Source organism: Quercus suber, unplaced genomic scaffold, assembly GCF_002906115.3.
Source record: "Quercus suber isolate HL8 unplaced genomic scaffold, Cork oak 2.0 scaffold_154, whole genome shotgun sequence".
Classification (NCBI taxonomy): Eukaryota; Viridiplantae; Streptophyta; class Magnoliopsida; order Fagales; family Fagaceae; genus Quercus; species Quercus suber.
In genome coordinates this window covers 303328-375394 of record NW_027069615.1, presented here as the reverse complement: position 1 = coordinate 375394, position 72067 = coordinate 303328, and the positions used below count along the sequence as shown (strand labels likewise).

The window sequence follows — 72067 nt, the reverse complement described above, 5'->3', positions numbered from 1 at the left end:
TATCTTATGCCATTTATTAATAGACAATTTTAAAAAAATTTTGATATCACTTTTATAATAAATATATATAAAAAGTTGTAAAAAAAAAAAAACGCAATTACATTTTTTTATCATAAAAAATTTTTACAAATATTTTTTAAACTAATATTTTTAAGGTATTTGTTAATATTTTTCTTTAGTTTAATACCATTTCTTTACGTATTTATAATTAACATTATTATTAAAAAAAAGTAATTCTTTTTTTTTTATGTTACCAAAATTATTATTTTTATAAGAGTAGTGCGGGTGTTCTTCTGAAAAGTCATTTGAGACCTTGTTGTCGGATGGAAATAACTTGGACGATCAAAATTTCCTTTTACTTTTCAGCCATCAATTTAAAAATTTTATTTAAAGATTCTTTGTTTTCGAATAAATTTTTTTTAAGACCATTGTTAGTGATTTATTGATTTTGTGACACCATCAGCAATTTGAGCTTTCAAGGTCAAGCATCATCCCATAATTTTATTTATTTATTTTTTTTTTTGGTTTTCTTTTTCTCAATCTATCAATTTTAAATAGAAAAAGAAAAAGAAAAAAAAATTCTCTATTTTTTTAATGGGAAATTTTTCCTATTTGAGATTATAATAAATGAGTTTTAGTACCCATTTAGAAAGTCTCTTTAAAATTACTTGTACAAACTACAAAATACAAAATTTTCAAATATATTTTCTTAAGGTATATATTTACAATTAATCAACCCTTCATTTTCATTTAATAAATATGCAACTCATCCATGAAAAAGACATTAAAGACTTTTAATTTCTAATTTGTTGTGTTTCTAATTAAAAGTGGGGGAATAAATAAATAAATAAAATACATGCGCATGATAAGTGATGATGGAGAAGTAAGTAGCGTTTTGGGGACGGTCTTCTCTCCGCGTCTGGTACATGTCCATTGTCCAAAACTCCAAACTCCATAGTCCCTCTCAGGCTCCAGCTGCCATGGGCCCCTACATTTTAACATTCTTCAAGTTTTTTTTTTTTTTTTTTTTTGATGGGTACATTCTTCAAGTTTATTACTATAAAAAATATATTATACTATTATTCAAAGCTTAAAACAAACCGACTGTTATTAAAATCTATAATATAAAAAAACCCACTTTTATTAATAAATACTTATTACAAAAGGGACAGCCAAGTTTGCAAGATTCGCACAAATGTAGATAAGCTCAATTGAGTGTTGACTACAAATACCACAATTTGATTACGTATGGATGGGATATGACATATTTATTTTTGTCACAATGCATGAATCATATGGGTTTATACTTTACTTAACTCCTCTTTTGTTAATTATGCCTAATCCAAGGAGTTGCATCCTTAACCAAAACATTCTAATTCAATTATTAAGAATATGTTGACGGTGCTCGATTGCACAAGTTAAGGAGGAATCAAGCGAATCCTAAATTTATTGAAAAGTAGAAAAAGGTAATAAACAAATAATCCTTTAACTAAATATTGTGCGAGTGTCCAAAAAAATTGATTGATTGCAATAAAAAGACTCAACCATAACTAATGTACTACGACATTCGTTACTACATCCTTTAAATTAACAATATGATTATAATTTAATAGCAAAATCATATGTTTTAGTGTCTTATGTGGTTTAAAAGTTCATTTAGGTTAAGTGCATATTGCTATCACTCATTCAATCATGTTCTTTTCAATTCAATAGATCTCTTCTTAAACCATATTGTAACTATTCAATTTAGCAATTTACCATACAATGTAATTTGTTGTGTTGGGATGGAATTATCCAACTACATGGAACAACTTAAACACGATCACTTTAATAATTGTGTCAAAAACTCTTAATAATAATAATATGATTCGTTTATTGGTTTATTAAGCTAGTTAACGCTATGCAATATCCACGTATATAACACACTTCATGAATAGGTCTTGCTGAGTTGGCATAGATACAAATTAGATTCAAACAAAAGCAATATTTTTTTGATATAATAATTACAAACAACTAAACACCACACAATTTCTAGCACTATCTCTTATAAACACCACACAATTTCTAGCATTATCTCTTACTTGATATTCAAGTAAAAAAAAAAAAGTATGAACATCAATACCAAAAAAGTATAATCATTAACAGGGCTCATCCAATGTAAATACTTCGGTGATGTTTATATATATTGTTTTGAAACTGTACTGATTTCGCTGAATTTTGGAATTAAAAAAAAAAAAGAAAAAGGAGAAGAAGCTTGTATTGAATTATAAACTAACTTGGGTGGAATTGAATTCAAACTAGAAACATTTTAGGAAAAAAAAAAATCGATAGTTGGGAAAATCAAATTGTTGAAATATACAATTAAATTGCCAATTTTTTTTTTTTTTAATGAGCGATTGATATCACTTTTATAATAAATATATATAAAAAGTTGTAAAAAAAAAAACGCAATTACATTTTTTTATCATAAAAAATTTTTACAAATATTTTTTAAACTAATATTTTTAAGGTATTTGTTAATATTTTTCTTTAGTTTAATACCATTTCTTTACGTATTTATAATTAACATTATTATTAAAAAAAAGTAATTCTTTTTTTTTTATGTTACCAAAATTATTATTTTTATAAGAGTAGTGCGGGTGTTCTTCTGAAAAGTCATTTGAGACCTTGTTGTCGGATGGAAATAACTTGGACGATCAAAATTTCCTTTTACTTTTCAGCCATCAATTTAAAAATTTTATTTAAAGATTCTTTGTTTTCGAATAAATTTTTTTTAAGACCATTGTTAGTGATTTATTGATTTTGTGACACCATCAGCAATTTGAGCTTTCAAGGTCAAGCATCATCCCATAATTTTATTTATTTATTTTTTTTTTTGGTTTTCTTTTTCTCAATCTATCAATTTTAAATAGAAAAAGAAAAAGAAAAAAAAATTCTCTATTTTTTTAATGGGAAATTTTTCCTATTTGAGATTATAATAAATGAGTTTTAGTACCCATTTAGAAAGTCTCTTTAAAATTACTTGTACAAACTACAAAATACAAAATTTTCAAATATATTTTCTTAAGGTATATATTTACAATTAATCAACCCTTCATTTTCATTTAATAAATATGCAACTCATCCATGAAAAAGACATTAAAGACTTTTAATTTCTAATTTGTTGTGTTTCTAATTAAAAGTGGGGGAATAAATAAATAAATAAAATACATGCGCATGATAAGTGATGATGGAGAAGTAAGTAGCGTTTTGGGGACGGTCTTCTCTCCGCGTCTGGTACATGTCCATTGTCCAAAACTCCAAACTCCAAAGTCCCTCTCAGGCTCCAGCTGCCATGGGCCCCTACATTTTAACATTCTTCAAGTTTTTTTTTTTTTTGATGGGTACATTCTTCAAGTTTATTACTATAAAAAATATATTATACTATTATTCAAAGCTTAAAACAAACCGACTCTTATTAAAATCTATAATATAAAAAAACCCACTTTTATTAATAAATACTTATTACAAAAGGGACAGCCAAGTTTGCAAGATTCGCACAAATGTAGATAAGCTCAATTGAGTGTTGACTACAAATACCACAATTTGATTACGTATGGATGGGATATGACATATATATTTTTGTCACAATGCATGAATCATATGGGTTTATACTTTACTTAACTCCTCTTTTGTTAATTATGCCTAATCCAAGGAGTTGCATCCTTAACCAAAACATTCTAATTCAATTATTAAGAATATGTTGACGGTGCTCGATTGCACAAGTTAAGGAGGAATCGAGTGAATCCCAAATTTATTGAAAAGTAAAAAAAAGTAATAAATTAATAAATTTTTAACTAAATATTGTGCGATAGTCCAAAAAAATTGATTGATTGCAATGTACTTCGACACTCGTTACTAAATCCTTTAAATTAACAAGATCATTATAATTTAGTAGCAAAATCATATATTTTAGTGTCTTATGTGGTTTAAAAGGTCATTTAGGTTAAGTGCATATCGCTATCTGTCATTCAATCATGTTCTTTTCAATTCAATAGATCTCTTCTTAAACCATATTGTAACTATTCAATTTAGCAATTTACCATACGATGTAATTTGCTGTGTTGGGATGGAATTATCCAACTACATGGAACAACTTAATCACGATCAATTTAATAATTGTGTCAAAAACTCCTAATAATAATAATAATATGATCCGTATATTGGTTTATTAAGCTAGTTAACGCTATGCAATATCCACGTATATAACACACTTCATGAATAGGTCTTGCTGAGTTGGCATAGATACGAATTAGATTCAAACAAAAACAATATTTTTTTGATATAATAATTACAAACAACTAAACACCACACAATTTCTAGCATTATCTCTTATAAACACCACACAATTTCTAGCATTATCTCTTACTTGATATTCAAGTAAAAAAAAAAAAAGTATGAACATCGATACCAAAAAAGTATAATCATTAACAAGGCTCATCCAATGTAAATACTTCGGTGATGTTTATATATATTGTTTTGAAACTGTACTGATTTGGCTGAATTTTGGAATTAAAAAAAAAAAAAGAAGAAAAGAAGAAGAAGCTTGTATTGAATTATAAACTAACTTGGGTGGAATTGAATTCAAACTAGAAACATTTTAGGAAAAAAAAAATCGATAGTTGGGAAAATCAAATTGTTGAAATATACAATTAAATTGCCAATTTTTTTTTTAATGAGCGAACAATCAAACATATGAGTGATGAATTGTTGAAAAAAAAAGTTAGTGAATGCCATAAAAGCATTGGTATAAGAAATGTTTTAAAAAACTTTAATTTTATGAGAAGAGAAAAAAAATTAATTTTTTAGATGACTTTTAATATTTTCTATAAATTAATGTCAAACCTTCCTTAAAATAATTTATAACAATTGTTTTAGAGCACCCGTGAATACAATTGGATTGTCCAACATTTTGTTGTTATTATGAGCAAACATAGGATAGGAGTGATGAATCTCACAAAGAAGAAAAAAAATCAAAGAAGATGAGTAGTACTAATCGATATACATACATACATAGATAATTGAAGTAAATTAATTCACCCAATGAATTGGGTCAGAGCTTAGTCTTGTGGGAGAATCTTGTAGCAAGTTTTGATAGGTGAACTCTCTCCCCACACATTTATCATTAGCCCGACCATTTGTATTGGAATGTCAGTCTGACAGGGTGGTACCACATTGTTTTTAATACATATTACTATTACTATACCCCCTATAGTTTTTGGTCGATATTTCTACACATCGACATCAAATTCATGTAGCTTCCCCATCAAAAAAAAAAAAAAAAAAATTCATGTAGCTCCAGTTTTGGCCATTTTATATTTTATACCTTATTTTATACAAGAATAAAAAATAAAAATAAAAACTAAAAATACAGTCCAAAAGTCAGTGCCGAGTTATTTTTATAATAGACATTCATTTATCATCTTGATGTAGACCTATCACCAGTTTTTACTTTTTAATATATAATACAACTTTATGCTTTTGTGAAGAACAATTCTAATCTATTCGGCACTATATTAGATGTGGTTTGGTGGTAGAAGTTTTTGTTCTAGTACTTAGAGAAAAGTGGTTTGAGTGATAATCACAGTAAGATCCGTGTGATACACATGATATTATCATTGTCAATAGGTGGTGTGGAGTTGATAAGCCCACACCGGAAACCTTTTATTTATTTATTTATTTATATTTCAGAAAAAAAAAATCTAATCTATTCAGCCAAAAAAGAAGAAGAAGAACAATTCTAATTTGTACACTCAGTTTTTACCTTTTTATTTTTATATGCATTTCTCAATAATAATACAACTTATTACACGTTTAATTATGAAATTTACTGTCGGTGCTTACGTGCTCATAAACAATATAAAATGTAAGATAGAGATACATTCATGATACACATGATCAACACGCAATAACCATGGCATTATTAAGATGTATAACCCTTAATCATGCTATATACAATCCACCAATAGGCAAGAACATGACGTGCTTGCATGTCACATTTTTAACGGCTAGTACAATCTTAATGGCCCTGCTTAAAGTGGCATGATCGATCCAGGCTTCTCCAACTATAATTTTTTGTTTTTAATAATTGCTTTAAAAGACATAAAATTATTTATTAAGATGATACACAACATCTCATGCCTTAGTTTCATTATTTTTTTGCATTGAATTATTGTATAATTTGTTATAATTATTTAGGTTGAATAACATATATCAAAACAAAACCAAAAAAAAAAAATATGATAANTATATATATATATATATATTTATTTATATTGGATTTTAAAGGGTTGGGGTTGTTAGTTATGGTTTAAAATAATTTTTATCAATACTATATGACTGGGATTAGTTGAACATTTCAAAGCCGACATATATATCATAAAAGCTAAGGATGAATTTCATGAGTTGGCCGTGGCCACAAAATATTCCCACTTTCCTATGTCATCCAATTGAATCAAAGAATTGAGGAAGGAGCAATCCAAGTTTTAATTATCATTCCTTAACAACTTCAATTAAATTAATGTCAATTTAGAGATTATTAGGTGGTTAATGGTTATGATAGCATTTCTGGTGAGCTTAGCTTATCAAACTTTTTAATTATCCATATCTTAGGTGAAAGTTGTTGTACTGCTCTTGATAGCTGGACATCTTTGCCATCTTTTTTTCCATCCTAACTATCTAATAAAATTCAAGGATGCTATAATTGGTTGGTTTGATAGAAATAATAAATGGTCAAAATGTACAGTTTCTTAGATAACTTTGTACATTTTATTCCTCAATTATATTCAAACACATAACTGCTTTGAATTTGTTTGCTTGTTTGTTATTTTTTTTTTCCTTTTTTTAATAGAAAAAATATTGTATTATATGGTTTAATGATTGAAAAACCTAATTCACTATGCTTAATGATTTGTACCAAGTTTTTCCCATAATGAAATTACCTCTCTCTCTCTCTCTCTCCAAGACTCCAAGGATCAAAAGCCCTTCTGAAACAAATGCACTTAGGTCTGATCATTGATGTCAAAGTTTTGCATAGCACTATGGCATATTGTCACTATCCTATTTTGAGGTTCAGGTTTAATTACCTTTCCATGCATTTGTTGACATTTTAGAACCTAAACTTGATATGATTTTTTCCTAACAAATCACATACACCACTAAAAAAATATGATATAGACTTTGTTGATTTTAAATTAGGGTTTATTTTCTTTTTCTATTTTCACTAGAAAATTAAGAGGGGCTTGTTTTTATAGATAATCGTTAGCGTATGGATTTATGCATAAGATTAAAGATACCATTTATATAGTAGTTGAGTTGTTAAATCATAATAGTGAGAGTTCAACAAATGTGCCTTCTTTTCTTAATATAAAGAAAAAAGAGGGATGTAGGATTAACAGATTCAAGACAATTTTTTTCTTCTCTTATTTATTTATTTATTATTATTTTTTATATTTTTATTTTTGGTGAAGGTCAATAATAACATTAACAACTAAAGTTCGTGGAACTTTGTCCCAAAGCGTGACAACGATAGAATATAGTGAAGATGATCAATTGTCATTATAACCAGTTATTGTTGCTGCCATTCTAGATATATATGATATCATTTCAGTGTTCACAAATGGTCCAAAATCTTTTAGATTAAGCTATCATAATTTTGAATTTGAATTTACTATAAATCTAGTATCATTAATTACCTAGAGTACAAATGAAGAAAGTAAACTGTACTCACAAAACTATTGTAGCTTTTTTTTTGAAGATGGACAAAACTATTGTAGCTGATGGTGGATTATTAAAGAGTGAAACATGATCAAAGATCCCATTCCCAACATCACATGATACTGAAAAAAAAAATAATGTACATCACAACGGTCGAATTTTTTTCATTTTACTCTACATAATTAATTTTAAACATATATATTCCAATCAGTGGACCTTCAAACCATGTGAAAAATCAGAAAAAATTTGGTCAAGATTTTCAGTTTTTGAAGATCCCTGGAATTTAAGATGGTGTAAGAAAATAGGTAAACTTACCCAAAGATTCCAAAACCCCATTTGAACCCTCTTTGTTGGGCAAGAAATAATCCACAAATTCATGCATAATTTAAGAGCTCGTTGATTATAGAACAATCATGGGCTTGGACATGATTGTGGTGGTCATAAGTTAGCAGGAAAAACATGCAGTGGGTCACTGGTTTGTCTCTTTTTTCATGCATATATAGGGTACCACTTCTTGTGCAATGACCACTTGATCCCCTTTGTACCTAACAAGTTTTTCCTTTCATTCAAGGACAAGTTTGGCGACTCATTAAGAGCTTCATGGAAAAAAAAGTGAGGGAGAGGGGTCCAAATTATATGAAGTAATTATAGCATTTTTTCTTCATTACTTGTCTTGTAGTTAGAAAACTGTTTGATAAATAATTTGAAAGTGGATAAGATGAAGATAGATTTGCATTGATAGTATAATATAAGAAACCGAAAACAGAGATTGCTTTGAATTCAGGAAGCAATGCAAAGAAAGGCCCATGTTTCTTTCATGTGAGTATTGTCCCCCTCCCATGTGCATTTATGTTATGTTCCATTGTTATATCTACTTCTCTTCAATCACTATCCCATCTTGTTTGGCTTGTGAGAACTTTTACTATTTTGGAATAACTTCATCTTTGCAAAGATACATAATTGGTGCACTGTTTGGCGTACCCAATATTTGTGGGGTGCTAGATCCTAGATACCACCAAAAAACTAGTAAACTACTTCACCATCTTCTTTTTGGCTTTATTAAAAGCTATATACCAAATTTTTTTGATTCTTTAGGTTTTCAAATTACCAAACAATCACGGGTCAAGAAAATAAGATAGTAAATCCTTTATAATGACGGTGAAGGCAATGTTCAAAGACGTAAAATACAAGTTACTAAATATGTTGGATGTATATGTGACTTGAATTAGTCACACACTTGAACTAGTCACACAATTTTGTTTCAAATTTGGCTAATGAGTCTTCATTTCTCTTTGATTTTGATAGTTGGCCGGCCCTAGTTAGTTTTGTTATGTGCATACGGCGTTGCATTTTAATATTTTAAGTAACACACAACTTTGTTCAAGTGTACTTTTAGGTTTAGAGAATTAAGAATTCTTGTAGAGTGCTGTTATAGTAAGAAAAAGTTCTTTGTGTATGTTTGGGGTTTGGGTCATATAAGACTATGAGAGTCCCTTATATCTTTATAATCTTCTTATGTCTTTGTGTTTTCTATATATGTGATTGTTTATTACATTTTTTATTCCTATTTTGTATTGTTAAAATAAAAGGAACAAAAATAGAATGATGTAGATTATAGAAAGAAAGTGGAAGCAATATTTAAGGGGTTCGACATGATGGTTTATTTTCATAATGAAAAACTTTAATGAATCAGTGTAAGTTTAGAAAGTTCACAAATGATAGAATTACGTGAATAAGAGGGAGAAGTGGGGGCCACAAGGCCAACGGTTATTGTGCAACATTAGACTAACACATGATGTGACCGATTAGGCCAGTTGCGTGCGTGTGATATGAACAAGTCCAAATCCAACACTAAGCTCACTATCTTAAGATATCACTTAAGGAGAATAATGACTTATAAACACTAAGGATAGTTCACTCTTAATCAATGTGAGACAAACAACATAGAGCAATAGTGTTCAAAACACGCTCACCCACGCTAACATGTGTTCTATGTAGGAGCTAGCTTTAGGCTAGCCCCATACTAACATGGACATTCAATATATTTTTATCTGTTGGGCTACAACATCTTTACGCTCACGATCTCTTTAAAATGTATAAATTCACAATAATAAACTATGCCCACAACAAATTGGTATAAAAAATTCTGCTATTTTAACAAAATATTTTCATATTTCTTAATTAACTTGAGTGCCTGATGAAAATTGGTATCAAACGATGAAATTGAGATAATTGAAACATGGGCTAGGCTTGAGGCTAGTCTATTGGTGCTTCTCTTATAGATTATTTTCCATCTGGGCTTTTCTACTATAGATACTTCAGGATTGGTTGGTGGAATGACAGGGTGCATTTTTGGCTTCTATTGTAGATACATAAAGCATTTCTTGTTCCATGCAAATCCAGCATGTAACTACAAAACATTTCATTGACATTGATGTATTATCTAAGTGACAACCCTCAACTTAAAAATTTGGTATCCTTTGTATTGTATCTGAGAAAGCAAGAGAATCAATGGAGGTTGGGATTGTTGTTAAAAAAAAAAAAATTTGGGGCTGTTATAAGAAACTCGTTTGTCCAATGACTCCGATTGATGTTACTAATAATTTTCTAGAAACAACATGCTGTTTTTCCAATTATTCACACATCTCTTAGAATTCTTCAATTGAATGATAAAAAAATAATTTCATATCCTATTATCTCACAAATAAAAAAATAACTTCAAACTTACTATATAGTTTTTTGTTTTTTTTGAGTTAAAAACAGCAGAAAATATATATTTTTTAATAAAAAAAAATGAAGAATATACAACAGGAGCAACAAAATGATACATGGGCCAGGCTTGTAGATTCTTTGTGGATCATGGACTCAAATTTGCTGAGGAAATTGTTGACCTTCAGCTCAGTTGGTAGAATTGGTATTAGTTTGGGCTTTGATTACATATACTTTGACAAGTCTTTGTTTAAGAATATGACTTTGTTGCCTGATTTTAGTAAGCCCAGAGTTTGGATTTTGGATCAAGTTAATTCTCTCAGAGGTCCAGAAAAAACAAACCATTTTTTTCAGGGGCTAGTGTTGTTGATCATAGGAACACGTACTCTATCTCTATGGCTAGCCTCCAAAAGTTTTTTTTTTTTTGAGAGCGCCTCCAAAAGTTAATAGGTAATCAATCTAAAAAAAATTATTTACATACTACAAATAAAAAAAACACTGAAATTGCATATGGACATTTACGTGAGTTTGAAAACATTTTATGTCATTTGCCTTGCAATAAAAACTATAAATATTTCATGTAAGTCTAGTGGTGGTGGTGGTGGTGGTGGCGGCAGTGGCAATAATGAAGGTGGTGTATGGTGGTGGTGCGGCAGTGGCAATAAAGACAATAATGATGACAATGGTAGTGATGGTGGTGGAGCAATACTGATGGTGTTAGTGGTATAAAGGGATGAAGGGAGTGAGAGCATAAGGGAATGATGAAATACACTTTCTACTTTCTAAAAGTGGAAAACACATTTTTTAACTTCTTTTGTTGTTGATTGCAGAAAACATTTTTCATTAACTTTTGTTTTTTGTTGTGTCAAACACAAAAGTAATAGGATTCAAAACTCCATATATTAAAAAATTCAAGTAATTCTAAACAAAATCTGATCAAACATTTGGTATTTATCAATGTACCAAAGCTATTTGATCATCACTTCTCTACAAGACCATCACTATTATCTCTTGGTATGAAACATGGAAGCTACAAGTTCATATTTATTACCATTACGGCACACATAGTATATCACTCACTTTAAATGTCATCACTGATCAGAGTACAACAATGGTGGGCCTGTAGTGACGTTTTCCTTTTGAAGGAAATCTTTGAACCATAAAGCAGTTTTTTTCATATATCTAGTTAACCCATTTTTGTAATCTACATAATTGATGCCAAGCCGATATGTATAGCCAAATTCCCATTCAAAGTCATCAAGAAATGACCAGACATAGTATCCTTTAACATTGATTCCAGCCCTGCAGAGAAGCCTTACTTGTTAATATCTTTGATATTGGAACTAAAAGATACTAGAACATTCACATCTCGTTTTTGTAAACTAGCCTACTACAACTGGTTAAAATATTCATCATAAATTATGTTTTCATTTTTTTATTGAGAGAGAGAGAGAGAGAGAGAGAGAGAGAGAGAAGAAGAAGAAGAAGAAGAAGAAGAAGAAGAAGAAAAGTTTTACAAGACGCAACATTGCTCTCTCCAAACTTGTTGAGCACTATAGCATTTTACAAAAAAAATGAACGGGGAGTCACATGTGGGACATTTTTCAAAGATTCTTGACTATTATGTTCTTCAAAGCTAGCTATACGTTTATCAACATCTCTAAGGAAATATGCATAAAAATTGTACATTTCTTATGTGAAAATATGATTTATCCCTTGATGCCAATTTACATTTTCAATCTTCCTTGCGGTATTATTATTGTTAAATATTGTCAAAGTCTTACCAATGGGCCAAAAAAAAAAAAAAAAAAAAAATCGTTTTGGATGTATGCAGCATCATATTCACAACATGTAAGTGGGAACCACATGTTGTGAGTGTGATACGACATCGACATGCATCCAAAACACTATATATTGTCTCTTTACATGATACATTTACCTTCGCAAACAAGTGTTACTACATGAAGAATTTTCATGTATTTGTTCAATATTATATGTATGCATGAATCAATACTCACTTGATAACTTTTATGAGACTTGATAGATGGAGTTGGTGGTATTTTAACCTCAAGCTATCATTGAGAGCATCTTGAATTGGCAACGAGTTATTATTTACATCACTAAATCCTGAAAAGAACAAATGCATAAGATTACATCCTATACATGATTAAAATCGTAAGTACATTACTTGTAAAGAGAATATAAGATTGTCTTACCGTTTTCTGTAATTATTATAGGTGGATTGTTGAAATTTTTCTTTACATATAGCAGAAGTTCTTGAATTCCTTTTGGATAGATGTAAAGCCAGCCAGAAGGAGTCTACAAAAGTAATTATTTATGACATTATTTGATCAATAAAATGAGTATAATCACATTCTTTATATTAGGACATGCCAATGTGAAGGTGTGCTGGGAGAGAGAGATTACCGGTTCACCAATAGGAATTCCATCTTTGTCCGCTGCATGTGACAACAAATTATGTGAATATGTAAGTTAAAATCTTATAATTTTAGGTTAAATTACATATTTGGTCTTCAACATTTCACTTTCGTTACAAAGTTGTATTTATACTTTAAAACAAATCACTACAATTTCTATACTTTCAAAATTAGTTCAAAAGGTCAGTATCTTCATTTGATCAATGGAAAATACTATCATGATAAAATAAATTCAAGTCACCTTAGAGGCTCTATGCCATCAAAGTGACATTAGTTTCATGAATTCCCTTTACTATGTCAAGATTTTCCATCCATCAGATGATGGTAAAGACAATAAAGAGAATTCGTAAACAAACGTCGAAATTTGGGGACCAAATATACAATTTAGCCAAATTTTCAAGCTTAAAAGGTTGTAGTTTTTTTGAACATACTAGTCAAATTTACATGGCTATCTGTTGTGTAACTTAGATTGATGCTACTAGAGGATGTGGAATCATCTGCATATCTTGCAGTGTAGTAATTTACTCCAAGGAAATCCAGAGACCCTTTTACCATTTTGGATTGTACTTCAGTGAAGTTGGGTAGTCGATTTCCCACCAAAACTCGCATGGACTCAGGGTAATCACCATATGTAATTGGATTAACAAACCTATAGAAAATTAATAATAGTAACAAAAATGATGTTGAATTTGATTAAATTAAAATAATAGTGATAATAATGAATATCGTAGGACGTTAAAGACACACAAGTGCATTAGAGTTGGTCGACCATCAAGAAATTGGTGCCTGCATAATTACTTTTTTTGGTTTTTTTTTCATTTTAAACTTTGACTCTTTTATAAGGAAAATTAAACAAATACATGGCAAGTTATGATTGGTGGAACAAAAAAAATGGTATAGAGAGGATTTGTATTCCTTTTATTGTAGCCATCATAATTAAATTGCAACAACTATGTGGACATATTCTTAACTATGAGTGAACCACGTAAAATCAGGTGTTTGTGTGTATTCATTGGGCTCTTTGATATTCTCTATTTTTTGTTGTCCACTTCCAATATGCGCTAGGTTAGGTTTTTTCCTTTCAAAAATTTCAACTTAGCTCCCTCAACAGTCTCATCTTGGAATTTTCGCTAATGAAATTCACAACAATAAGAAGTAAATTGAGACCACAAAACTAACCTTATAGATGTTTCAAACTAAGCATATTTAATATCACACATGTTTACATTGCATAACTACAAAAGATGTTTCCAAGTTAAAAACATGCATGTGGAAACTGGTTATCTAAAATTTTTAACTTTTGTCACATATTAAATAATTTAATGGTTTCTGAATAGGGCAACAAAGTTATTCGGTGCTGGATATGAATTGTGGTTTATCAAGAGTTATAAGGGAACAATGAGATCCATCTATTTCAAATTCTCAACATGAAATCCTAACCCTGGGTAATATAGGAATGCCATAGAAGTATATAATTGTCAAACATTTTTATAAAACGATGGTTTTTTTTTTCTATAAAATTTCAACATATCACACAAATGCTGTAGGTAATTACTTTCGTGGCGAAAAATGTTTCTTCAATGGAAAAAGTAGCAATAGAAAATTGTAGTCATTGTACATACCATCCAAATGCAAAATCAAGAGCTCTAGAGGCAGCGTTGCTACTAGAAATTGTTTGGTACTTGGGCACCATCCAATAAGTTGATACTGTAATACCGATCTCTCCCATTTGAGAAGCCTAAAAAATTAAAATTCCCTCTATCATATGCATACTAGATAACACTAAATATGTAAAAAAAATTTATAATCCCATAGACTTTTTGTGTGCATATGTGTGTATACTGTATATATATGCATAACTAAACTATCATAGATAAATAAGTTAGTGACACAATAAATTTCACAATTATTGAGGTAGCATGATATGATTGATATACAATAAAAATGGCAACAACTGATAGACTTGTGTAAAAATTATGCACCAATCACAACTTGCCATCTTAACAAGTTGTGAACTTTTTTTTTCCCTGTTTTAGCATTGTCCATTATAGATTGGCAAGGTTATCTAAGAAGATTTTTGAATATCATTATTTAAACACAAACCTGATAGTTCTCTCTATACAATTTTACAGCAGTTGCATGAGAAAGAATGATGTGATGAGCTACCACATAGGGCTCTGTTCCTGAGTTCCCAAAGGTGCAATTTCCTACATAGCTAGAGCATCGACCAGGTGCCGTGTTACCTGTTGCATACCCTTCACTGCTAAACGTATTTGGCTCATTAAAAGTTGTCCAATTCTTCACTCTATCACCAAATTCTTTGAAGCAGAAGTCCGCATAGTGGTAAAAGTCATTCCTAATTTATTGGAGGATAAGGATCATTTCTTTTTAATTGGATAAGGATCGATTGTACCTTCGACTAATGCTTATTTGGATGTTGATTGTATGTAACTTACACAATGTTGGTGCTCAAGAATCCATCGTATTCATCTTCAAGTGCTTGTGGAGTATCCCAATGGAATAAAGTAACCAAGGGTTGTATACCTGCTCATTATTGTGGAAATTATGAAGGGAACTTGCCAAAGAAAACTGTGTTTGGGATGAAAGGGTAATGAAAGTTTACCATTATATAGGAGCTCATTAATGAGTTCATTGTAGAATTTGACACCTTGTTGGTTCACTCCCCCGCTAAGTTTTCCCTCTATGGACCAAATAAACTTCATTTATATCATAAATATCATTGGCAGTGACAGTACAAATAGCAAGAATTCTATCCCTTTTTTTTTTTGTTTGTTTGTTTGTTTGTTTTTTTTTTTTTTTTCTTTCTTTCATTTTGTTTGTTTTGGTTTACATTGAATGAGATAGTCACACTAATCACTACCATATTAGGTATAATGGTATGGGAAGTATGAAGGATGAACTTACTAGGAAGTACTCTGGACCAAGAGATGGAGAATCTGAAGGAGTCTAAGCCAATTTCTTTCATCAGAGCTATATCCTCCTGAAACAAAGCTAAGTTTTCTTATCAAATTAACCCTCCCCTTCCCCTCACCACACCCCCCCCTCCCCCCTCCCAAAAAAAATAAAATAGTAAAGATATTCCTCTTTTGCACTGTGTAAGATGCTCAAGAAAAAGTGAAGTAAATCATACCTTGAAACGATGATAAAAATCTTGAGCTACATTCCCTGAACTATGGTCCAAAATTTTTTCTGCCATGACCATAAAATATCTCAGAAATCATCATAAGATAGATATGCAGAAAAATTGACATTTATTACATCAAACCTTGGTATTATAATAAAGTATTAAAAAGCCCTCCCTACACCCCCCTCCCGGTGAGAAATTATTATTTATACTGGGAGGACTGCTGGTGTGGTCATTCCTGACTAATGAGATGATGCCATCTATGCAAATGTATGTGTAAACTTCCTAATTAGCGTAAGGAATAAAAAATAAAAATTACTAGATGATGTCACATTTGCATAAATAACAGCATTTTATTGGTTGGGAGGTCAGAGAGGACCACATTAGCAGTCTTCTCGGTGGACCTAATAATTTCTCCCCTCTAAAGGAGTTATAAAATATTTAAAAATGAAATGTATTAACCGTTGGACTATGTATACTTAATATCAGTGAACTATTGTGATTCAAACAAATATATAAACTCCTGGAATTTAGAAATTGATAAGAAATAACTTTTTTTTTTTAATTTATAATTTTAATTATTGGCTGGTAGACCACACATGGCCATCCTTCTGTTATATCTTATATGTACCTATGAAATCATGTATGGAATGTTTACTCACTTAAATTGAGTATCTGTTTCTCTATATTTCCTTTTATAATTTAAAATATTGTATTTTCTATATCCAATTGAGTCTTTTAATTTTAAAATAGTTTGAAAGAAGTGCTTCAAATAATTTTAATTTGACACAAATTTATTATATAAAACAAAAAAATCTAATAAACATTTCAAACTGTTTGTTGACACATTCAGAGTAGGAAAATCTCTCATGGAAAGCAATGCTATACACTTATGAAGGAGTTTGGTGAAGAATCTTAGCATCCCAATGTTGGGATATACACAAGTGAGTAGAAGTCCCACATTGAGCAAAAGTAAAAGAAATGAATAATCGATATTTGGGTCCAAACTGATAGATTTAAAGTTTTGAATGGTAGTGTATAAAGGTTATTTAAAGCTAGCGTAGCTTGTAAACAAGTAATTCACATAATCTCTTTGACTTATATTTAAATGTTCAACCTTTTAGGGGGGTTTGGCATTATTCTAAGGATTCAACATTGAAGTACAGAATTGGGCGAACCACCAGCTTCTTGGCTGAGTTATGGGCATTGCGTGATGGGCTCATGCTGTGCATCAATAGAAATTTTCGAGCTATTGAAGTTGAGCTGGATGCAAAAGCTGTTATTGATGTGCTTTCTAACCCAAATCAAGCTAATAATAATATTCTTTCTATTTTGGATGATTGCAGGCAGTTGGTTTCCCAAATTTTTCGGGTCCAATTTAGCCAATGCTACAGAGAAGCTAATAGATGTACTGACCTACTTGCGAGAATGGGAACTCAACGAACTGAGGACTTTTGTTTATTTGATAGTCCGCCGTGGACATTGCTAGCTATTTAGATTTTGATTATTCTGGCATGTATTTGAACAGGCGCTGTCCTGCTAACTCTGTTTCACCTTTCTGGTTTTTGATATTAAGTATCTCTTCCCAAAAAAAATCATTGACTTATGGGTATATGGGTTCACGTGCACATATACTCTTTAGGTGGATTTGGTTGTTTCTTACTCATTAGTCATCAACTCATAATAGGCCTAATTTAGAATAAAGTCAATGTAAATGTTTTTTTTTTTTTTTTTTTTTTTGAGATTAAAGATTGAAATTTCATTAAAAGGTAAAAATAAGTATACAAAGTTTTTTTTTTTAATTTATAATTTTAATTATTGGCTGGTAGACCACACATGGCCATCCTTCTGTTATATCTTATATGTACCTATGAAATCATGTATGGAATGTTTACTCACTTAAATTGAGTATCTGTTTCTCTATATTTCCTTTTATAATTTAAAATATTGTATTTTGTATATCTAATTGAGTCTTTTAATTTTAAAATAGTTTGAAAGAAGTGCTTCAAATAATTTTAATTTGACACAAATTTATTATATATAAAAAAAAAAAATCTAATAAACATTTCAAACTGTTTGTTGACACATTCAGAGTAGGAAAATCTCTCTCATGGAAAGCAATGCCATACACTAATGAAGGAGTTTGGTGAAGAAGCTTAGCATCCCAATGTTGGGATATACACAAGTGAGTAGAAGTCCCACATTGAGCAAAAGTAAAAGAAATGAATAATCGATATTTGGGTCCAAACTGATAGATTTAAAGTTTTGAATGGTAGTGTATAAAGGTTATTTAAAGCTAGCGTATCTTGTAAACAAGTAATTCACATAATCTCTTTGACTTATATTTAAATGTTCAACCTTTTAGGGGGTTTTGGCATTATTCTAAGGATTCAACATTGAAGTACAGAATTGGGCGAACCACCAGCTTCTTGGCTGAGTTATGGGCATTGCGTGATGGGCTCATGCTGTGCATCAATAGAAATTTTCAAGCTATTGAAGTTGAGCTGGATGCAAAAGCTGTTATTGATGTGCTTTCTAACCCAAATCAAGCTAATAATAATATTCTTTCTATTTTGGATGATTGCAGGCAACTGGTTTCCCAAATTTTTTGGGTCCAATTTAGCCAATGCTACAGAGAAGCTAATAGATGTATTGACCTACTTGCAAGAATGAGAACTCAACAAACTGAAGACTTTTGTTTATTTGATAGTCCGCCTGTGGACATTGCTAGTTATTTAGATTTTGATTATTCTGGCATGTATTTGAACAGGCGCTGTCCTGCTAACTCTGTTTCACTTTTCTAGTTTTTAATATTATGTCCCTCTTACCAAAAAAATCATTGACTTATGGGTATATGGGTTCACGTGCACATATACTCTTTAGGTGGATTTGGTTGTTTCTTACTCATTAGTCATCAACTCATAATAGGCCTAATTTAGAATAAAGACAATGTAAACGTTTTTTTTTTTTTTTTTAGATTAAAGATTGAAATTTCATTAAAATGTAAAAATAAGTACACAAAGGGGTGTGGAACTGAGCCAGACAAGAAAAAAGAAACAAAGAAAACAGGGGACAAAAACCCTTCTAAGCAAGAGATTAGAAACACTATAACCATGGGTCCCTAGAACAAAACAACCAAATCATCAAGGAGGTTTTTGTTGAGCTGCAGAGAGCAACTGATGCTCGCGCAAAACCTGTAGCTCCATCAAAAATAACCTTTGGGTGTAGCTGAATGTGTTCAAAATGGAATTTGTTTCGAGCATTCCACAAAGCCCACCCAATGACAGACCAAACTTCAAGCTAAAGATATGGATTCAGGATCTAAGAGTCAATTGTATTACTATATTGTTCCAAACTTTTTTGTGGATTAGGTTCCAAATTTAGTTGTATAGGGATTTCTAATTTTACTACTTATATATAATTAGAAACAGGTTGGAGTAAGTTTATTTAGTGTTTATTTGACAAAGACTATTTTTGGCAACTTATTTTATTATTTAGCTTATTTTTGTTATTATTTATGGGTCCTATTGCACTTTTTGGTATTATTCATAGGTCACACTGTACTATTTTAGTTAATTTTTATATTTATTTACAATATTTTTAACAAAAAGTTTTCAGTTTCAATAAAAAAAGCGAATTCTAAACTATCCTTATTTATTTATTTATTTTGTCTCTTAAAAGTGGCGGAAGGTCTATTGGCATGGAATATATTACCAAATATTTCACACTTTCTCCTCCTTTTCCCCTTTTTTTTGTTGTTGTTGTTGTTGTTGTTGTTGTTGTTGTTGTTGCTGTATGCCCAAATAGGTTCTATATGAGTGTGAAACAAAAAAATCCGGTGAAAAAATCTGTGTCTACATCACCACTCTTCTAAATATACACCGGATATAAAATTACATCTCATTTCTGTCTCTTTCCCAAGTCCCTCTCTTCCTTTCTCTTTTCTCATACGAGTTATATCTCATATCTCATATCCCATATTTCATATCTCTATCTCTAATATAACTCAAATTTCTCTTTACTTTTTGTTTGGTTCCAGATCTCAGCTACATTTCTTACTCCTTGACTCAAAATTTTGACAAATTGGTGGAGGCCACACACTCATAACTCAAATTTTGGAAACATTCTAAATACTGAACTCAATTTCCATGACTCTTAACTCAAAAATTTGAGTTTTGAGTTATGGAAACATAACTCAAAAACTAAACCAAACAACTTACATTTCAATGGAGGCCCATGTTTTTTGAGTTTTGGGTGATAAAATCTGAGTTATATAACTCAAAACCCATCAAACCAAACATACTTTGAAACTGCTCATGCACTCTCCCACAGTCAACTCTCCTCACACCATTGTTAACTTGCTTGGGCACTCTCTTCCTCTATGTTTATTATCTTATATAAGGATTGACATATAACATCATCTATTTTATATGGGGGTAGACTCCTCTAGTGTGAGATTTAGTCTCATGTGAGAGAAATGTTGTATGTAACCGTTACACAAGATATCACATTTTCTTTTTCTCTATTCTCCCACTTTCAGGGAGAGATAGAATAGAAATGTAAACTTGCATTTGATATTCCTGGTCCTCTAAATTTTGACTGAATTTTGTTTCTACATCTCAACAAGTAGCACAGTATTACCTATTCTAGAAAATACATTTCAACTTTTGCCTGCTAAAATCATGTGGGCAATGAAAACTTGCAAAAAATTAATGTACCAAAGAAAACATTGATGAAGAGAGAGAGACCTGGATGTATCGCAGTGAAAGTATCCCATATGCTAGACCCTTTGCCATCTTGGTATGCTGCCCCTTCATCCTATAAAGGGGAGGAAAAAAAAAACCGTGAAACATACTTTTTTCCAAGAGTAACACTATACCATTGCCATCCTGCTATGCTGCCCTTTCATCCTCTCTCTCTCTCTCTATATATATATATAGACACACACACACACACACACACAATGTAGGACATATATATAAATGATAGAACTAGCACAATACTATTGCCGCATACATACCTGGTAAGCACTTGACCCTGCTCCAAACACAAAACCAACCGGAAAATCACTCCGGTTGAGACCTTCAATGCAAGCAAAAAAATAGGCCAAGGCCACAAGGTAGAAGAGCAAATGATGATGATGAATTTCCATGTTTGACTTTTGGTTGCACTGCACTCTCTCCAAATCCCTATATATATTGTAGGGCACTATTAGGTGATGGACCAAATTAATTATTGAAAGTTTGACACACTTAAATATGAAGACAAATTTAAAAATCTCGCTTAGTGATTTTGATGTTTCTTTTCTAATCCATATGCAAATTTTAAAAACAAAAATCTTAAAACGATTATCATTCTTGTTTTATATTAAAGTAATTTTTTGGTAAACCATATACATGGCGGACTAAATTAAGGCCTAAATTTGCCCCACCATTTAGTACATAGAATTCTTGTTCATGCGATTGTTTCACATTTAATAGTGTGTACACTGTTTTATATAATGTGTAAAGTGTGGATATTATTTTAAAAATGTGGACATTTTTTGTGAAATTGTAGACATTGTGTAATATAATGTACATCAAAGTGTGCAATAGTAATTTCCATGATTTTATTCCTGGTTGACCGATTGGAAAGCTACCGTATCCACTTTGAAGTTTCCTTTTTAGGTTTGAAATACCATTGAATCAATCATTTTGGGATTTCTTGCTTACTTATTTCTTTGAATTTGGAACCTGAAATAACCAAATATTCACTAACAGTACACACCCAAAAAAAAAAAAAAAAACCCCAGCACCTTACAAAACAAAAGCTCAGCTAATTTTGAAATAGCAAGTCATTGTTGAATAGCTGAAGTCGTAGAATATTAGGTAGCAAGAATGTTGGATGCATAAAAGTTTCCCCATATCATCGTTTAAGTACTAGTCAACGTATGGTCCAATTAAAAAAAAAAAAAAAAAACCCCAGCACCTTACAAAACAAAAGCTCAGCTAATTTTGAAATAGCAAGTCATTGTTGAATAGCTGAAGTCGTAGAATATTAGGTAGCAAGAATGTTGGATGCATAAAAGTTTCCCCATATCATCGTTTAAGTACTAGTCAACGTATGGTCCAATACCACATGGAAAGCCCAAGGAAAAAGAATGAGAATTGTGGTTTGGAGGCTAAGATGGTTTTTTCCTACAAATTTCTGGGTTCTATGTGGAAACTCTTGTAAGTGAGCTTGGATTGTTTGTAGTAAAGCCCATGGAAAGTATCATAAACCAAAAATTTATTAACTTACAAGCCGAACTGAACTAGGCAAACCAGATTGCTCTATATGACGCAAAATATTTCATCTTCCTAACCTCCCACAAATTTTTTTGCCCAAACTATGAGTGTAATGCTGCATATATCCGAAACATAATATACTTTTTTCTATAAACAATAGCATTTCGAAATAATTTTTTCTTTGAGGTAATGATGGGTGTGTTTTGTTTGGTCAAAACTAAAATTTGAAAAGGGGAAAGTTTGTTACCATAGCAAAACGTTGGAAACTGTTTTGTCTAATCTATTAGCATCATATTGGAACACAAATTAGTCCACATAAATGGGCTAAAATCCTTGAATGTGAAGCTAATATATAAAATTAAGTTTAGCTCATAAAAAATTATTAAGAGGCTAGCTTTAAAAACTACATTAACCATTGCAAGTACTCAAGAATTCTTTGGCTTTGGCTTTGGCTTTGGCTTTGACTTTTTTGGCTTGATTGCCTTGCCTTGCCTTTGGCTTGAATTCTTTTGTTCCACGTTGGAAAGATGTCTTTTCTCTTTCTATCTTATAAGGGATGAACCAATGCAAAGGCAAAGAATTCAAGCCAAAGACAAAGAATTCTTAAGTACCTACAACCATCATAATTTAAAATTCTTGTATATTATCGTTTTGTATGGGTTTTTGTTAACGACTTCCCTATATCTTTTCTTTTATTTTTCTCTCATTTGTAAGTGAATTGAAAGTCTGAAAACCTAGTTTAAATGTTTTCACTCTCATTTAATCATTTCTCTTTAAGGATAAAAATAAAAAAAAAAAAAAAAAAAAAAAAAAAAAAAACTATTCGCATATCTCTTAGAACTCTTCAATTGAATAATTAAAAGATAACTTCGTATCCTATTATATCACAAATAAAACTATAACTTCAAACTTACCATATAGGTTTTTTTTAGTAAAAAAGGTAGAAAATATTATTAGAAAAAAAGAAGAAGAAGATTATACAACAGGAGCAACAAAATATTCAGCACAGGGGAGAATATTACTTAAAATGATACATAGGCCAGGCTTGCAAATTCTTTGTAGATCATGGACTCTCACATTTGCTATGAAATTACAAATGGAAATCCCTTTTGCTTTAATTTATTTGCCTCTTGAGTCTTGACCTCCGGCCCACTCGTCAGACTTGGTATTAATTTTGGGCTTTGACTTTTGATTAATGGTACCATATCATTCAAGACCATCATTAATATCATGGTTTGAAAAATATAAGGTACAAGTTCATATTTCTTACAAGGGTCCGGTTAATGTGTGTCCTTAAACTTTTTATTTTTGGAAACTTTTTCTTGAGAATTGAAAAAACTGTCAATATTTTTTCAATTCTCGAAATTTTTTTTTCCAAAAATGAAAATTAATGTGTGCCCTTAAGGCACACATTAGTAAAATCCTTCTTACAATTACTACAGCAGATACAATAAATCACTCACTTTAAATGTCATTACTGATCAGAGTACAACGAAGATGACACTCTTGTGGTGAGATTCTCCCTTTGAAGGAATTTTTTGAACCATAAAGCAGTATATATGTTTCATATATCTTGTCAACCCATTTTTGTAATCAATGTAATTGATGCCAAACCGATATGTATAACCCGATTCCCATTTGAAGTCATCAAAAAATGACCAAACATAGTATCCCTTAACGTTGATTCTTGCCCTGCAACCAAAGCCTCAATTATTGTTTAATATCTTTGACATTGGAACTTATAGATACTTAAAGCTATGCCATTTATCCATATTTTTAAGACAATGTGCAGAAAAATTTTCAAAATTTTAATTCAAAACATGTTTTTGGTCTCTTGTTGTTACCTATCAGAAAAATTTTCAAAATTTTCAATCTTGCTTGTGGCCTTATTATTATGGTTATCCATTGTTACCTATCAGAAATAAAACCTTGAAAAAACTCAATTGAGGCCTTAATAATTAATATAAAGATGTGGGACTTTCACTCACAAGTGTGTGTGAATAACAATTAGTACATGACGCAAAACAAAATCATAAAAGAACTAGTTCTTGTTTGAGACCCTTAACATTCACAAAGAAAAAAAAAAAAAATCAGGAGTCTACGAAAAATAAAGAATCCTCAATTTTATTGAAAATGTATTGTTCTTTTTACTTTTACAAATTGCCAGACTATTTAAAGGCTCTAAAAAACTTATTTCCCAAGTAAAGATAACCCTAAACAGATTCTAATGGATAGCGTATCAAAATAGGACTCTAATTGAGTATGAAAGTTTTAAAAGCATTTAGAATCAAGGAAATAAGGTCCCATCTTCTAAATTACTAAAACTAGTTTAAAACCCCGTACATGCATATACACATATACAATTAAAAACACACACACACCCACACACCATGTATATAAGTTTCTGCTTAATAAATAATTAATGACTGTTTATAGTATTATGTAAAAAGTTGATAAATTTAAAATATTTTTAGCTAGACAAACAAATGGCATTTGCAAACATAATCTTTCAAGTTTCAAACTCTTTATTCTTCTAATTTTAGAAATATAATTAGAAATACAATTAAGTTTTTTATAGTTCATTTATATTGGATTCCTCGTATTTTGCAATGAATTAATTCATTTGACATAAAAATTAAAAAGTTTTGATGGGACACATAACACAAAATTAGATTCCAATTGAAATTCAATTTGAATTCTAATTGAATTTTCTCTTAGATTGGTTATATATATATATATATATATGCATGTATATAAACCGATACTCACCTGGTAGCTTTTAAGAGACTTGATAGATGGAGTTGGTGGTATTTTAACCTTAAACTATCATTGAGAGCACCATGAATTGTCCACGGGTTATTATTTACATCACTAAATCCTGAAAAGATTAGATGCATAAATACATAATTAAAAATTTTTAGTACAATATATGTAGAGGGAATACAAGATTGTCTTACCGTTTTCTGTAATTATAATAGGTGGATTATTGAAATCTTTCTCTACGTATAAAATAAGTTCTTGAATTCCCCTTGGATAAATGTAAAGCCAGCTCGAAGGGGTCTACAAAATTAACCATTTATGGCATTCTTTACTTAGTAAATTGAGTATGATCACATTCTTTAAATTTCAACATAACAATATGATGGTGCTGTGCTAAGAGATAGAGAGAAGATTACCGGTTCGCCAATAGGAATGCCACCTTTCTCAGCTGCATATGGTGTGACCGTGTAAGTGAAAATTTCATAATTTTTAAGCTAGATAGTTACATTCAATTTCTTGGGTGATGTACTTTAGGTTCTCAAATTAAATTCTACCGTGTGGTTATACTTTTGTTGGGAAAGATAATCAATGCTTTTTGCACTTCATTGATCATTGCAATCATGTTATTGAATTTAATTAGAAAACCAAAGCTACAATACCTACGGAAAAATATGTAGTTTGTATTGTATTTTTATCGTAATTTTTATAATCATAAGGTTGTGGCTTTTGAACTTACTGGTTAGATTTACATGGCTATCTGTTGTGTAACTTAGGTTTACACTACTAGAAGATGTGGAGTCATTTGCATATCTTGCAGTGTAGTAATTTACTCCAAGGAAATCTAAAGACCCCTTTACCATCTTGGATTGTATTACATTGAAGTTGGGTAGTCGATTTCCCACCAAAGCACGCATAGACTTAGGGTAGTCACCATAGGTAACAGGATGAGCAAACCTAGACAAGTAATAATAGAAATACTAATGATGATGAATTTCATAAAAATAATCACTATCAATAATAATTGGGAAATACACAGCATATTCAAGAGCATTATTGATTATTGTCATGAGAGATCCAACCATCAATAGTGTAACTTATCACATATTTATGTAGGGTCATGCTCACAAGTGCCCTAAGGATACTCATTAATAATTCATTTTAAGAAAGTTTTGATACTACTTTTATGGGAAATGAAAAAAACTATCAAAATATTAATTAATCTTTTTTTTTTTTTTTTTTTTTTTCATTTTCCATAAAAACTTTCTTTAAATAGATTATTAAGGAGTGCCCTAAGGGCACTCGTTAGTATTTCTCGTTTATGTAAAGGTTACGTAGTGATATTTATTTAATTATTCAAACATGAACTGGACTAATTAAATTCATTTCATTTATTTATATCAAGATGAGACGTGTGGAATATGATCAAATTTACTGGTTTTGTCAAGGATTTGGGGTAGTAGATCTCTGAAAAATTGGTATCTGTACAATTATTGGGGATATTTCTAATATTTGGGAAGACTTGTCTTGGGTTTATTATTGTAATTTTCCACATACATGCAGCCAGGTAATAGGATAGTACACACACACACACACACACACACACACACACACACACACACACACATATATATATATATTTATTGATGAACTTTGAAACTCCTGTTGTGGAAGATAAAATAAAACCTCAAAAACTCTGTTGATGTAACCATAAGTCTGGGTGAATCCAAAATTTGGTATTCATGTGTGTGCATAGGTCTTTGTTGTTGTTGTTTTCTTTTTCTTTTTCTGTTCTTTGCACGTCATAGATCCTAGCTTAGGTTTCCTATGTCCTCACATTTCTAGCAGAAAATTCCAGTCATAGTACTTACCATCCAAATGCAAAATCAAGAGCTCTAGAGGCAGCCTTGCTACTAGCAATTGTTTGGTACTTAGGCACCATCCAAAACGTTGATACTGTAATTCCAATTTCTCCCATTTGAGAAGCCTATAAACAAATAAAAAAATAAACCCTTTATCAAAAGCATCCTAACACTATATATGTAATTTTTTTTTATTCCGCTGAAATTGTGTATGTATATATGTATCCATGTATAATTATATTATTATAGGCCAAAAAGTCTAATTATACAAAAATGATTAAAACTATCAAGTTGACATAATATAACTAGTGTACAATAAAAGTGGTATCAATTGAAGACTAATGTAAAAGTAATACTGCACACTGATCATAATTTAATATCTCAAAAAATTGTGAAAAAAGTTGTGATTTTTTATTTTTATTTTTTATGTTTCTAGCATGGCTCATTATGGATAGTGAAAGCCTTCTAAAATTATTTTTGAATATTATTGTTTAGGCACAAACCTGATACTTTTCCCTGTACAATTTTACAACAGTTGCATGAGAAAGAAGGATATGATGAGCTACCATGTAGGGCTCTATCCCTGAGTTCCCAAAGGTGCAGTTTCCTACATAGTTAGAACATCGACCTGGTGCTATGGTACCAGTTGCATACCCTTCACTACTGAATGTATTTGGCTCGTTAAAAGTGGTCCAGAGCTTCACTCTATCACCAAATTCCTTAAAGCAGAAGTTCGCATAGTCATGATAATCATTGCTGATTTATTGGAGGATAAAATGACTAATTTGTTAAAAGCACATCCAATAGAAATTTGTTGAATAATGTAACATTGATATAAATTACACGAAGTATATCTCTGTCTCTCTCACATCCTTGGCTATTGCTTAATCAAATGTTGATGGCATGTCAAACTTACACAATGTTAATGCTCAAAGATCCATCATACTCATCTTCAAGTGCTTGTGGAGTGTCCCAATGGAATAAAGTTATACAGGGTTGTATACCTGCTCATTATTCTGAAATTAGGAAGGGAACGTACCCAAAAAAAAAAAAAAAGGTTGGGATGAAGGGCAAATGAAGTTTACCTTTATATAGGAGCTCATTAATGAGTTCATTATAGAATTTGACTCCTTGTTCGTTCACTCCCCCGCTAAGTTTTCCCTCTATAAGACAAAAATGAACTTCATTTATTTATATCATAAATATCATTATTGATAAAGTCCTTTTGAATATATACTATTATCAATTTTTTTAAGATATTCTTCATTTTCTTTGTGTGTATGTGTGTTAAAAATACTTTTTTTTTAGGAAACGTGTATTAAAAAAATACTTAGTAATCTCAAATAAATAAATAAATAAATATCATTGGTACTTTGGCAGTGACAATAAATAGCAAGAATTCTTATCCTTAGTGTTTTTTTTTTTTTGGGAATGACGTAGTCAATTTAAATGTGATTCACTAATTGCTACCATATTAGGTAAAATGGTAAGGGAAGTATCATGGATGAACTTACTAGGAAGTACTCTAGACCATGAGATGGAGAATCTAAAGGAGTCTAGGCCAATTTCTTTCATTAGAGCTATATCCTCCTGAAACAAAGCTAATTTTTCTTATCAAATTAACCCCACAAAAAAAGGGTAAATGAAGAAAGTATATTTTTCTTTTGCACTATGTAAGATGCTCAAGGCAAAGTGAAGTAAATCATACCTTGAAATGATGGTAAAAATCTTCAGCCACATTCCCTGTGCTATGGTCCAAAATTTTTTCTATCGTGCTAACATAAAATTTCTCAGAAACTATCATAACTATAAGAAGGATATGCGGTAAAAGTGAAATTTATTACTTCAAACATTAGTACTATAGTGAAGTATAAAAACCCTTTTTCCACTTCTTTTTTCGAGAAACACCCTTTTTCCACTTAAAAGCTGTTAAATAAAATGTATTAAGATTGCCTGCTAGTTATATCTATACTATATTTCAAAATGACTAATATTCTCATAATTTAAGATCTAAATAGTTTTTTATAAACTTAGACTAACCTAGTATATCTCTAGTCTGAGATTCAATTCACCGTATCAAATGGATGAAGTAAAAAAAAAACCCTCTCTCTCATTAATAGAAGCAAAATATAATTACAAGTTAAAGCTAGCGTATTTTGCAGGAGGTTAATTTTTTGATCCATAATTTAGCTAAATGAATTCTTTTGAGGGTACTATCATTATCTCTTCTTTATTAGATTTTTGCGTTGGGATGCAGGAGGAAGATTGGAGTGCATAATCCCTTTTGTAATCTGTATGCTGTTTCTTTTTCTATGCACTTACCCCCTTTTTTTTTTGAGAAAAAAAAAATTATACTTAGCACTTTATATATGACACAAATAAAAGCCAGCGTATTTTGTAAACAAATAATTCACATAATTCCATTGACTTATAGTTATAGGTTCAACCTTTTAGGGTCAAATTAAAAAAAAAAAAAAACCTTTTAGGGTTTGCATTGTTCTAAGGATTCAACAGTAAGTACATTGACTTATAGACTCACGTGCACATGTAATATTCCTAAGAGGATTTCGATTGTTTCGTACTCATCAGTCACCATTAGTCGTAAGATTTAGAATAAAGACACAAAATGTAAATGTTAGAGATATGAGAGCTCAGGAGCCTACTGTATTATAGAGTTCCAAACCTTGATATATATGAATTTTTTACTTTACTAAGCATAATTAGGGGTAGCTCAGGAGTCTTACTATAAATATTAAAATTTTTATTTATTTATTTATTTTTATAATTTGACTAGTTGATGTACAATGAAATAGTATTTACTGTTGGATATGTTTTAAAATTTAAAAAGAAATATAATAAATTTAATTTTTGGGTAGGTGACATATGGTGCCACCTGTATTGCTATTGACCAAATTGGTGGATATGGTAATTGAGAATTAAGCCCACCTACCCCAAAAAATTCCTTCTCATTCTTCATAATTTTCAACTCCTTTTCGAAACAGTTTTTACCCTTCCTTAACCTCTTCTATCTTGCCAAAACTCTTGCTCTTTATTGACTACTATCTGATAGACTGATACTCTAATTTGTCTTCTTCTTCTTTTTTTGGTTGTTGTTGTTGTTGTGTTCTTCAATCTATTTATATTGGGCATACAGTGATGAGTTTGAAACTCTATTTGTCAATGCATATTAGCAGAATTGTCGTTGTATTCTAGAGAGCAATTGCCTAAGATATTTGCACTAAGGGGTCTTCCTACTGAGTCGAAATCGCTTCTTAAGGACAGTGGATTTAATTCCATGCCTCAGTGATAAGTTTCTGCTTAATCTTGAATTTTATATGCTTCTACACTATTGATTTTGTTTAGTTGATCTGAGCTAATCCTTATTTTACGGTATTGGTATATTATTGAAATTGATTTATAACTTTGTTAATTAATTTGAGCAATCTTTCAAACTATTTTTCCAACATTTACTTATCTTCATACAACAACTGAATTGTTATTACCATTGTTAACTTGAATTGGTCTCTCTCTCACACAAACACAAAGTAAGAAAAATGAACTCAATGTTAAGTGGCATTCAGTGTTCCAAGTTCTTTAACTTTTGAAGAGACAATCCTCTAAAATCATGTGGAGAATGAAACTTGCAAAGAATTAATGTACCAATGAAAACATTGATGCAGAGAGTGAGAAAGAAAGAGAGTCTGAGACCTGGATGTGTCGCAGTGAAAGTATCCCATATGCTAGTCCCTTTGCCATCCTGGTATGCAGCTCCTTCATACTGTAAAGGAAAAAGATTTATAACACCAAACATACTTAATGCAAAAGCACCATACATATATGTTAGAGCTGGTAATTAATCACCATTGCTGCATACATACCTGGTAAGCACTTGACCCTGCTCCAAACACGAAACCATCCGGAAAATCACTCCTGCTGAGACCTTCAATGCTAGCAAAAAAATAAGACACAGCCACAAGGTAGAAGAATAGTTGATGAATTTCCATGTTTAACTTCTGGTTGCATTGCACTGTGTAGCTCTAACTCCCTAGCTATATAATGTTGGGGGATCATCAAAGTCATTAGGTGATGCACCATATTAATTATTGGAAGTTTTAAACACTTGCATACGTACCCAAATTAAAATCTTTGACAAATGTGTTCTTAATGTCTCTTTCATAATCCATATGCAAAAAAAAAAAAAAAATATAAATCGTAAACCGATTGTTACTCTTGGTCTATATTAAAATATTTTTTTTGGGTCATCTGGATCACATGGCTTAATAAATTAAGGCCTAAATTTGTCCCATCATATAGAATTATTATTACTGGTTGACCGATTGGGAAGCCATTGGATTCACCAACAGCAGCTGCAAAATGAACAAAGAAAACAGCAGCAAATTTCAAAGCAAAAGCTCTGCTAATTCTAAGACGGCGAGTTATTGTTGAGTAGTTGAAATCGTAGCACATTTGGTAGCAAGAATGTTTGGTGCATAATTTTGCACCTAAGTACATTGTTTGGGTATATTTTAGAGCCCTCCATAACGAGCTGAACCAGATAAACTTCACGTCTATGGACTTGAATATCCCTAAAGCCCAATCCCCAAGAGTAGATGAAATGGGTTATGCCAAGCAAGTAATACCTCCCAAACTACACGACCACATATAAATCCAAAGGCCAAGTCAAGGCCACCCTTTAAATGCTACTAGCCAATATTCCGTGGGATGCCCCGTGCATTTTCAAAAAATCTATAAGAAATTATCTTATAACCCATTGGGTTCATCAATAGTATACTATTATTGTTAGTCATGACTAATCTACAAAGTTTGCTCGTAAAATTTAATTCAAACTATACCCTAGTCTCTACCCATTTTTCAATTCCAAAACTAGGTAACCTTTGTCATGTAATGCTTTGTCATGAATTGTAAGTGGGGAAATGAGACAAATACATTTTACAATGTTTAAGAAATCATAAACCTCAACATAAAAGAAAATAATTATCACCATCTATGTCAATGTTTAATAAAAAAAAGTACTCTCCATAAATCTTTCAAATCTTAATCATATATACATAGTACATTTTATAAATTACATAGTAATCAAATACTTTGGGTTTTATCCTCTTGCACTTCTCATTTGTTATATACACCTGCTCATAGTTCTTCATGCTAACTCATCTCAAATACACATGAAATTATCCAAACAAATAGGGATATTCTTTAATTTCAACCTATCAACTACGCCTAGCTACCCAACCCCATGGTTCATCTTCTTCCTTCAGTTGTTGCCTTCTCTGAATGCTGATTGGTTTTTTTTTTTTTTAAATAACATACTGGTAAGCAATCTCACTAGCAAAAAAGAGATTATAGATTACGTAACCTCCTATTATATAATTTGCTGCCTAAATCTAATTCTATATGTAACTCTTTCTCTTTGGCTTTAATTTTATAATTATTAATGAAGTAGTACCATATTTTGTTTATATGCTTTCTATTAAACTATTATTATAATGAACTAAAGAAAACAAAGAGTTATTATCTTTTAATTGGTGTCTAGTCTTGAAACAATGAAACAAAGGAAGCAAATGGGCATTATCTTTTAATTAATGTCAATTTAGTACAAAAGGAGTCATTATCTTTTAATGCGAGAGAATTCTCAAGAAGAGAGTCATATGGCAAAACCTCATGCTTTCCCACATGAAATCTCTATTTATATAAATTGATGATTGATTGATTGATTTATTAGGATGAGACAAGTAACGGATAATTATAGAAAATTCAAGAAGTATCATAAATATGTACTTGCTACTCTCAAATAATAGTAGATCTTACTAATTAAATTTATGATAAGATTTAGTAATCATGTGATAGGGGAATATTCATTTATGATACTTCAAAAGTATCTTATAATTTTCTGATAAATACAAATTCCATAAACTTTTTTTTTTTTTTTGGGAATAATACTATTATCTGGGTCTAAGCCCAAATCATCATCTTTCTACTTTTCCTTAAATGGACCAAGCCCATAGAAAGCCCAAGGGAAAAAGAATGAGAATTTTGGTTTGGAGACTAAGGCTTCGTTTGGTTGGAGTGAAAATAGGAAGGATGGAAAAGGAAGAGTGGAAAACAGGGAAGAAAATGATGTTTTCCCTTGTTTGGTTTGGGAGAGAAAACACAAAGGATGGAAAATATTGGAGAAAAAATCCACCCGGGCCCACAAATATTTATCCTCCCGATTTGGGAGGAAAAGTGGGAAGAAAAGAGAGAAAAGTAGGGCTTAGCACTTGAATTACATATTTACCCCCTTGATGTGTTATATGTAAGTTTTTTCTCTTTTCTATTTTATTTTATTTATTTATTTTACTATGGGAACTTGCGTGCTTGTGACTTGTGAATCAGGTCCTTGACTCCTTGTCTTTTCTTCCGTTTTTTTTTTTTCCTTTTTTTTTTAATTCTTTTCTTTTGTGTACGTAAAACACCCTTTCTTTTTTCAATTTCCTTGTCTTTTCTTCCGTTTTTTTTTTTTCCTTTTTTTTTAATTCTTTTCTTTTGTGTACGTAAAACACCCTTTCTTTTTTCAATTGTTTTGGTTTTTTTATTTTTTTATTTTTTTTAATAGAATTTTTTTTTGGGTTCTTGAACTTCTTATCCTCTTTTTATTTTATTTTTTTTTAATGAAGAAATCATTCATACATATTTTTTTTAATAAAAATATAATGTATTATTTTTGTTTTACCTAAATTGGATATAATGGTAATTTTATATAAACTTTATTTTCTATCCTCTCACTTTTCTTCTCAACCAAATAAAAGAGTTTTCCACCCCTCCACTTTTCTACCCTCCTAACCAAACACATACAAGAGAAAACTAAATCTTTTCTATCATTTCACTTTTCTATTATCTCTCCATCTTTTATCCTCCCACTTTTCCACTCCCCAAACCAATGGACCCTAAGAGAGGGTGTTTTTCCAAATTATTTTTGGGTCTTATGGGGATAATTTTGTAAGTGGGCTTGGAGTGTTTGTAAAGCCCATGGAAGCTATGCATACGTAGAAAGCCCAATTGTATGGGGAAGATATTTGCACTTTGCACTTCAAGATATAAACTTCATTTGCAACCTTATATGCGCATATAAATTGGGGGTGTTTGGTAGAGTAGTTTGAGATGAGATTTTTGTAGTTTTTTGAAATACGTGTGGCTGAAAAAGTGTGTAATGTTGTTTAAAATGTAAAAATGTGAGTTTGAAATTAGAGACCAAACATGCCCAATATGCTAGCCTAATCACAGTTAATGTCCACTGTCATAAACCCAAAAATTTATCAACTCCAAAAGATGCCAATACTCTTATACCAACAAGCCAAATTGAATTGGGCAAACCAAATTGCTCTACTTGACAATAAACATAATCATCCTAACCACCCATAAACTTCTCTACCCAAAGTTTGAGTTATGCTAATACCCAATGTTCTAAACAGGTCTAGAGCTAAGTCTTTCCTTAATATAGTAGTATAATAAGAAGTGATTAAATTCAATACAGATTGGATGTAAAACTCTTGTTTTACACCCTCTAATCATTGTGTGCCAAGTTAGCTTATTGCACTTAAAAAATATTACTTGACACACGATCAAGTCTTTTTAGCTTATTGCACCTAATTTTTTCTTTCCCTCATTTATAGCTCATTATTAATTGAGGATTATTATTCGTCAAGAGCCTTGTAATTTAATTGACACTTCCCTATGCACAAAGTGCTTTGGAGTTTAGGGAGAAAGAGTACTAGAAAATCAAAACCAAACATGTGTGTGACAACAAAAAGGATCCCAACATAGATTATTATTATTTTTTGATAAATGAGAAAAATTATTTCATTGCCCAATCTCATGACAGTTATGTTTTAAGTTGTGTTGATAAATTTTTGTATCAAAACAAGTTTTAATGATGATTGCATCCAAAATAGTTTAGTTATGTATTGTGTTTAGTCAAGAAGTTGATTGAATAACTCAATCTTCAAATGACTTCAAATCTGCTTGAGATAAGTAGGTTTACTTATCTTTAGCAACAAGAATTAATACCAGATTGTTTGTCTCTTATCATCTTTAGACCCAAATTAAGAAACTGGGAGACCCCTATTATAATACGCTACATAGAAATTTAGAACTGATTTTCAGAATAAGTGCATGCTGGAGGATACAGCGAAACAATTAGGTCAACATACAACAAACCAGTTGCTCAAAATTCAATTACTACTCATGTACAACAAAGGCTCGCTTTTGATGACATTTTTCTTTTGGAGAAAATTTTTGAACCATAGAGCAGAGCGTTTCACGTATCTTGTCAGCCCATTTTTGTAATCTATGTAAGTGATGCCAAACCGAAGAGTATAACCAGAACTCCACTCAAAGTCATCAAGAACTGACCACGCAAAGTATCCTCTCACGTCAACCCCAGCCCTGCCAAAACCATAATCGTTAATGTTTTTGAGAGAGAGAGAGAGAGAGAGAGAGAGAGAGAGAGAGAGAGATAATATTACACTTTTCCACCCTAAATTATTACTCCAATTACCCTTAACCCATGAGCTATTAAAACGGATGATCAACACTCCCCCCCCTTACCCCAAATTTTAAAAATACGTTATATTTAACAATTTTTCGTTTGTTTTCGTATTAACGTTAACTGAATTTAGCGTTGAAAAATCAATTTATCCCTTAGTTGTCTATTTTAAAGAGGAGTATATGGTTTTTAGTGCGAAATTCTGTAATACTTAATACCAAAATAGACGGTAGAGAGGACATTGAAACAAAGTTATAACTTTGAGGGGTCAATCATACGTTTTGATAGTTTATAAGGTATTAAGTGTAATCGTATATTGATAGTTCAGATGAAAGTAGGAGTATAGGAGTAATATGAGAGCCAGAGGGTTAACATTATCATAGCATAGATAAATTAACCATTAATAAAAGTTTATAGTATATGGATTTGGTTCTAATTAAGTTATACATTATTTTTTTAATTTTAATTTTATGCAGAACTTTAACTCATGTGGGTCCATAGTTCCTCCAATATTTTTGGAGTTATGATATCTAGTGTAGAGTTACTGTTGAATGTGATATGCAAATATAAAAAAGTTACTGTCGCGTGTGACCCTATTACTGCATGTTTACAATTATTACAAAATTAAGAAATAGAAAAGAGTTATTAAGTGTTGTGATTGAACCTACCATCAGATTTGAGGTAAAAACTATCATAATTGACCATATCATAGTTAAAAAAAAAAAAAAAGAAGGAATATAAGAAAATTAATTAGTGCTCAATGTGATGTAAGTAACTAACGAATATGACAAAATTATGTCATGAGAAATCTTGTTATTAGTAGAGATACCATATCTAAAAAGTTGTGGGTATTATAGCATTTCCTTATTTCATGCATATATAATATATCCAACATTAGGGTTTAAATGCTAATTCAATTGTCATAATAACATCATTTATGATGCCCCATGCCTCTGCTTCGAACTCCACTATCCCTCCACACATTTATGCATAGTCACTCACCTTATAGCCTTTAAGAGAATTGATAGATCACTTTGGTGGTACTTTCCTTAATTCACACACATATAATATATTTAACACTAAGGTTTTGGTGATCATCCAGTCATAATGGCATCATTTAGGGTGTCACATGTTTGTACTTTAAACCAGCACACCTCTCTCACTCCCACTATCTACCTATATAAGAAAAAAAAAAAAAAAAAAAAATTCCCAATACTATATGCATAGCAACTCACCTTATAGCCTTCAAGAGATTTGACAGATGACTATGGTAGTAATTTATCCTTAAGCTATCATTGAGAGCCTCTTGAATCGGCAATGAGCCATTATCAGCAACTCCTGAAAAGTATTAATGTATATGTATATTTGATTTAGTTACAAATAAAAATTTCAATTACACTACTGAAACTGAAAGCATAGAAGGATGAAGATAGTTTCTTACCATTTTCTGTAATGAAAATAGGCGGATTGTTGTATTTTTTATTTATGTATAGCATAAGTTCTCGAATTCCTCTTGGATAAATGAAAAGCCAGTCGGCAGCGGTCTACAAAACCATTATTTACATAGGTTTTTTTTTTTTTTTAGTATATACAAGAAGTACAATATTCTTTATATTCAAACATGAGAGAGAGAGAGAGAGAGAGAACCGGTTGACCAATAAGAATGCCATCCTTCTCCGCTGTGGCGTCAAATAGATTGACGACATGAGTGTTAGGAAAAAATACGAGGAAAATGCAAATGCAACTATAAATTTTACTACAAAGGATTTACAAATTGAGGGGACAATGGATATGATTTATGCCAACTCAACAAAATAAATGCTTGAATACTTTTAGATGACTAATGACAACTCATTTTTATAAAAATTGTAATATGTATTCTTTGCATCACCCTAAATATAAATCAAAGTTATGGATTTTGAGCTTAACTGGTTAGATTTACGTGGCTATCTGTTGTGTAACTTAAGTTGACGCTACTAGAAGAAGTAGAGTCATCTGCATATCTTGCAGTGTAGTAATTTACTCCAAGGAAATCTATAGAACCCTTTAGCATCTTGGATTGTGATTCAGTAAATATGGGCAGTCGAGTCCCCACCAAAGCTTGCATGGTCTCAGGATAGTCACCAAATATAACTGGATCAACAAACCTACACAAATAATAATAGAAATAATAACAAGTCTCTATATGAGGGTTTGATACAATACATTGAGACACGACCTTAATTACTTAATCTAAAAGCTAAATTGCCAAGAGATTTGCAGTTCAACTAGCCGGTTTTGGTGTTTTCATGGAAAATAATATTAGAGTTCAAATTTCATCACCCCTAACTATATCCACACCCTTATATATAAACAACCGTATTCTGATAAATTTCCCTTATCAAATATAAGTTTCCTAATACTACGAAAAACTACATTTCAATTAGCCATTTTAAGTTTTCAAATATAAGTTTTCTCTTTCTCATTTTGCTGTCCTTTTCTTGTGCGAACAAAGGGGATATTTATACCCATTATGGGTTGTCTTCCCCCCCAAAAAAAAAAAGGAGGATATATTGCCTTTCCTTGGCGTAACCAAGCTTCCTTGCTTGGGTTGTCCTTTATTTTTTTTCTTCTATAAGCTTGGAGAGTGGATTGAGGGATTTTACTCGGTGGAATCTTGTGAGGCATTGTTCTCGAACTGTTGGGGGCTCCTCAGCTAGGTTAGGACAATGATCTTGTTGGTTGTTTGGAAATATCTCCCAATCCTACTCGTTAGCAAGGACGGAATCAGAACTTTGAGTTAGAGAGTGGCTTTAGTGTTGGCTATATACAGTGATTTCAACCTTTGACTTTGCTAATATTTAACTGCTGAGATTTTTTATTTTTATTCTTAATTTTTTTGTGTGGATAAGAACAAAATTATTTTTGTTTAGAATTTTTTAGAGGGTTGTTTATTTTGGATAAAATTAGTTAATTGAGCTTAATTTCTTTTAGTTTTACTATTAGTAATTTTTGTTGTTGAGTTATTTTTTTGGGCTTGTATATTTTGTTTTACATTTTAGATTTATAAATTTTTTTTTATGGTCACTAAAATGAGAAAAATGCTAGAGTTACAATTTTTTTTTTTTAAATTATAAATTACTGCTATGATAAGTGGGTGCTAGTAAGTAAAAAAACAATGAGAATGGTGGGCTCATTATGTGAACCAATAAGAATTTGTTATTAAAACAGTTTGTAAAAATGCTGTAAAAAAGTTTGTGGGTAATATTATGCTTTAAAAGAATCAATGATATTATTTAAGGGAAACAAAATGTAATTTTATATAACAAAATTGCTAGAATTAGTATGCATATATATAATCAAATTTAAAAAAAAAAAATTAGTGGGGGGGGGGGGGGGTTGGTGGGAGNNGGGGGGGGGGGGGGTTGTGGGGAGATTGCCCCCTAGTCCAATGATTGTTCCGTCCATGCTTGTTAGCAAGCACTTCCTCATCGCCCGCGCCACCCCCCCCCAAAAAAAACACACACACAAAACACATGATAAAAATAAAAATGTGCACAATTGCAAAAGTGAATGCATCATGTACTCAGATCCTTGCTCTAAAATTAAGCTGCGATTAAAAAATTGAATGCACATTAAACTAGTAGATGAGCGATTTATGAGAGCAACATGACTTAAAGTTGTTAGTAAAGAATATGAACGAAGACTAACCTTGGCATTCTCACTAGAGTTTAAAAACAGAGGAAGGCAAATATATAGATTGACCTTTTTTGTTTTTTTTTGTTTTGTTTTTGTTAATATTAATTAGTAAGATACCATACCATGCATTATTCTCAAACCAAACAATTATGGATGGAGTCGATGAACCATAAGGTCCATAATAGAAGGGATTACAATGTATTCAAAATTGAAATCCAGCCACTTGAATTATAATGGCTATGCTTATTATGCTTTTGTTGTTTTTATGATGCTTCTTCTAAGTCTTAACTACCTTTATTTCAAGCAAAAAAATACACGCGTTTTGCAAATATCTATGAAGAAAAATGTGTTTGTTTATAGGAATTAATAAATCTTGTATAAAATTAAGTCATAAAACTTACCATCCAAACAAAAAATCGAGACCTCTAAAGGCAGCCTTGGTGCTAGCAACTGTTTGGTATTTGGGCAGCATCCAACGACTTGATACAGTAATGCCAATTTCTCCCATTTGAGAAGCCTACAAATATCAAATTCAGAATATCCTATCCAATAAAATATATTATAAGACATTTTTATTTTGAAAGTAACTTTTGCAATATTGTGAACCCTCTTTTTTCCATACTAAGAATAAATAAATATTGAAGTACAATAGATTATCTCTTTTTTCCTTTAGAAGGATTAGGATAGTTTTATAGGCATTAATCAAGGAAATCATTTTCATACAAGAGGTTGTTTCGGTTTGGCGAGGAGAATGATACCGGTTATACTAGTGTACCGTTTCAAGATTACTGCTATTTATATATTTCCATTTATATATGTGTGTGTATTTATTTAAGTATGAATATATTAACTTTTATTTTTATCAACATAAAATTTAATATCCACATATTTTATAAGCTTAAATATATTAACCAATATATTAGGGTTTTTTGTTGTTGTTGTTGTTGTTGTTGTTGAGAATCACCAATATATTAGTTTAAATAACATGTTTTTAAATTATTTATTTATTTATTTATTTTTGTATTAGCCAAAATGCCAATATTGGCTAAAACACCCGAAATATCCCAGGTGCAACCCATAGCTTTTTTTGTACATTTTGAAGGAGTACCGGTATTAATTTAATGGCTGGTACGGTATATTTTCCTAGTATGGCTAATACCCATATGATATTGACTTGCTTGGTATTAATAGAGCAAATCTACCAGGTTAGTGTTCTTTGTAATTTAAAGCACAACCTTGTATTGCTAAACACAATCTCTCTCACACAAACATGGCTTATTAAATATTATTGAGTCATAAGTTGGTATATCATCTTTAAATTGATAATTGTTAAAAGCACAAACCTGATAGTTTTCCCTATACAATTTCACAGCAGCTGCATGGGAAAGAAGAAAATTATGTCCCACTATATAGGGTTCTATTCCGGAGTTCCCATGCGTGCAATTTCCGATATAGTTTGAACATCGACCAGGTGCCGTGGTGCCGTCTGCGTACCCCCCAATGGTAAATATATTTGGCTCGTTAATTGTGATCCAATACTTCACTCTATCACCAAATTCTTTGAAACAAAAGTCCACATAGTTGCAATAATCATCCCTAATTATAAAAGATTAATTAATTGTTAATTAGTCAGATTATGTATATACTAATTGCATAATAGATTTTAATGTGTAATTTGAAACTTACACTATGTTTTGGCTCAAGAATCCACCATACTCATCTTCAAGGGCTTGTGGAACATCCCAATGGAATAGAGTTATGAACGGTTTTAAACCTAATTAATTAACTATAGTCAATATTAAGAAGAGTAGCATGTGGTTAGCTTTATGAGTAGCATGTGAAAGGGAGAATGAAATTTCACCTTGAGACAGTAGCTCATTTATGAGGTTATTGTAGAATGTGACCCCTTCTTGGTTCACTCCCCCACTGAGTTTTCCTTCTAAAGACAAACTTAGGCTTTATAAATAAGATTACATGTTACTTGGAATATTACCATATAAAAAGGTTATGAAATTATGCCTAATCCTTTTAAATTGATTTCACAAAATATAGCAAAGGTTGAGCAATGGCCTTACTAGGTAGTATTCTGGGCCATGAGATGGAGAACCTAAAGAAGTCTAAACCAATTTCTTTCATCAGAGCTATGTCCTCCTGAAAACATTTTTCCAGTCTTTTCATTAGTTTAATGCAAAAAGGAAAAGACAAAAGTAAAAGAAAGAAAACAGAAATTCAACTGCAATATAGTGGATGTGTAGAAGGGTAGCTAGGGATAGAATCTTTTGTGTGTGTGTAAGAAACTAATAGAATATAATCATATGGACCATACCTTAAAGTGATAATAAAAATTTTCAGCTATAACCCCGGTGCTATGGTCCGCAATTTTTTCTGTAATGACACCATAAAATTTCTCAAAAAAATCCTTACTAATGAGTTAATTGGTACTCCAAATAAAATCGTTATACATCAAACTATAGTAGTAAATAGACATAAAATTGATTTTTCTTTTAATCACAAAAGGAATCAAGTCACATATGTTGATCCCCGTGTGATTATAATATGCATTATACTAAGTACACGAGTATGCAACCCATTTTCTACAATATATGGGTGCATTACTCTACTTACCTAAAAATGAGATGATGAAGCTGATTTACAAAGGGAAATCTTCTTTGGTCTGTGGAGCAGATACTCTACTTACCTAAAAGTCAAAATTCTTATCCAAAACAAAGCACTATGCAGGCTTTGGAGGACCCCAATTTCTGTCTTTGACAATAACTAGGGAAAGTTAGTTCTAATTATTTTTTTTAACAATTAACTTTTACTAGTAAGTTGTAATTAACAGTATACTCTTAGTGAATCACTAATTACTGTGAATGGTTTTCTTTCTCTTAGTGACGCAAGTGTAGGTTAGCCTGGAGAACTAGCTAGTAGCTGCTTGTTTTGCCTTTGTTTGCACATTTGTACATTCATGTTGATTAAAAGTGTCCCATATGCACAGAGAGAGAGAGAGAGAGAGAGAGAGAGAGAGAGAGAGAGAGAGAGAGAGAGAGAGAGAGAGAGAGACCTGGATGTTCCCTGGTGAAAGTGTCCCATATGCTAGGTCCTTTTCCATGTTGATATGCAGCCCCTTCATACTTCCAATAGAAATGAAGAGAACGCATAATATTAGTATAAAACATAGGGAATTAGTGTAGAAAGATGTAAAATATTAGTGTTATTGCATGACATATATACCTGGTAAGCACTTGAGGCCCCTCCAAATATGAAACCAGCTGGAAAATCTTCCGACTTATATTTCAGTGAAAGAGAAAATAGGCCACAACAAGAGCACTACAAAAGAGAGATGATGATGATAAATTTCCATGCTGACTTTCTCCAACTCCCCATGAATGTGTTGGCCAACCAAAGTATAATTAGCACACTTATATAGTTGTTGAATTACATTACTCATTCTCAGTGCACGTAATTTATTGTTTTTTCACATAAAAATCAACTAAAAGTGTCATTTGGTTAACCAGGCAAGTAATCATCAGCTTAATTTTATATGTATTTGGGTCATCTGGATCACGTTGCTCAATACTCAATAAATTAATTTCTGAATTTGATTGTGTCTAAAAGTACTTGTATCCTACCAATCTTCCAGCATTCCTATAGGTCTTGGTGGCCGTTTATTATCATGCATTTAATTTGTTGCTATCCCAAACTAGTCCGTGGCTCCAAAGATAATGTTAGAAAGAAGCAATGTACACCAACTTTTCTTGCTTCGCGTGTCCATAATGTTCTCATCAGTCACCATTAACCCTAAGGTTTAGAAGAAAAGACACAATTTAAATGTTAGAGATATGAGCTCATGAGCCTATTTTATTATATCGTAATTTTTAACTTTACTAAGTTACCTTGGAGTGAGTTTTATTGTAAATATTAAGATCTGTAATTTGACTCCTAGTTTTTTTGAATGGATAATTTGACTAGTTGTACCTGCACATTGCACAATAAAACAGTATTTACTTGTCTTCATATGTTACATATCACCACTGTTAACTTGCATTGCTCTCTCTCTCTCTCTCTCAGAGTAAGAAAAATGAACTGAATTTTAACTTGCCTTCAGTGTTCCAAGTCCTTTATCTTTTGGGCAGACGATCCACCAAAATCATGTGGAAAATAAAACTAGCAGAGAATTATTGTACCAATAAAAATAGGCCAAAGACAAAAGGTAGAAGAACAACTGATGATGATGAATTTCTTGTTTACCGTCAACAAACAAAAATTTCACCAACAGCACGTTACTGTTTTTGAGTAGATGAAGTGCATATTGGGATTAAGAATGTTAGGTACATAATTTTGCACCATAGTTGATTGTTTGGGGCTAATTTTTTATAAGCCGAGATAACGAGCTGAACAAGATAGATTTCACGTCTTTTTGGACTTGGAAAATCCTTGAAGGCCCAATTCCCAAGAGTAGATGAAATGGGTTTTGTAAAGCAAGGAATCCGACCCCAAACTACAATACCAGACCACATATAAGGCCCAGTCAAGGCCATCCTCAGAATTGGGATGAGATATCAGACAAGCCATGGATAATTATAGTATATTTTAATGCTAAAATGAAAAAAAAAAAAAAAAAAATATATATATATATATATATAAGCGAACAACCAACCAAAGTCATGACATATAGGAAGAATTTATGCATGGACATGATCTAATGCTTATACATGTGTACCCTTTTTCACCCACATAACACATGCATTTGGGGTGATTTTCCTAGGGGATTGGGTACTGGAGCTGTGATTTTCAAACCTTTGGCTGAAGTTTGCCAAACAAGAAGTGATGGTATCTATTATCTTCATCACATCACCAAAACTGGAATCAGCTTCTTGCCCTTTTGATTACTTGGCGTTCCAATTCCCCTTTCCTTGTCCTTTTAGCCTTTGGGAATCTGCTTTCTTCAATGCGTAAAGTTTATAGCAGTTATGTCCTATGTGTCCTCGAACTCCACAATGGTGGCAAAAATGTTGAACTTGAGGACCTCTTTGTGGGAGAGACTTCCCTTTAGCCTTTAGTTTGGCCACAAATGGTTTTTGAGATTTTGTCAAAAGCTTTTGAGCAGTTCCATTTGGCTTCTTCTCCACCTTCACATTCTCAACACTTGGAGTCACTACCATTGGTTCCTTAGCTTTAATAAACTTCATCTCCTTGGACACATTTGCACTTGAACTACTCTCTCCGGTATATCCTAAGCTGCTTTTCTAAAAAAAAAAAAAAACGCTTTTGATGAGCAAGCACTTTATCAAGCTTCTTGGAGGCAACTTGCTCCACTTTGGCATTAGCTTGAATAACTTTAAGCTCAAGAAACTTGATCCTAGAGTAGGCCTTCGTAAGTTCTCCATTTAGCACCTCAACTTCACTTTTTGTTTCTTTGTACCTCCCGAGTATGCTTTTGTAGTCTTGTTCAACTTTCTTCATTTTTCTGATTGCTGCCCTAGCCACTCTAGCATACTTTCCTGTTTTCTCAAGAAGAGAATTATAGGATTCTTGCAATCCCTTAGATCCTTCATCTTCATCATCGGATTCTTCCCCAATTCCCATAGACTCTACTTCGATGTGCTCACCGAGTTCTTCCACTAAAAGGCTTAAATCTTCTAATGAGTCCATGGGTGCAATGGCCATAAATGTGGAGTAGTTTCCTTTTCCATCACAACTTTCTTCCGAATTTGAATTGGAGCCATCTGAGTCACTAAGGGTAGTTGCAAAAACTTTACCCTTTGCTTTCAAATACGTGGGGCATTCTTTCTTCACATGCCCATGCCCTTTGCACTCAAAGACATGACCATTTGAGATGGAGAGAAATCTTTTGCATCCTTCTTCTTGAAGTCTTTCTTTTCCTTCTTGAAATTCGAGAATTTGCCATTCTCAAACGACTTCCCATCTCTCTTGAACTTTAAGAACTTACGAAAGTTCTTAGTAAGATATGCCACATCCTTTCCAACCTCATCCTCATCCGAGGAGTCTTAAGCTTCCAATCTCTCATTGATTATCTTGAGAGCAAGAGATTTGCTCTTCCTTTGAGATGGTAGAGATAGCTCATAGGTTTGAAGAGAACTAATGAGTTCTTGAATTTTAATCCCATCAAGGTCTTTGCTCTCTTCGATGGCAGTGACCTTTGCATGGAAGCTCTTCGAAAATGATTGTAGAATCTTCCTCACAATCTTGGAGTCCTCCGTCTTTTCTCACAAGTTGAATTTCTTAATCACCACTTCATTTAGCTTCCCATAAAATAAGTCAAATGACTCGTCTTCACTTATCTTCAACTCCTCGAAGCGTGTGGTAAGCATTTGCAACTTGGTGTCCTTCACCTTTTTGGTGCCTTTATAGGTCATCTCCAGGATTTGCCATGCCTCCTTGGCAATTGTAACATGAGAGATCCTGTGAAATTCGTTAGGAGAGACACCACAGAAAATAGCATTTAAAGCCTTGCTATTAGCGTTAGTTGCCACAAGGGCTGCCTTATCCTATGTGGATTTGGTAGCCTTTGGCATAGTCATACTATCTTGACAGCGTCCTAAACATTATCATCAATGGAACATAGAAATTCCCTCATACGGACTTTCCAAAATGCATAATTGCTCCAATCAAAGTATGGAGGAGCATTAAGCGATTGGGATGGATCCATCTCAAAAAGGGTCTAGGATCACACTTAGGTAATGAAACCACAATAAGTGCACCCGCTCTTATATCAATTGAAAGCTCGAATTTGTGTGGAACACAAGAGCTGTTTAGACTTCAAATTAAAATTATCGGTTGATTTTACTCTAACTTAAACTAAATGTGGAATAGAGTAAATGCGAGCCCCTCCAAACATAAAATGAGTATAAAAACGTAGAGAATTAGTGTAGAAAGCATGTAAAATATTAGTGTTATTGCAATGACATATACACGTGGTAAGCACTTGAGGCCCCTCCAAATATGAAACCAGCTGGAAAATCTCTCCGACTTATAATTTCAGTGAAAGAGGAAAATAGGCCACAACAAGTAGCACATAGCAAAAGAGATGATGATGATGATAAATTTCCATGTCTGACTTTCTCCAACTCCCCATGAATGTGTTGGCCAACCAAAGTATAATTAGCACACTTATATAGTTGTTGAATTACATTACTCATTCTCAGTGCACGTAATTTATTGTTTTTTCACATAAAAATCAACTAAAAGTGTCATTTGGTTAACTAGGCAAGTAATCATCAAGCTTAATTATATATGTATTTGGGTCATCTGGATCACGTTGCTCAATACTCAATAAATTAATTTCTGATTTTTTTTTTGATGGAAATGGGAGTATTATTTATAAGATAAAGTTTTTACATAGCAACAACATTGGGCCTTCGAGCACAAAGTCTAGTTGCTCCGAGGCCTGCCAAATCCCTTACATAGTACACATATACAAAACTAGGACATGACCCATATACAAAAAAAAGTGTTGTTGGTGAGTTCCCCGCTTTGCCAACGCATCTGCACAAGCATTTGCTTCACGATACATGTGAAGCACCTGAATCTCCCAGTCTCGGGCCATGAGATTCCTGCCATCACACATTAAAGGTAACATATTAGGAGGGTAAGTAACATTGTGATCAGTTAACCAATTTAGCACCACACTAGAGTCAAGTTCAAGCTGTATGTACTTAATCCCATATCCCAAGCAAGCGCCAAACCCTGTCGGACCAGCCAATTCAGCCATATTATTTGATGCGAGGCCCAAGTGAAGGGAGAAACTCGAGATCCATTCTCCCGAATGATCTCACAAAATACCCCCAGCCCCGGCTAATCTTGGATTATTTATGGCACTACCGTCAGTGTTTAACTTAATATAGGGTGTAGGAGGCATTGTCCAATATATGAGTTAGGGAATCCTAACTTGGGGCCGACTAATAGATCGCGCTAGGAAATGAAATTCAATCGCAAGTTGGACTGAGGAGTGTATAAGACTGTGTTGGGTTTAGGATTATTGCTTGAAAATCCTTTCATTTCTAGCCAGCCATAAATTCCAACAAAGAAAAGGAAAATAAATACGCCAAGGAAGTTGTAGTTGCAGTATATTGTTTTCTACAGTTGCATTGCTTTGGAGCCAATCTTGCAATGATAACTAAAAGAAAGACAGAGGCAAGATACCCGGGGATTTACTCCACACTTCTTTTGCCCAGGGACAATCTCAGAGTAAGTGCAAGGTTGTTTCCAGGTTATGACACCTAGGACAGTGCGCATCGAGATGAGGGCGGCCTAAGGTTAGGAAAGTGCAAGTGGGCAGCTAGTCACACATAGCTTTCCAAATGAACATTTGTATCTTTTTAGGGCAGGTTAAAGCCCAAATCCATTTCCAATCCTGAGCATTCAATGGGACTTTCTGCTTTTGAAAGAGATATTTGGAGGCAAATTTCACAGAACACGTGCCATTATCGTGGGGCCACTCAAGTGTGTCCAGGAAACTCATGAATTGTGCGATAGGAATCCCCTAAATAAGGTTTTGAAGTGGGGAGGGAAGAGGGAAGGTAAGTGCATTGAAATTCCAAGGAGTTAACTCGTTGATCCTCGTCTTGGAAATGGATAGGGCCTTCAATGTAGCTATGTAGAGTGCCCTAAGGCAGCCACTGGTCCTTCCAAATCCGAATAGTTTGCCCATCCTCGACAGTCCAATGCAAACCATCTAGAAGCAATTTAATACCAAGTGAAAGTGAGTGCTAAATATGTGACCCTCTCATACGTCTAGTGTTGGTAAATAGTGTTGTGTGAGGGAAATATTTGGCTTTGATAACTTGTGCCCAGAGCATATTGGGAATAGTGTATAATCGCCACGCTGGTTTGATTACGATGGCATGTTAAGGGTATGCCCAATCCTCCTGCAGCCTTTGGTAAGGTGACATTTCCCAATTGACCATGTGACAGCCACGCCGAGCGGCGGTATCTCCCCATAAGAAGTTGCAGCTCAGTTTGTCAATCTGGTGACTAATCTTTTGGGGGAGAAGCATCGTTTGCATAGCATAAATAGGGATGGATGTCACAGTTGCTTTAATGAGGGTGGCCCGACTAGCCATTGTCAGATATTTTGCTTGCCAACCTTCAATACGTTTCTGGATTTTTTCAACTAAAAATTGATAAGAGTTAGTTGTTTTGCATGTAGTGAAAATGGGAGTTCCAAGATATGTGCCAATACGATCCGTGGTTGGTATGCCAAAAATGCCGACCACCTTGTCTTTTAAGCGTTTAGGGATACGAAGGGAGAACCAAATTTGTGATTTGGTGGCACTCATTATCTGCCTCGAAGATGAACAAAAGTTTTGTAGAATTATATTTAAATGCCTACAATCTCTATCCGTGGCTTTGGTGAAAAGAAAAATATCATTTGCAAAAAACAAATGGAAGAGGCAGACCCGACCCCTGAAAGACATTGGATGAATAAGTTTATCTCAGACAGGCTCTTCTAGTCAGCTAGATAAACGTTCTAAACACAGAATGAAAAGATAGGGGGACAGTAGGTCCCCCTGCTGAACTCCCCAAGTTTAGACTATCATGATTTTCTTACGAGGTAGGTTACCCGAGAGTGGTTTTTATCTTAAAAAGTTTCTTTTTACTTTGTAAATCGTCACCAAATGTGTTTGTGCTTCTAAAGTTTTTTTTTTTGTTGTCATTATTGCTTGTGATACATTAATTATTAACTTCAGGGCTTAAGCAAAAATTATTTTGTTAGATATAATATGTTAAATTGTTAATAAATAAATAGGGGACAAGTATAGATTTCCAAATTAAGGTGATATTCTTCCTTAGACCCAAAGAAAACTAGGTCTCATATCATCCTTAGACCCAAAGGATTGACAGAGGATTGGTTCTCCTATTATAATATACTTAATAGAAATTTAGAACTAATTTTCAGAATAATTGCATGTTGGAAGACATAGCGAGTAGTTAGTTCAACATAAAACAAATTAGTTGTTATAAATTCAATTACTACTCTGGTACAACAAAGGTTTGCTTTTGATGACATTTTCTTTTTGGAGAAAATTTTTGAACCAGAAGGCAGAGCGTTTCATGTATCTTGTCAACCCATCTTTGTAATCTACGTAAGTTATGCCAAATCTAATGGTATAACCAGATTCCCATTCAAAGTCGTCAAGAAACGACCATACAAAGTATCCTCTCACGTCAACCCCAGCCCTGCCAAAACAAAATCATTGGTATCTTAGAAATTGAAACTTGAATCGTTTATATATATATATATATATATATATATATTTTTTTTTTTTTTTTTTTTTTTTTTTTTTTTTTTTTTTTTTTTTTTGTGGGTTTTACTATTGGTATTTTTTTTTATTGTTAGGCTAATATTTTTGGGCATGTATATTTTAGGTGAAAATACTATTTTAGTTCCTATATTTTGGGTTTTCATGCTATCACAGCACTCGTGGGTTTGGATCTAATTGTGGTGGTGCAACTTCGTCAGATTTGCACAGATGAGAGAAACCAAAGAATAGAAGAAAAGAAAAAAAGAAAAAAAGAAAAAAAAAAAGGAAGTGAGGGATTTTTGTGGTTTGGGTTGAAGATTGAAGGTTAGAAAAGATTAGATCTTTGTTGATTTGTGTGATTTGATTTCGGGGAATTGATCAGCAAATCTCATTCGGCTGAGTCACACCGTAGCTGGTTAGGAAAAGAAGAACAATTGCCCAGATTTGGGTTTTCATTTCCCTTTCACTTGTTCCAAATATTGAATGAACCCGTTGAAATTTAGATGCACATTGATGTTGCGATTTTTCCAAATATCCTCAAAAATGAAAATCAAGATAATGTTTAGGGAATCTGAGTTGTCATTTCCAGACATGGGTTATTGCAAATCTGGGTTTTGGTTGTACATTATTTGAAATATGTTCATTAGTTGAATTACATGTTTAAAGAAATTTTTGGTTGAATTGATGTAGTTGATTTTTTATAAATAATCTGTACAGAAATTTTGTATTAAGATAACGAATTTTGATTAAAGAGTTCAACTGTTCAAGATTACAAATTGTGTTTTTCCTATTTATTTATTTTGTGTTCCTGAAGATTAAATTAATTTTTGTTTATGAAGCATTTTTGATGAGTTTGATATGAATTTTTTATTTTAAGATTTTGTTTTCTGACGTGGACTTTCAGTAATTCAAATGCTCATGTGGACCTTTTTAATGTTAATCAAAGTTTAAAAAAAAAAAAAATTATTTTATTAGCTATGTAAGATTCAAGTGCGCTACCTGTACACTTTGTCTCCCACTTAGACATTTTTCATTAGTGAGTTAACGGTAGGGACCAAATTGACTATAAGTTAAAAATAATAAGGACTAAATTGATTGCTACCAAAATATAGGGATTAAATTAATTGTGACTCCAAAATGTAAGGACTTAAATGGTGTTTTCACCTATATTTTATTTTATATTTTAGAGCTACAGGTTTTTTATTTTATTTTTTTTATATGGTCTTTAAAAGGAGAAAAATACTAGAGTTACAATTTTTTTTACAAATTGTTGATGTAGTGATTGGTTATTAATAAGTAAAAAATTGGTATAAATGATGGGTCCAAATGCAAATCAATAAGAATTTGCTACATCAACAATTTGTAAAAATGTTGTAAAAAAGTTTGTGGCTATAACATTTAACATTACTCTTAAAAGAATCAATAATATTGTTAAGGGGGACAAAGTTTAATTTTATAGAATATAATTGTGAAAATTAGTACCTCTGTATATACTAATTTAAAAAAAAAAAAAAAAAATTGGGGTGGGTGGGGGGATTGCAATAAAGTCAGGGGAGTGGCTCTGTCTCTGATTGAGTTCATTATATTGGTGTATTAGGTTTCCAGTTGTAGCAAACAAGTTTATTCATGGAGGGGATTTCATACAAGAATTCCAGAGTCTTGGGTCCACAACAATGGGAGGCAAACGTGTTGATTCTTGTGGTTATGAAATCTATTAAGTTTAGACTATTATGATTTTCTTATGAGGTAGGTTACCCGAGAGTGGTTTTTATTTTAAAAAGTTTCTTTTTACTTCGTAAATCGTCTTATATCATCTTTAGACCCAAAGGATTGACAGAGGATTGGCTGTCTCATATCATCTTTAGACCTAAAGAAAACTGGGAAACTCCTATTATAATATACTTAATAGAAATTTAGAACTAATTTTCAGAATAAGTGCATGTTGGAAGACATAGCGAATAGTTAGTTCAACATAAAACAAATCAGTTGTTATAAATTCAATTTCTACTCTGGTACAGCAAAGGTTTGCTTTTGATGACATTTTCCTTTTGGAGAAAATTTTTGAACCAGAATGCAGAGCGTTTCATGTATCTTGTCAACCCATTTTTGTAATCTACGTAAGTCATGCCAAATCGAATAGTATATCCAGATTCCCATTCAAAGTCATCAAGAAATGACCATACAAAGTATCCTCTCACGTCAACCCCAGCCCTGCCAAAATAAAATCGTTGATATCTTAGAAATTGAAACTTGAATCGTTTTTATATATATATATATATATAGAGAGAGAGAGAGAGAGAGAGAGAGAGAGAGAGTTTTCCACAATAAATTATTACCCTATTACACTTAATCACGCCTCTTGAATTATTGAAACTCACGATTATGATAGTTTAGGGTGGAAAAATGAGTAATAACTTCGGGGGATTAATTGTGTATTTCAATAGTTTAAGGGGTTAAGTACAATTGGAGTGATAGTTTAGGGTGGAAAAATGTGTCTATATATATATATATATATATTCATTAGTCTCCAATATGAGGAAGAAAGAGTTCGAGTGTTAGCAGGTCTTAATCTTATCTTTACATAATACCGAAATAACTATTAATAAAAAATTTTAGCATATGGATTTGGTCTAATTAAGTTATATATTATTTTTTAAATTTGTTTCTTTTACTTTAATGGGGAACTTTAACTCACATGGGTCCTTAGTACCTCCAATATTTTTAGGTGTATGATACCCATTAAAAAGTTACCATTCAATGTGACATGTGGAATATAAAATTTACCATCATGTGTGACCCTGTTGCTGTATGTCTGGAATTATTATTAAAAAAAAAAAAAAAAGATTTTCCATGTGATGTGGCTGAAGCAACCATTAAATTTAAGGTAAACACTATCTTAATTGAACTTACCATAGTTTAAGATAAAAATAAAAAATAAAATATTAAAAAAATCAGTTACTGCTCAAGGTGATGTGAGTTACTAAGACAAAATTATTGTGATGTGAAATCATGTTATTAGTAGAGATACCACATCTGAAAAAAAAAATGTGGATGTTATAGAATTTTCTTAATTCACACGTATATAATATATCCAAAATTAGGGTTTAAGTAATAGCTTAATCATCATAATGGCATAATTTACGATATCCTATGCCTGTGGTTTAAACTCTACCTTCCTCTACACACACTCTATATGTATAGTCACTCACCTTATAGCCTCCAAGAGATATGATAGATGACTACAGTAGTATTTTATCTTCAAGATGTCGTTGAGAGCCTCTTGAATCGGGGATGAGCCATTATCAGCAACTCCTGAAATGTACAAATGTAAATGTAAATTTGATTTAATTACAAATAAAAATTTCAATTACACTACTGAAAGCATAGAAGGATGAAGATCGTTTCTTACCATTTTCTGTAATGTAAATAGGTGGATTATTATATTTTTTCTTTATGTATAACATAAGTTCTCGAATTCCTCTTGGATAAATGTAAAGCCAATCAGCAGCGGTCTACAAAACCATTATTTACATAGTTTTCTTAGTATATACAAGCAGTATAATGCTCTTTATATTCAAACATAGGGTGAGAGTGAGAAAGATTACGGGTTGACCAATAGGAATGCCATCCTTCTCCGCTGTGGCATCAAATAGAGTAACTACATGAGTGTTAGGAAAAAATATAAGGAAAATGCAAATATAACTACAAATTTTACTACAAAAGAATTACAAATCGAGGGGACAACGAATATGATTTATGTTAACTCAACAAAATAAAAGCTTGAAATACTTTTTGATGACTAATGATAATTCATTTTTATGAAATTTGTAATATGTATTCTTTGCATCACTCAAAATATAAATCAAGGTTGTTGATTTTGAGCTTAACTGGTCAGATTTACATGGCTATCTGTTGTGTAACTTATGTTGATGGTACTAGAAGATGTAGAATCATCTGCATAGTTTGCAGTGTAGTAATTTATTCCAAGGAAATCTAGAGAACCCTTCAGCATCTTGGATTGCGATTCAGTAAATACAGGTAGTCGAGTCCCCACCAAAGCTCGCATGGTCTTAGGATAGTCACCAAAAATAATTGGATCAACAAACCTACACAAATGATAACAGAAATAGTAACAAGTCTCCTTATAAGGGTTTGATACAATATGTTGAAACACTACCTTAACTACTTAATCTAAAAGCTTAATATCGTAACTTATCAAGAAATTTGCAATTCAACTGGTATCTCTTGGTGTTTTCAAGGGAAACAATCAAAGTTCAATACGAAGTTATATACCCGCCTCATAAAAAAAAAAAAAAAAAAAAAATCACTTTACACCTTCTTTTATTTGCACATACATGCAACAATATTTAAGATTTTGGTGGTAGCAAATAGTAAACTCACTTACATTATGAGAAACTCATAAAGGAAAAAATAAATAAATTAAAGAAGAAATTTCTCTCTCTCTCTCTCTCTCTCTCTCTCTCTCTCTCTCTCTCTCTCTCTCTCTCTCTCTCTCTCTCTCTCTCTCTCTCTCTTCTCTCTCTCTCTCTCTCTCTCTCTCTCTCTCTCTCTCTCTCTCTCTCGGGAAATTACATTTTACCACATAAACTATACACTGATTAACTTTGCACCATAAACTTTTTGAATGAATGTTTTGCACCTTAAACTATGATCCTTATTACACTTTGCACCCCTACATCAAATTTGTGGTTAAGTTGGATGGAAAAATATGGCACCACGTTAAGGGACATAATTGCTAATCTTTTCAATGTTTTAAAAAAAAAGATAAATTACACTTTATCAGGCTAAACTATACCCCTAATTACACTTTGCACCATAAACTTTGAATTTCCATTCAAATTAATAACAAACTTAACGTCGGAGTGCAAAGTGTAATAAAGTTCATAGTTTATGTGCATAAATGTGCATTTGAAAAGTTAAGGATGCAAAATGTAATATAAAGTTGTAGTTTATGGTAGTAAAATGTAATTTCCCCCAACATCTTTTTAGATTCTAAGTTAGTAAAGGAAATATAAACCATTATACCTTATATATTTATTAAAAGAAAGATTATTTCACTATCTAGAAACATAAAACATATATGTGTGTGTATGAGTTAAAACAAAAAGAGTCATGTTAAAGGTGTCTTTAGGGCAATGTAACAATTTTTTAAAAATTTTAAACCACTTTTATGGAAAATGGAAAAAGTTGTCAAAACATTAATTACTTTTTTTTTCCCATAAAACATTCTTAAAATAATTGTTAACATTGCTATAAGGGATCTATTAACATTTCCCAACAAAAATAAATCATCAGATTTTTATAGATTTACTTAGTGAATATACTACGTCCGGATCAAACTCGCAACTCAAAAAAATCAGACAACAAAAAAATATGCTCGATTGCATTGACACACCTAAATCTCTTGTTTATTGCGTCTCTCTCTCTCTCTCTCTCTTATCTCTCTCAACAAGGTTCGGGATGATGATCTCCTCATTGTTTTGTGTGGACTTCTCGAATTGGCCCTTGGGACAATCCTACTCGAAAGGCTTTTCCATGTCTCAGATCTCACTCTAGAATTTAGCTACGATTAAAAATCAATTGCAAATTAAAGGGGAGAAGAGTGATTGTGAGAGTAACATCCCTGTTAAGTTGTTAGAAAAATTTGAACAAAGACTGGCCTGACTTTTCACTAGAGTTTAAAAACTGTGGAAGGAAAATATATAGTATTTTTTTCTTAAAAATTTTGTCAAAAGTTAATAGGTTATTTTGTTAATATTAATTAGAAAGATACCATGCATTGTTTTCAAATAAAACAATTATGGATGGCCCATAAGGTCCATAATAGAAGGGATCGAACCATGTATTCAAAATTCAAATCCAGCACATGCATGATCGTGGTAGCTATACTTGGAAAGCTTTTCTTCTTGTGTTGGTTTTTGCCGAATGGCTTAGCAAGTTAGAATGCTTCTCCTACCTTTACTTCAAGCCAAAAATAATTGCCTTTTGCAAATATCTTTGAAGACAATCGTGTTTATTATAGGAATAATTGAGTCTAATATAAAATTAAGTCATAAAACTTACCAACCAAGCATAAAATCAAGAGCTCTCAAAGCAGCCTTGGTGCTAGCAACTGTTTGGTATTTGGGCACATACCAAGGCTTTGGTTGAAATGCCAATTTCTCCCATTTGAGAAGCCTACAAAAATCAATTTAGATTTTCTTATCTAATAAAATATACTATAATACATTTTACTTTGAGGAAACTTTTGCAATATTATGAACCTTCTTTTTTTCCTATTAAGAATATATATTTAAGCACATAGATTATCCCTTTTTTCTTAAGAAGGATTACGATAGTTTTATAGGTATTAATAACACAAATTTACCAAGGCTAGTGTTATTGTAATCTAAAGCACAAGCCAGTATTCCTAAACACAATGTCTCTCTCACACACACTGGTCGTCTATATATATATATATATATATAAAGCATGTTAAGAGAAAATTCAATTGATCCCAAATTAGATATCAATTGTGTGCTATTTTGGCCATGTTCCACTAAAATTTTTAATTTTGTACTAAGTGAATTAATGAGTGAAAATATTAAGAGTCTAATATTATGAAATATACCAATAAAGAAATAAAAAACCAATCATATATCAACTTAACAAAAATTAGAATAGAAATTATAGAAGTAATACTAAATTTAGTTTGGAATTTTAATATGCATCTAATTATGTTTATTTTTTTAATAATTCAATCAATCATGTATATTTTTATGATTAAAAAAAATTTTTTTTTGATGAGAATTAAAAAAATGTATTTATTTGTAAATAATTCCTGCGTATCATGGTTACATCTAGTTAATTAGTGAGTCATAAATTGATATATCCTCTTTAAATTGAAATTGTTAAAAGCACAAACCTGATACTTTTCCTTGTATAATTTCACAGCAATTGCATGTGAAAGAAGTAAATTATGTCCCACTATATAGGGTTCTGTCCCGGAGTTCCCATAGTGCAATTTCCGATATAGTTGAACATCGACCAGGTGCATCAACTCCGTTGTGTAGCCCCCAATGGTAAATAATTTGGCTCATTAATTGTGACCCAATACTTTACTCTATCACCAAATTCTTTGAAACAAACATCCACGTAGTTGTGATAATCATCCCTAATTATAGGACATTTATCAATTGTTGATTAATCAATTGCACATATACTAATTCATAATAGATTTAATGTGTGCTTCGAAACTTACACTATATTTTGGCTCAAGAATCCACCATACTCCTCTTCAAGGGCTTGTGGAACATCCCAATGGAATAGAGTTATAAAGGTTTTAAACCTGATTAATTATTATAGTCAATATTAGGAAGGTGCCTATATTTATAAAACAAATTACGATTAGCTTTATGAGAATCATATGAGAGGGAGGGAAATTCTACCTTGAGACAATAGCTCATTTATAAGGTTATTGTAGAATGTGATCCCTTTTTGGTTCACTCCCCCACTGATTTTTCCCTCTGAGGATGAAATTAAGCTTTATAAATAGGATAATATGTTACTTTGAATATAATACCAAATAAATATATTTTTCCCAAAAATGACATGTTTTTGTAGGTTCTCAGAGGGAAAAAAATGTTTATGAAATTATGCCTAATCCTTTTAAATTGATTTCAAAAAAATAAATGGCAAAGTTGAGTTATTGAGTTAAACATTGGTCTTACTGGTAGTATTCTGGTCCATGAGAGGAGAACCGAAAGAAGTCTAAACCAATTTCTTTCATCAAAGCTATGTCCCCCTGAAACATTTTTCAGACTTTTCATTAGTTTAATACAAAATAGACAGCAAAAGTAAAAGAAAGAAAGCATCGTTTCAAGTTTCAAAGCTATATAATGGATGTGTAGAAGGGTAGCTAGGTAGGAATATAGCTTTTTTTTTGGGTGTGAAAGAAATTAAGATCAGAATACAATCACATGAATTAAAAATACCTTAAAAAGATAGTAAAATTCATCAGCTATATCCCCGTGGTATGGTCAGCAATTTTTTCTGTAATGACACCATAAATTTCTCAAAAAATAGTCACTAATGAGCTAATTGGTTCATAAAAAAATTGTTATACATCAAACTATAATAATACATAGAAATAAAGTGATTTTTATTTTAATTACAAAAAGAGTTATGTCACATGTGTTATTCAACGTGTGATTATAAAATGCACTATGCTTACGTGAGTGTGACAACCATTTTCTTAGCCAAGGAAGACCCTATATGATTACAAATAAAGGGGAAAATTGTAATAAAACATAATTAACAAGAATCCCTTTGACTTAAATGTTCACACCTAGGAGACATTATTTTTAAACTTCATGTCGTGTGCGAGGCCAACATGTATGACAGTTCACTAAATACTATTTTTTTTTTTTTTTGCTAAATAAATACTAATGTTTTAGTATTTATTAAATGTATAAGTAACTGGCCCAAGTAAACTGGCCCAAGGTAATATATACTATCTTTGGGTGGATAAGGTTCTTTCCTTACTCATTACCCATCAATTTGGAGATTCCAAGCTAGCAAAAATCCAGTAGGTAAAATAAGATGGAGCAGATTTACTGAAGGAATTCCTCTTTGGTCTGTGAGTTATTGTACCTACCTACCAAAAGCCAAAATTTCAATCCAAAACAAAGCAAAATTAAGCCCTTGGAGGACCCAGTTTCTGTCCTTGACACATACTAGTCGAAGTTAGCTAGTTGTAATTTCTGATGCATGTTTTGCTTTTGTTAGTAAAATTGCAAAAATTATTTTGTTCTCCTGATTGATTGCTTATTCACTAATTATAATGAGAGAGAGAGAGAGAGACCTGGATGTTCATAGTGAAAGTGTCCCATATGCTAGGCCCTTTTCCATGTTGAAATGCAGCCCCTTCATACTTCCAATAGAAATTAAGAGACCCCAAACATAAATGAGTAAAGAACATAGGGAATTAGTGTAGAAAGCATGTAAATATTAGTGTTAGTGCAGTGGCATATGTACCTGGTAAGCACTTGAGGTCCTCCAAATATGAAACCAGCTGGAAAATCTCTCCGACTTATACTTTCAGTGAAAGAGAAAAAATAGGCCACAACAAGCAGCAGATACCAAAATAAATGATGACGATGATGATGAAGTATTTCCATTTCTGGCTTTCTCCAGCTCCAAAGCGTTAGCTAACCAAAGTATAATTGGCACACTTCTATTTAATTATTTATAGTCTTGAAATACGTACACTCATTTTCAGTGTACATAATTTTCTTGTTTTTAATCAGCTAAAAGTCATTTGTTTAGCCTTGCAGTAATCTTCACACTTTTAAATACATTGACAAAGTGATTTAGACGACCCAAACTCCATTTTATTATGTGCTATCACACTAGGCCACATAAACATTAGAAAGATAAAGAGCTATCACCAAGAGCGAACTCATTGAATGAAATTCTTTATAAAAAAAATTGCCTGTGTATAATAAAACAAGCTAGCAAATAATTAATGCAAGTACGATGAAAGCTTTGATTCAGAGAGAGAAAGAGTCTGAGACCTGGATGTATCGTAGTGAAAGTATCCCATGTGATAGACCCTTTGCCATACTGGCACTTATATACCATTCGGAAAATCACTCCGGTTGAGACCTTCAATGCAAGCAAAAAACATAGGCCAAGGCCACAAGTTAGAAGAGCAAATTAATAATGTGATGAATTTCCATGTATGACTTTTGTTGCGCTGTACTCTCTCCAATTTTCTGTCTCATGTTGGGTAGTCATATCGATTAGGTGATGGACCAAATCAAATTAATGGAAGTTTGCTTCACTTACATATATATTAAGTCAATTAAAATCTAACTCAATCAAAAGTGATTTTGATGTTTCGTTTCCAATCAATTTGAAAATTCAAAAAAGAAAAGTCTTAAACCGATTATCATTTTCTTGCTCTATATTAAAGTAATTTTTTATCATCTTGCTCACATGGCTTAATAAATTAAGGACTTGATTAGTCTTACCATTTAGTGGGTAGAAGTAGAATTCTTGACATTTTTTTGTAACTAATTTATTTATATTTGGAGCCCAAAAATCCGAAATTCACAAGCAGCCTGTGGCTGCAAGATGAAGTGAAAAAAAAAAAATGTTAGGTGCATTATTTAATTAGCACCTTCACAACACGAAAGCTCAGCTAATTCTAAGACGTACAGCACGTGATAGTAGAGTAGTTGAAGTCGTAGCATATTTGGTATCAAGAATGTTAGTTTTATAAACTTGTGGTTGATAGTTATTTCTTCAATGAGAGATTCAAGAAAGGCGGTGTTGATTTCTAACATTAATGAGACACAGTTTCCAGCTTGTCAGTTTACTGCATATGTTGCAGGAGAATTTTAGAACACTGAAAGAAAGAATAGCAATTTTTATTTTTATTTTTACTAAATAAACAAGATTACAAAATATATCTTTTTGTGAAGGATCTAGGTCAATGATTGACGTACATATCTAAAGAGGTCGAAGTGGCAGAAAATTTTGACTCTGCCACATTAGCACAAATTGAGTCAGTCAATTGTACTTGATCTCTTTAGAGAAGTGACGCTATCATAATCAAGGATATTGCAGAATCCCCAACCATATTACATTGTTTGGTGCTAATTTTTTACAGCCCAACATAACAAGCTCAACAAAATAACATGTATTTGGAATTCAAAATCCCAGATGACCCGATTCTTAATAACTTGTTTGGATTAAGGAAGAGTGGAGTAAAGTAGAGTAAAGTTGGCTAAAAATTAGTCTAATTAATAAAATATATCCTAACAATTAATAGAATAATCTTTTGAAAATAATTAATAAAAACTAAGATGCAACTTGAGGGAAAAAAAGCATGGGGGGTTGTGTGGGATTCCGGATTTCAGTTTATAATTTATTTATTTTATTTTTTTTTTCATTTAAGAAATTAAAATAATAATAATAAATAATAAAAAATATTCATTCTCTCTCTAATCTCTTTTCTTTTACTCTCTCTTAACCACCCACCACCACACCTGCAGCTTTCCAGTCACACCACCCACCATTAAAGACCACAAAGAGCTAACTTTGGTTATCTCAACCACCCACCATGACCCACAACAACCCACCATCAACCACACTCAGTAAACCCAACCAACAAAACCCACTCTCATTCAAACTCAAACCATGGCAACCCACCATTAAACCCAAAACCCATCAAACCCACCTGCCACAGACACACCACACAACAAACCATAACCAAACCCATCAAACCAAACCCACTAAACCCACAACAACCCAAACCAAACCCATCAACCACGATCAACCCATCAAAAAACCATAACCAGATAACCCACAACAACCCAACAACCCATCCAAAGACCCACAAATCGGCCACGCCACACCGCCACCAACACCACGCTGCAGACCCATGACCCACACCAGAAAAAACCACCATCGAGAGAGAGAGAGAGAGAGAGAGAGAGAGAGAGAGAGAGAGAGAGAGAGAGAGATGAAGAGAGAGAAAGAGGCAGATATTTAAAGTAGGGAATAAAAAATATTATATTGGTTTGCAACGTTGCTATAGTACCATCACAAATTACAGTACCATCACAAATTTGTGATGGTACTGTAGCACAATTGCAATTTTTTTTAGAATTGCAAGTTCGCGTAACGAGTTTTAAGGGGTTTGATGCTAAAATTCTTCAACATATACCATTTACAAGACCCAATGCAAATGCTATTAGACATTGGTACTTAAATGTTAATAAAACTTTAAGCAAATGGATTTTGGTCAAATTATGTTATATTAATTTTTTAAGCTGCTTTTTGATATATATATATATATATATATTATTTTATGTGGGACTTTAAGAGGTATGATATCAATCATAGAGTTAGTGTTCAATGTGACATGTGTTACTAATGAATATAACAAAGTTAAGGTATGTGTGACCTTGTTGATCCATGTCTAAAACGATTAAAAAAAAATTAAAAGAAAAAAAGAATCAATATGTGATGTGATTGAACCTGCTATCACATTTCAGGTAAACACTATCTTAGTTGATCTTATCATAGTTTAAGATGAAAAAAAATATATATCAGTTTCATCTCAATGTGACCTTATCAATATTTTGTTTTTGTATATTGTGTACACGTATGCATATATACGAAGTATTGCAGATTTTTTTTTTTTTTAATTTTAATTGATATTTGTTATAAACATTTAATAATTTATTGGAATGCATGTCATAACCTTTGAAGACAATCATGTTTGTTTATAGGAATTCATAAAGCTATTATAGAATTAAGTCATTACCATTTTAACAAAAACTCAAGACCTCTAAAGGCAGCCTTGGTATACAAGCAACTGTTTGATATTTGGGCAACATTCAATAATTCGTTACTGTATTCCAATTTCTCCCATTTGAGATGCCTACAAAAAATCAAATTCAGATAATTTTTATGAAATTTTGAAACTCCAATAAAATATACTATATGAAAATTTTATTTTGAAAGCCAACTTGTGCAATATTACAAATTAACCTTCTTTTTCCATACTAAGAATATATATTATCATTTTTTTTTTTGCAGATTTTTTTTCCCTTCATAAGGATTCAGATAATTAAGGTGATATTCTTCTTTTTTACTTCATTGACAATAATGTTTAGAGACACGTGGCTGTGTTCAAGTAGGTTTACTGATCTTTGGCAACAAGAATTGACAGAGCCACAGAGGATTGGTTGCCTCTTATCATCTTTAGACCCAAATAAAACCGGGAAACTCCTATTATAATATACTTGATAAAAATTTAGAATTGATTTTCAGAATAAGTGCATGTTGGAATACATAGCGAACAATTAGTTCAATATAAAATTGTTAGGTTCTAAAAATTTAGAACAGTTGGTAAACTGTGAATACAAACTTGTCTAGGTATAGATATTAGAGTCTATAAGATTTATTAGATAATACTCAAGATGCTGCAAGTCAGAATACAAGAAAAAGGAAGTTGCATGTTCAGGAATTCAAAATTTTCCTGGCTTGACTGATTGAGAAGAAGGCTTGACCAATCGACATGCAATTTTACAGAATTTAATCAAAGCCCAACAACCTGTTAAGCCCATTAAGTGATTAGGGTTTCAGATCTAATTCTCCTAGTATTTAAAGGAAACCCTAAGGAACATTTTGTAATGACTTTGGTGGTGCTCTTTTGAGATCCAAAATGTACTGTGTCTTCTCCTTTTAAAGTCACTACTAGAATTCCATCTACATATTATTAGAACCGGTAGATCTGACATTGTTGCAACAAGATCATACATAGATAATGATTTAAAGTTTTGAGTGGGATATAAAAGTCACAAACGTGGGTCTTTGTGTGTGATAAATTCAGATAGAAGTGTCCATGGATTTGAAGCTGCGTGTAGTCATGTGAATAAGTACTACAAGAAATAGCTTTAGATTTAGGAAAAAATCTATTGTAAAACTTCCATTCTATCATAGTGAATTTGTTGCCTTGAGGATAGTTTAGGTGAAATCCTCTCCAGGTTTTTTTTTTTTTTATCTTAAATCTTCTTCACTTTTCCACATTAAGTGATATGATTTTTTTTGTTTAACCTAGATCTGAATAATAAACCTAAGTAATAACTTGGTTAATTAATTAGGTTAAACAATCTGAGTATACATGAGTCTAAACAAAACAAAACAAAAGCAAATCAGTTGCTATAAATTCAACTACTACCATGGTACAATAGCAGTTTGCTTCTGATGACATTTTCCTTCTGGAGAAAATTTTTGAACCAGAAAGCGGAGTGCTTCATGTATCTTCTCAATTCATTTTTGTAATCTATGTAAGTGATGCCAAATCGAAGAGTAAAACCAAATTCCCATTCAAAGTTATCAAGAAATGACCACACAAAGTATCCTCTCACATCAACCCCAGCCCTGCCGAAACCAAATTGTTAATACCTTAGAACTATTGAAACACACAATAATGATATTTTAGAGGGTAAAACGTAACATATATATATATATATATATATATTCTATCAGTTTCCAATACAAGAGTAGGAGTGTTAGCATGTCTTAATCTTATCTATACATATTGCTAAGGTAAAAGTTTTTAGCATATGAATTTGGGTCAAATTAAGTTATATATTATTTTTAAATTTGTTTATTTTACTTTTATGGGCAACTTTAACTCACATGGGTCCCTAGTCCCTCCAATATTTTTGGAGGTATGATACCCATTACAAAGTTACCGTTTTATGTGACACGTGAATATAATAAAGTTACCATAACAGGTGACCCTATTGCTGCATGTCTGAAATTATTATGAAAAAAAAAAAAAAAAAGAGTTACCATGTGATGTGACTGAACCAACCATCAGTTCTAAGGTAAACACTATCCTAATTGAACTTATCATAGTTTAAGATTAAAAAAAAAAAAATTAAAATATTAGAAAATCAGTTAATGCTTAATGTGATGTGAATTACTAACGAATGTGACAAGATTACTGTAAAGTAAAATCATGCTAGCAGAGATACCATATTTGAAAAAACAGGGGTATTATAGAATTTCCCTAATTCACACATATATAATATATCCAACATTAGGGTTCAAAGTAGTAGCTCGGCCAACATAATGGCATATTTTATGGCCATTATCCTTATATGCAAAGCCACTCACCTTATAGCCTACACGAGATTTGATAGATGACTACGTAGTATTTTATCCTCACGCTATCATTGAGAGCCTCCTGGATTCGCAATGAGCCATTATCAACAACTTCTGAAAAGCACAAATGTATACATATATTTGATTTAATTTCGGATAACTATTTCAATTACACTAAAGGATGAAGATAGTTTCTTACCATTTTCGGTAATGTAAATAGGTGGATTATTATATTTTTTCTTTACGTATAGCATAAGTTCTCGAATTCCTCTTGGATAAACGAAAAGCCATTTAGCAGCAGTCTACAAAACCATTGTTTATATAGTTTTCTTAGTACATACAAGGAGTAAAATACTCTTTATATTCAAACATGTGGGGAGAGTGAGAAAGATTACTGGTTGACCAATGGGAATGCCATCCTTCTCTGCTGTGGCATTAAATAGAGTGACTACATGAGTGTTAGGAAAAAAATATAAGGAAAATGAAAAAGTGACTACCAATTTTGTTAGGTTCTAAAGATTTAAGAATTTATGTATTTAGAACTCTAATGTGTAATGTTGGCAAACCATGATCAAAACATTATGCTTAGTCTTGTTTAGGCTTGCTCAAAGTAGGGTCTTTCATGTAAATTTGGAATCGAGAGGCTGCAGATGCATTGGTGCATTTCGGCCTGGCTCGATCGATCGAAAGAAAGACTTGATCGATCGAATCTCGGGCAGAATGCTTTTCTGCAAAATTTTCCAACTCAGCCCTAACTCATTAAACGTTTTGGGTTTTCTGTTTTTACCCTATGTATAAAAGGCAAAACCTTAACCACGTTTTTAGGGTCGCTCCTGTTGTGTTGTTGCTCATATTTTTCTGTTTTGTGTAAATCTCTTGTGAGATCTAGATGAGCTTTTCTTTACACAAAGCTTAGGGTTTTCAAGGTAGAGATAGTATCAACATCTTGATGATTAACTCGGTTGTTGCCATTGGAGTTTAAAGAATAACAAGCGTGGGTGCTTGTAACTGATTAGAGAATCCAAAGAAAGAAGGAGTCTGTGGATTCGGAGTTTGCATGTGGTCGTGTCAGTAAGTTCTACTGGTGGGTAGCATTAAGAAGTCAAGCGGGAAACTTGTAAGTCCTTTTGTATGAACTTCGATTCTTTCACATAGTGGATTCAGGTTTACCTTAAGGATAGTTAGGTCAAATCCTCCCCAGGTTTTTACTGTGTGATTTCCTGGGTGATCATATCATTGTGTCTTTTATTATTCTGCTGCTTTATATTCTTGATATGATTGTATGTTTGTGATAATCTAGAACTGCATAATTTGACTAAGTTAATCACTTAGCTAATTTACTAGGTTAATCTGGTTGGTTTAAGGGGTCTAAAACTGTTCAAGTGGTATCAGAGCGGGTAGCTCTCTTGTTGTAGATCTTTTGATCTTTGAGCTGATCCTTGACCCCTATTGTCATGGAGCATGGATACTCTCTTGTTGTTCCTCCTCACTTTGATGGGAATAACTATACTTATTGGAAAGTAAAGATGAAAGCATTCCTGAAATCTATTGATGAGAGGGTTTGGAATTTCGTTGAGTATGGATGGGAGAAGCCCACTACTCCTGTGAGTGAGTGGCAAACTTCTCAAAAAGAAGCAGCTAGTTTTAATAGCAAAGCTATGAATGCCATCTTTAATGTTGTTTCTATGGAGGAATTTAAAAGAATCTCGAATGTTGAGGTTGCTCATACTGCTTGGAAAATCCTCCAGACTGTGCATGAAGGCACAAAGGCAGTTAAGATTAATAAATTGCAACAATTGACTTCTAGATTTGAAAGCATTAGAATGTTTGATGATGAATCTTTTGATGATTCTATGCTAAATTGAATGATATTGTTAATTCTACTTTTAATTTGGGTGAAATCTATGATCAACCTAAAATTGTTAGGAAGATTCTTAAATCTTTAACTGAAAACTTTAGATTCGAAGTGACTGTTATTACTAAGAGTAAGAATGTGGACTCCATTCCTGTTGATGAGCTTATAGGATCTCTTCAGTCCTATGAGTCTAACCTACCCAAAGCTACCAAATCCAAATCAATGGCTCTTAAGTTAGTTTATGATGTTGAGGTTGGTGGATTTGATGATGAGCTCTCTGCTACAAAAATTGTGTACCTTGCCAAGAACTTTAGAAACTTTCTTAGGAATAACAACAGAAAGGCAAGAGGTACAAACACTGCTGAACCTAAAAACTTTAGGAAGAATGATCCCACTAAGGTTAATAACTTTGAAAAACCTAGAGACAAAGTTGGTCAATCTTCAAACAATTCTTTGGGTGCTCAGTGTTTTAGCTGTTAAGGGTATGATTATGTTAAATCTGAATGTCCTACATTCTTGAGGTCTAAGGGTAAAGCTATGACCGTAACTCTTAGTGATAATGAGGTTTCTGATGATGAGTTTGGATGTGACGAGGATGAAAACTTCATTGCTTTCACTGCTATTGCTGTAGTCAATGAAAGTATATCTGTTGAAGAGAACCCTTCTGATGGGGAACTCTCTAAGGATGCAGATCTTCAAGAGGCCTATAATAAACTTTGCAAAGTTGCTGCAAAGGATGCTATGAATGTTGAACTTAGCCTGAAGAAAATTGATTCTCTTAAGCTTGAAAAGAAAATTTTGCTTCTTAAATTATTTGATGCTAATGATCTTTTGAACCATGTGAAATCTGAGAACATGCTCTTGCTTGATAAAGTTAAAACTTTGGAACATGATTTATCTATTACTAGATCTGCTAGTTCTAAACTTTATCAAATGCTGAATGTTTAAAAGTATCCTTCTGACAAATCTGATTTAAGATATGTTAAAAGCATCTCTGTGTCTGCACTTACTTCCACGAACTTTGTTCCTTCATCTTCTTCTGAACCTTCCGTGAATGAAGTTGTGAGTGAAACTATTAAACCCCCTATGAGTGAGGTTGTCAAACCTGTAGAAGTTTTACCTCCTAAGAAATTAGGGTTGATCTGAAAGAGTCTAAATCTAAGGAGTCTACCCTTTCTAAAGACAAGATGCATGGTAAACCTGCTTGAGTTTGTCATTATTGTGGAAAGTCTGGACACATTCGTTCTAATTGTTACAAGCTTCAAGCTGCTAAGAGAGCAAACAAACCAAAAGTGTCTGTGCCTCAAGCACAAGATCCTATGGCACTCATTAGTGAATTGGTAAAGGCGTTGAACCTTTATTCAAATCTTGGAGTTGGAAATCACTCGAATGTGAATAAGAACTCCAGTGTTCATGGTGCATCTAAACGGTTTTGGATGCAAAAGACTCGATCTAATTGAGTCTTTCTAACATGGTCCTTGTGCTTCATTGCTCATTCTTCTGTGACCATTGTTTTTTGGTGTTTGTGTTTTCGTGCTTTTTTTTTCTAGGACTTGCATTACATTACATTCATGCATTTCATTCTAAGATTTATTTGTTTTCTCTTTTAAAATGAAAAAAAAAATGGAGAAAGCAAAAATATGTTTGACACTATTTTTCTTGGTTTTTGAAAACAAGGTTGGTCAATTTATTTACACATAACATGTCTTGTGTACCTTGTTTAGCTTTGATGAGCTTATTTATTGCACTTGACTAGTTGAAACTTTGTAGTGCATGTTGTGTGAAAAAGATATTTATGGTGTTTATCACTTTGTCTTAATGATGAAGTCACATGTTATTTGACTGTCGGACTTGAGCCTTTTGAGAAAGGCATAAATAACCATCTCACCACTGTTCACTCGCCAATCATGAACACCTTAGTGCATATCATAATATTTTGTGATCGAGAAAGTGTAGCACTAGCCTCGGTTAATTGCTTAATACTTAAAATTGGTGTGTACTATTAAGCTTGATGCCCTTTCACATAATTAAAATTGGTGTGTACTATTAGGCTTGATGCCAATTCACATAATAATGAGGCAAAATTCAAGAAACTTACATGATTGCAAGCTTATGTTCTAGGAGATGTGGGAGTTATACGATGTAACTCTTTTGGTGATAGTCTCTTTTAAATTCTGTGTGATGAATTTTATAGACTTTGTGATTGATTTTTATTCACATATTACTTCACATGTATCTCAAGTTTTTGCTACTTTGCACACACTACACAAGTTACTCTTTGCTAAACACTGTACATGGTATTGTGTGTGTTTTTGGTCTGACCAACCAAGTTTAAAAATACCTTGAGTATTATGCAAAACATTTTTTTTGCTTGAGAACTTAAAGGGAGAATGACTGAAATTTTCTTGAGAGAAACTGAGATTAAAACTTGGGTTTTTGAAAAGGTATTTCATCTCATACTCATGCATTTTGTTCATCAATTCTAATACTTTGAGCAGTTTGTGTCAAAAAGTGTTTGTTCTTTCAAAAACTGTGTTTCTTCTTAAAACTTTTTGTGAGCCTCTGCTTGTTTCGATCGATCCATTTTTTTTTTCAATCGATCGAAAATGTGCATCAATTCTTTTAAAAGTCTCAGATTAATTCGATCGATCGAATGTGATTTTCGATCGATCGAATATCGTGAATCAGGTTTTTTAAAATACTGTTCTTGACTTTTTCAAAACTTTTCAAACCTTTTTCTCTCTCTCCGACTCGGCAAGGCTCCACCTTCAATTTTTGTCGTTTTCCTCTGAAATTTTTGCAAGGTTTTCCTCTCCCAACACTGATAAGACCTTTTTGTCCTTCCTTTTGAATTTACTTTCATGATTTCATGCATAAATCCATGCATTTGAGGGATATTTTTGGACTTTGCATATTTTGGGATTTTTGTTGATTCAAACCTTATTTTGGGAAATTGATCATGGGTTTTTGTGGGGACATGATATAAACTTGATATTGATAGTTTAATTTGATCAATTTTGGGTTTTGAGAAAAATTAAAATTCTAGGGCTTGCATTGAATACGAATTGGGGATTTTGTTCAATTAGGTTGAAATTGATGAAATTGGCTTGTTGTTTTGATGTAATTAGGCATTATAATCTGTGTGTTGTGTTATGTAATGCTCAATTCATCAAATCTATTTCAAAACATTCAAGTGGTTTTTCAAATTTTTAGGGTTTTTGGTAGAAACTTTATGCTCAAGCCAATTTTGTGCAATTGAACTTAATTTGAACTTTGTTTACTGCATTAGTACATGCATCATGACATTGTGGTTGTTCATGTATCATATAGATTTTTGTTCTATATCTTTTTGTGCTAACTTGCAGTCTGCCCTTGGTTTTTGTGTTTTTCTTTTTCTTTTATTTTCTCTTTGTGTCTTTGTCCTTTCCTTAGCACTATGCCTAGAAAGACTAGGGCTCTTAGGTCTGTACCCTCACCTACTCTTTCTCCTCCCTCCTTTGATCGAGAGAAGTTTCCGAGTGAGAAAAACCAAGAGATTTATGAGAAACTGAACCTTAAGAGAAAGATTTGGGCTGAGCGTTTTGCCCTTTTAGATGAGCTTGATCTTACCATTAGGGTAAATTTTGAGCGTCGAGGCTGGTTACCTTTATTGGATGTTTCTGATCCTCCTCCTCCAGTTACCCTGATTAGAGAGTTCTTCTCGAACATCTCTATTCGCGTCTATGATTCCAACACTTTAGTAAAGAGTTGGATACGAAGCGTAGAGTACTCCATTACTCCTATGGTAGTGGCTGATGCTCTTGGGGTACCCTTGGTCTAGCATCCAGTCTACCCATATGATGAGTCTCCTTTGTTAAGTGATGTCATGTCTTACATCACTGGGTCTTCTATCCAGTGGGGTTCTGATCCTAAGATCACCTCTGCTTAGCTATCTGAGTTGCACTATCTCTTCTTTCGGATAGCTTGTCATTCTATCTGGCCCATTTCTCATCTTCACTCCATTTCTCTCGAGTGGTGTGTCTTTTTGTATGCTTTAGTGACAGATGCTCCTATTAGTTTCCCCCATTTGTTTCTTCGTTCTTTGAACGAAGTTTATAGGAGTTCATCTTCTTCTCATGCCCTTGTTCATCCTATTTTTATTCATAGAATTTTGCTTTATCTTAATCTTGGTGGTTTCCCTTCCTCTGAGCTCGTTCATGTGATTACTCCTATAGGTGCGTCTTTTCTTAGATAGAGGGTTGCTCATCTTCGAGCTGGCTCTAAACACCCTAGGTCTGAGCCTTCTAGTAGCGCATCTCCTCATTCTTCTTCTACAGGTCCTGCTGGTGAGGATGTTCCTGATCCTGTTGGTGATGCTGCTGCAGATGGTGTTCCTCCACCTACTTCGGATGACTTTGATATTCGTCGTACCTTGGAGATTGTCATAACCGTTCAGGCGGCTCATAGTCAAATTTTGGTGGACTTGCTTGACGAGATTCATGCTCTGCGTGCTGACGTAGCACATCTTCGTTCACCCTCACCACCTCCTTTTGATGATGATGTGTAATTGTCCTTTGGCATTCCGTCACAAAAAGGGGGAGTAGAGTTATGACACTGTAGAGGAGTTTTTGTAGTTAGGGGGAGAGTTTTTTTTTTTTTTTTTTTTTTTTTTTTTTTTTTTTTTTTTTTTTTTTTTTTTTTTTTGTTTTTTAACTCGATTGCTGTCATTGGAGCTTAAAGAATAACAAGCGTGAGTGCTTGTAATTGATTGAAGAATCCAAAGAAAGAAGGAGTTCGTGGATTCGAAACTTGCATGTAGTCGTGTCAGTAAGTTCTACTGGTGGGTAGTATTAGGAAGTCAAGTGGGGAGCTTCTAAGTCTTTTTGTATGAACTTCGATTCTTTCGCATAGTGGATTCAGGTTTACCTTGAGGATAGCTAGGTCAAATCCTTCCCAAGTTTTTACCGTGTGGTTTCCTGGGTGATCATATCATTGTGTCTTTTATTATTCCGCTGCTTTATATTCTTGATATGATTGTACGTTTGTGATAATCTAGAACTGCATAATTTGACTAAGTTAATCACTTGGCTAATTAACTAGGTTAATCTGGTTAGTTTAAGGGGTCTAAAACTGTTCAAATTTTACTACTGCTACAAACGATACTTTGTTTTTATAAAATTGTTAATATATATTCTTTGCATCACTCAATATATAAATCAAGGTTATGGATTTTGAGCTTAACTGGTCAAATTTACATGGTTATCTGTTGTGTAACTTAGGTTGACACTACTAGAAGATGTAGAGTCATCTGCATATCTTGCAGTATAGTAATTTACTCCAAGAAAATCCAAAGAACCTTTTAACATCTTGGATTGCGATTCTGTAAATAAAGGCAGTCGAGTTCCCACAAAACTTGCATAGTCTCAGAATAGTCACCAAAAATAATTGGATCAACAAACCTACACAAATAATAGATATAATAATAACAAGTCTCCTTATAAGGGTTCGATACAATACGTTGAGAAAATACCTTAACTACTTAATCTAAAAGCTTAAGATTGTAACTTGTCGTAGCTATGCTTAGAATGCTTATGTTGTTGTTGGTTTTTGCTGAATGGCTTAGAATGCTTCTCTAACCACCTTTACTTTAAGGCAAAAATATTTGCCTTTTGCAAATATGTTTGAAGACAATTGTGTTTTATTTATAGGAATTATTGAGTCTAATATAAAATTAAGTCATAAAATAATTAAGTCATAAAACGTACCATCCAACCTAAAATCAAGACCTCTAAAGGCAGCCTTGGTGCTAGCAACTGTTTGGTATTTAGGCAAATCCCAATAACTTTTTACTGTAATGCCAATTTCTCCCATTTGAGAAACCTACAAAAATCAAATTCAGATTATCTTATCCGTAAAATATATGATAAAACATTCTATTTTGAAAGAAAACTTTTGCAGAGTCATTTGCACACTTAATATATTTATAGTCGTACGAAATTTTCTTGTTTTATTTACATAATAATCAACTAAAAGTTATTTGTTTTAAACATGCAAGTAATCACCATATATATATATATATATATATATATATGTATGTATGTATGGGTTATCTTCTTCTT

At 32.3% G+C, this 72067-nt stretch overlaps 4 protein-coding genes and 1 long non-coding RNA gene across 7 annotated transcripts; all 5 read right to left on the bottom strand.

Annotated features, from left to right (window-relative positions):
* Positions 1–11345: 11345 nt before the first annotated feature.
* LOC112039002 (beta-glucosidase 17) lies at positions 11346–30672 on the bottom strand. 3 transcript variants are annotated; one of them, XM_024071830.2, is made up of 13 exons: positions 21068–21255; positions 20796–20865; positions 16054–16112; positions 15828–15903; positions 15526–15603; positions 15359–15446; positions 15006–15258; positions 14525–14640; positions 13334–13551; positions 12892–12923; positions 12681–12783; positions 12483–12591; positions 11346–11766 (listed from the first exon to the last, which is right to left on the bottom strand). In XM_024071830.2, exons 1-13 carry the CDS (start codon positions 21197–21199, stop codon positions 11556–11558), a joined length of 1545 nt encoding a protein of 514 aa, XP_023927598.1. In that variant the 5' UTR covers positions 21200–21255; the 3' UTR covers positions 11346–11555. The 3 variants fall into 3 exon arrangements, with proteins under 3 accessions (XP_023927598.1, XP_065633450.1, XP_065633451.1); XM_065777378.1 differs by lacking the exons at positions 20796–20865; positions 21068–21255 and adding an exon at positions 30641–30672; XM_065777379.1 differs by lacking the exon at positions 11346–11766 and having other exon boundaries at positions 13455–13551; positions 21068–21257.
* On the bottom strand, positions 25079–31010 carry LOC112009688 (beta-glucosidase 17-like). Its single transcript, XM_065777380.1, has 12 exons — positions 30811–31010; positions 30641–30710; positions 28641–28699; positions 28447–28522; positions 28018–28095; positions 27849–27936; positions 27436–27688; positions 26942–27057; positions 25810–26027; positions 25490–25521; positions 25271–25373; positions 25079–25191 (listed from the first exon to the last, which is right to left on the bottom strand). The coding sequence occupies exons 1-12, from the start codon at positions 30934–30936 to the stop codon at positions 25079–25081; spliced, it is 1332 nt and encodes a 443-aa protein (XP_065633452.1). The 5' UTR covers positions 30937–31010.
* Positions 31011–35059: 4049 nt separating this feature from the next.
* On the bottom strand, positions 35060–42432 carry LOC112039003 (beta-glucosidase 17-like). The gene is made up of 13 exons (XM_024071833.2): positions 42390–42432; positions 42220–42289; positions 41482–41540; positions 41231–41306; positions 41017–41094; positions 40842–40929; positions 40499–40751; positions 39557–39672; positions 37407–37624; positions 37125–37156; positions 36919–37021; positions 36713–36815; positions 35060–35377 (listed from the first exon to the last, which is right to left on the bottom strand). Exons 4-13 carry the CDS (start codon positions 41289–41291, stop codon positions 35164–35166), a joined length of 1266 nt encoding a protein of 421 aa, XP_023927601.1. The 5' UTR covers positions 41292–41306; positions 41482–41540; positions 42220–42289; positions 42390–42432; the 3' UTR covers positions 35060–35163.
* A 6507-nt stretch (positions 42433–48939) lies between these two features.
* LOC112039027 (beta-glucosidase 17) lies at positions 48940–57689 on the bottom strand. Its single transcript, XM_065777377.1, is given in 14 exon segments — positions 48940–49358; positions 52633–52735; positions 52833–52935; positions 53029–53060; positions 53312–53529; positions 55508–55582; positions 55584–55621; positions 56349–56440; positions 56443–56597; positions 56685–56769; positions 56869–56947; positions 57154–57176; positions 57179–57227; positions 57418–57689. Coding segments are annotated over 13 exon segments (1251 nt in total). The 5' UTR covers positions 57213–57227; positions 57418–57689; the 3' UTR covers positions 48940–49144.
* A 1031-nt stretch (positions 57690–58720) lies between these two features.
* LOC136069160 (uncharacterized) lies at positions 58721–59308 on the bottom strand. The gene is made up of 2 exons (XR_010630416.1): positions 58999–59308; positions 58721–58833 (listed from the first exon to the last, which is right to left on the bottom strand). It is a non-coding gene; the product is annotated as an uncharacterized LOC136069160 (long non-coding RNA).
* Positions 59309–72067: the final 12759 nt, after the last annotated feature.

Excerpts from the sequence above, each read along its gene's own strand:
- LOC112039003 (XM_024071833.2), bottom strand. The coding sequence starts at position 41,291 with ATGAAAGAAATTGGTTTAGACTTCTTTAGGTTCTCCATCTCATGGCCC. Across the intron at positions 41,095-41,230 it reads ATGGCCCAGAATACTACCTA|AAGGAAAACTCAGTGGGGGA; the intron begins GTAAGGCCATTG and ends GTTTGTCTTTAG. Across the intron at positions 35,378-36,712 it reads AATCTCTTGAAGGCTATAAG|GGCTGGGGTTGACGTGAGAG; the intron begins GTGAGTTGCTAT and ends TGGTTTTGGCAG.
- LOC112009688 (XM_065777380.1), bottom strand. The coding sequence starts at position 30,936 with ATGGAAATTCATCAACTATTCTTCTACCTTGTGGCTGTGTCTTATTTT. Across the intron at positions 25,522-25,809 it reads TAGCCATGTAAATCTAACCA|CTGAGAAAGGTGGCATTCCT; the intron begins GTAAGTTCAAAA and ends CACCATATGCAG. Across the intron at positions 25,192-25,270 it reads TATTATAATTACAGAAAACG|GATTTAGTGATGTAAATAAT; the intron begins GTAAGACAATCT and ends TAATCTTTTCAG.
- LOC112039002 (XM_024071830.2), bottom strand. The coding sequence starts at position 21,199 with ATGGAAATTCATCATCATCATTTGCTCTTCTACCTTGTGGCCTTGGCC. Across the intron at positions 16,113-20,795 it reads TTTCACTGCGATACATCCAG|AAAAAATTTTGGACCATAGT; the intron begins GTCTCTCTCTCT and ends TGGTCATGGCAG. Across the intron at positions 15,904-16,053 it reads ATTTTTATCATCGTTTCAAG|GAGGATATAGCTCTGATGAA; the intron begins GTATGATTTACT and ends GCTTTGTTTCAG.